Source organism: Aquarana catesbeiana, linkage group LG04, assembly GCF_042186555.1.
Source record: "Aquarana catesbeiana isolate 2022-GZ linkage group LG04, ASM4218655v1, whole genome shotgun sequence".
NCBI lineage: Eukaryota > Metazoa > Chordata > Amphibia > Anura > Ranidae > Aquarana > Aquarana catesbeiana.
The window spans coordinates 350,849,132-350,921,220 of record NC_133327.1 but is presented as its reverse complement, the minus strand read 5'-3'; positions in this window follow the sequence as shown (position 1 = coordinate 350,921,220).

The window sequence follows — 72,089 nt, the reverse complement described above, 5'->3', positions numbered from 1 at the left end:
AAAACTGGCTACAAGGGCAAGTTTAGAGGGTGGTGATAAATAGGGAGTACTCGGAATGGTCAGGGGAGGGTAGTTGGGTCCCCCAGGGTTCTGTGCTGGGACCAATCCTATTTAATTTGTTTATAAACGACCTGGAGGATGGGGTAAACAGTTCAATCTCTGTATTTGCGGACGATACTAAGCTAAGCAGGGCAATAACTTCTCCCCAGGATATGTAAACCTTGCAAAAAGATCTGAACAAATTAATGGGGTGGGCAACTACATGGCAAATGAGGTTCAATATAGAAAAATGTAAAATAATGCATTTGGGTGGCAAAAATATGAATGCAATCTATACACTGGGGGGAGAACCTCTGGGGGAATCTAGGAAGGAAAAGGACCTGGGGTCCTAGTAGATGATAGGCTTAGCAAAGGCATACAATGCCAAGCTTCTGCTAACAAAGCAAACAGAATATTGGCATGTATTAAAAAGGTGATCAACTCCAGAGATAAAACAATAATTCTCCCGCTCTACAAGACTCTGGTCCGGCCGCACCTGGAGTATGCTGTCCAGTTCTGGGCACCAGTCCTCAGGAAGGATGTACTGGAAATGGAGCTAGTACAAAGAAGGGCAACAAAGCTAATAAAGGGTCTGGAGGATATTAGTTATGAGGAAAGGTTGCGAGCACTGAACTTATTTTATCTGGAGAAGAGACGCTTGAGAGGGGATATGATTTCAATATACAGATACCATACTGGTGACCCCACAAAAGGGATAAAACATTTTCGCAGAAGAGAGTTTAACAAGACTCGTGGCCACTCATTAAAATTAGAAGAAAAGAGGTTTAACCTTAAACTATGTAGAGGGTTCTTTACTGTAAGAGCGGCAAGGATGTGGAATTCCCTTCCACAGGCAGTGGTCTCAGCGGGGAGCATCGATAGTTTCAAGAAACTATTAGATAAGCACCTGAATGACCGCAACATAAAGGGATATACAATGTAATACTGACATATAATCAAACACATGGGTTGGACTTGATGGACTTGTATTTTTTTTCAACCTTACCTACTATGTAACTATGTAACTATAGGCAAAACTTTTTTTCTCCACCTGTGTCCCATTGCAGAGATTTCCCTTCACTTCCTGTCCCATAGGCAAACGGGAAGTGAGAGGAAATCCTTGCAAATTAGGGGAATTCCTTGGGGACCCTCAGGTCACCAGAACTAGTGTCCCCATTGGAAGATTTCCCTCTATTACTTTTCTGGGGACAACCCAAAATTTGGGATTTTCTTTTACTTTCACTTTCAATGATAATGATAAACAGGATAAATAGAGCAGGTTAATCTCCTTAACAGGGGCACACATAGCAATACAAACTGACAAGTGTTTTAATCCATCTCCACTCTATCCAAAACTAAAAAAATATGTTTTGCCTTTAGTTATACTTTAATAACGAAACCAGCAATCTTGTGGTCCAAGAAATGTATGTGATAGAGCAGATTCTAGCATGGCTGGAAATAAATAGGCTGTGCTAGGGTTCAAGACTATTGTACCATATTTAGTAGATCTATGCAATACATGCAGAGTTTCCCATGTTTTATTCTTTTAACCTTTTTTATGCCTGGTGGTGGCTGTGAGTAATTTTTATTACAAAACTAACTGTTGTTTACATAAAGACATGTGAGCAACATTCTGTACTGAAGTATTTTGAGCCCAGGACACAGAGGCCTGTGAATATGACAGACTGTATTCACAGAAAGTGGGTTGACTGATTGCTAGTATCATTCAACCCAGAAGGAAAATGTAATCTGGTGGATGTGTAAACTTTCTGGGTGGGACAGTGTCACACTGAAGGTGAGTACTGCAGCGAACAGTCTTTTTTCTCTTTTTATATTTTTTAATTTTTACTTCAACCAAGAATCTTTCTTTAAAGTCTGCAGGCAAAACTTTTTTCTTTATTTTTGATAGATTGGGGAAAGTATTGCAACTTCTGTTAGCCTTTTACTGCTATCTGGGGCTATATTAAAGAAATTTACTCTAATTTCCTGTGTGGCTGATGCTTTACCAGACAGGAAGTGAAAATAATTCTCCAACAGCATCATAGAATGAAAGAAAATGTATTGAACGCGGCTAAATCTCTCATTCCGCTGTTCTAGAGATCAGCTTGCACATCATCCATTCAGGATTGGTTGCATAGGATCACGGAAATCTTCGATATGGAGGAGACTATTGCCCAATCAAACGACAAAATTGACCGCTTTAATAAAACATGGTCTCCCTGGTTTACCTCTTACTCTCAGAAGTTTGAGAGGCTGAAATCTATGCGGCTGGATAGAATGAGGTACTAGCCTACCAAATGATTCTTGGCCTGGACCTGAATCCTCCCTAAAGTCTCAGTGATCTCATCAATTTAGATTTCACTCTTATAACTCGAAATCTCAGTAAAACTGTAAAACTCATTGGCTGATTGATATTTTACTACAGAATGAAACATATTTGATATGTTACACTCACTGGCTATCCACAACCTTCACGTCCACCCTCCATCTTCCAAAACCCCTCCCATCCCCTCCCCCCTCCAGTTCCTCTTTAACATTCTCTTTGCTTCTATCCTTTTAATCTTTATCTTTAGTTCTTAAGAAATTCCCAAATATAGGTATTAATATTATGTGGATACCGACATCAAGATGCCAGCCAACTGATTAAGGTGACTTCTGTTTTATTGCACAAGTAATGTTTTAGTATTATACTCATTATATTCTGTTCTAGGTTGTAGGCTTAATCTGCCATCACAGATTGGTAAACCGTATACCTGTGATTATCTTATTTCTATCAATTAAAAAATGTTTCTCTTCAGTAGAGTAGGGTGAACCCTGTCAGCGTTCTGTTTCTGTATCTGTCCCTGTTGCTGGTTTTCCCTCACTTCTTGTCTGGTAAAATCATTGCCAGCAGGACAGGAATTGAGCGTAAATCTCTTAGGCAGAGCCTCAAATAGCAGTAAAAATTAAAAAGGATTCTAAACTTCCCTACTCAACCCAAAAAATATGTTTTTGGCTTGACGGGTACTGTACCTAAGGATAGGCAGATGTTGGATAGTGGTTTGATTTTAAGAAATTATAAGTGCATCAATCAGTCTTTTACATATGCAAAATGCACCTAAATCGGCACATTGGTACCCTTTTTAACGAGCACTTTACTTGCAGGGACCAAAGTTCCCTGTGCTACTGTAGGTATAAAATAGGCTGTCAGCCACAATATATCTAAAAAGACACAGGCTATCCTACAACAGCGATTCCCTTATAATATTTGCTGCTTTTACAGGTAGCACATGGGCATAGTAGTTCTTTAATCCAGCCAAGACTCTAATCTGGCAATGATGACCTTAGCCTCTGTGAGTACCTTTACTGACTTATAATGCACTTTGTCTAGTTCTGGTGAAGCATTACACATTTAGAATTACTAGTGACTAAAGGGCTTGTAAAACTGTCTAGTAATTTAGCCAAGGTACATGAAAATATATCATATTAAATTCACTTCAGGCCACATTTTTTTCCCAACACTATCCATCCACAAAATGCAATCTAGACAACTTTGAGATCAGAGAAATATATTTGCTGTTTTTGAAAATGTATGCACGTTTACATTGCTACGCTAGAAACATTTTATATGCTTATTCTATTGACTTCCAATATTAGGATTTATTTTATTATACAGTACATAGAGAGTGTTACTTATAAAAGTTGTAGGTCATTGGTCAGAATTTCTCTGGTTTTCTTTTTCCAAAAATGTATACGTATTGCCACTAGCTTTTGCTGTAAAGACCATACTACACACACGTGCATCTGTAGTATATATAATAAATGTAGATCACAATGCATGAACTCAATTGAACCCAGTTTTTCAAGTGGTCATAATGGTAGCTGAAAATCTGAAGTTCTGTTAAAACCACTCCAAAACTTTAGATGCCTTCCATGATGTAAGGTTAAGCATATCATATACTGATATATCATTGTTTGAAAATTGATTTTAGTTGACGAACAATACAACCATAAAATATTAGAATCAAATCAACATAGCTTGCATATCTTTGGCTATATGAATGCAACCTTACTTTTATTGAAATGCATAGTCATAAAACACATTCAACCATAATAAATGAGACTTTATAAGGATTTGTTAAAAAGAAGGTTGAAAAACAGAAAAAACACAAGATTTGAGTATGTAATAGCTACATTTTTCACCTTTTTTTCATATTTAGTGTGTAACATGCTACAGCATATGTCCTCCTCACTTCCCCAATCCCCACCCTCTTCCTGTTACTATGGGAAAGGGATCTTCTCCCTGCACCCGCTGCCACATTTTGAAAACAGCACATCTATGCGGGGCTCTGCCTGCCTGCCTGCACAGGAATCTATGAATGAGAGCACTACATGTCCCTTCTTCCACAGCAGCAGAAAGCTTGTTGTTCTTAATGAACTGCGAGACCACTGAGAGCCTCTCAAACTAGTATGGGCTGAAAGCTGTAGGGATCCAGCAGGAAAACATAATAATTTCGTATTTATTTCTTCAAAAATTGCAAATCCAACTTCGTCACAGGGGGTGGCTACACAGAACTGCAGGGTATGTAAGTGAGGTAGCCCTAATGCTTAAGGACCTGACAAAAGTGAGCTATGCCAAACATGAAAGTGGAAGGCATAGCGCTCTAGTGAGTGCATTTCTTTAGGGGAGAGGGATCACTTAAGCATGGATGGTGTTTTGTGGATTAAGAAGTTCTTTTTGGGAAGGATTGGAGAACTACTTTCTACACGATCTATGGTGGACTTTATAAAAAAAAAGACTGTTTTGGTTTGCTTTTTAAGAAAAAGATTTTTTTGCTTGCACTTTCAAATAGTTATATCATAGCATTACTGTGAAGTGAACACTTTGCACTTGGATGTTTTGGTTTTCCAGCATGCCCTCTCTATAAAAGAGTAGGTTGCTGTACACACAGGTCGGAATTTGGCCCGTGTGTACCAGCCTTTAAGAAGGGAATGGTAAACAGGTAACATCTTTACCTGTTGATACCTCCAATAATCTAAGGGGTGAACACCCCATTTAAAAGTTATTTCTTCCAATGAAATTAAATTAGCTACTTTCAATAAATGCTATCTCAGAAAGTCCAGTTGTTAAAGGCTCCAGAATCTAGACCATGAGAAAACCAAGGGGAATTTATTACAGATACAACTGAAGAATAACATTTCAGTTATATTTACTAAATATAATCCCAGACCTTAAAAACTTCATTCATAAGAGGAGATAGCAGAGCCTCAAATTATCTACTATATCGTGGGGCCCGTTTTTTAGGTAGCATGGAAATGTCAATCCAGTGCCATAGTAAGAGTCACTGCTTCAAAAATTTGTTTGATATCGGGAGGACCCAAGCATCCATCAGATTTCGCTCTATGTAACAGTTATAAGTTTAAAGGTCAATCATATTAATAATGTTGATATGGCCAAACCAAGTAAAGTAAGGGCAGACCCATATTTTAAAACAGTATTAAATCCAAAAGCAAACATGTATTATATTTCAGCTTACCAATTCTTAGATGTAAAGGCTTTCCTTCTTCTATTTTTCTATTTTCATCTGGTTATCCAGTCTAATGCCGCAAACACACAAGCGGAATTTCTGACAACAAATGTTCGATGTGAGCTTGTTGTCGGAAATTCCGACCGTGTGTAGGCTCCATCGGACATTTTCTGTCGGAATTTCCGACAACAAAAATTTAAGAGCTGGATCTCAAATTTTCCGACAACAAATGATTCTCTTCTTCTTTATAATGCTAGAATAATGAAGTTGTTTTACTGCTGATATTCACACAGAGTTCTGACAAACTGATTTCTTTATTGTTTCTCGTGATCTCATGAATAATCTTTTTTTTTTTGTCGCCAGATCTCCAGAGTAATGTTTATATTTTTTTATAGTGATCTACTAGATCTCCTGATTTTTTTTTTTTTTAGTGATCTCCATAATATTTTTTCTTGTTTTGTGTGTCAAGTTACCACAACACCATTATTATCTTGTATTTTTTAACCTCAAGCAGATTGGTTGGTGTTGGTGTCCCTTGTTAATTTGACATTGTATTTTTGAAATGTACCTGCCTACTCACAAAAAAACTGTCCTTTTTGAACTAAAACATATAGCCAAGTATTTGTGATTAAAAAATAGACATTTATTAGGCGTCATAACAAAATAAAGAGGAAGGCAACGCTGGATAAACTGGTAAAATTGGCAAAGCCTTTGTACCCCAGGACACACGTCAACTATTTGACAGGCAAAATTGGTAGCCTGAGGAGTCCATTTAATAGGGAGCACAATCCGGTCCGGGACTACAAGAGATCAGGAGCAGCAGCAGATGACATATATGTCCCGAGGCTGTGGTCTTACAACAGCCTGCGTCTTTTGCCAGACCAGAGTGAACCCAGGCCATCACTCTTTTGTCTTCCTTCCATGCTTGCTTCCACGCTTGCTTCCAGGCTGTGGCTCTGGTGTTGGAGTTGTGGCAGGAGGTGGAGGAGGTGGAGGAGGATGGTCCAACTCACGCAGATGGGTTTTGCTTGTGAGTTCGCCCCTCAACCCCTTGTTTAGGGCCAGATAGATCACTTCCTCACAAATGAGGTATTGGCCCACCTCCATTTCCTGCATTTTGCTGGCTACCATGCAGGCATAGGCCTCTTGAATATTGGGGGTGGTTCTGAGGGCCGCAGTAGCCTCCCAAATCAAAGAAAGCGCTGACTCCTCCACGTTCCTCCCCTTCCTGGTACTTTTTGTTGGAAGGCTACTGGGCACGGCCACCTCCTGGCTGCCACTTACCCCCGCCTCCTCCTGGCTGAGACTTTCCTGTGTATGAAAAAGGGACATAGTTTTAGGTTTTTCGTCATCAATCACATGCAATTTTGAGCTCATGACTGTTGCAATGTCAATGTTAACAAATAGAAAAGACTCATTCTGACCCCAGCATTTTTCAAACTTGTCCCACTCATTTTTAGCTACTACTGTCTATTGATATGTAAACCACTTTGTTAATTCCAAAATTAGTGATCAATACTAACATCTAGTTAACATCATTCAATTTTTGGACAAGAAATATGTTGAACAATGCTATACCTGGCTCAAGCTGGGCTCCTCCACTTCTTCCTGGGTGGAAGGCCCAGGTTGTACGTCGGAAGCCTCATCTGGAGTGGAAGGAAGAGTGGAAGGAAGGATTGAGAGTGCTGGCTTGATTTCAGTCTGATCTGACAAAAAACGTCTGTCTGTCGTAGTACCAGAGCCTGGTGACATAAATATCATCTGCTGCTGTTCCTGATCTTATGGAATCCTGGACCTTTTTGCGTTCCCTATTATATGTGCTCCTCAGGCCACCAATTTTGCACCTCAAATAGGGGATGGTTGCCGTGAGAATCACTGGCTTTACCAATTCCAGCAATTGATCCAGCGCTGCCTTCCTCTTTATTTTATTATTATAAAAAGGGTGTTTCACCTGTCACAGACCGGGCAGCTCCCTGTATTTATCAATGAAGTTGGGGAAGAAGTCACGATCATTGAATCTATTCATTTTATCTGCAAGACACAACACAAGACAAACCCTAATGTCAGGCTAAACTCTCCTAATCTTGTCCCAATAGAGCCTGAATCTCTAAGCTGTATAGGCCACTGATGCCCCAAGTTAAAATGTTACCTTCGTTAGCACGATCTGCGCTTACGCTACTCCGTCCTCCGCTCACAGATCATACATACGACGCATGCGTGTTACGCTTTATATACACTGCACATGCGTGAAACTCCACCTACCCCTGACCTTCTTTCTAGTGTATTCTCTGCCCCTTCTCTTTCGGTGCAGTGGGAGAGCACATGGCGAAGAAAGAGCAAGTGCATGCAGAGGAGAGCAGCAACGAGGAGGACGACGAAAGCCCGGAGCCACAAACGTTCTGGTCCCAGAGGAGATTTAAGGCGTCAAATATGTCCTTTGTAGAGATGGTGGACATCTTGAAGAGGGCCGACTATGATGGGAAGCATGGACCTTACCCAAATCTAAATGTGAGAAAGGCCAAGATCATGGCTAAAGTTGTGAAAAGTCTGCAGAAGAATTTTGGGGTACGGTGATCTAAGGATCAACTGAGGAAATGATGGTCACTCAAATTGAGGGAGCAGGATCAGTACAGAAGAATCAAGAGAGTGTTGCAAAAAAGTAAGTATTTTGCCATGTGTTCCTATTATTATTATTACTTTAGTGCTGTTTCATGTGCTTTTCTTTACTGCTGTACAGTTTAAAATGGCAAGTTTCAGGTTCGTGGGCACAGTAATCGTTCGTAGTAAACATCGTTCGTTCACCCACTAATACAATGTTTTTCACAGATGCAGGTTAACTACATTTGTTCATGCTTATTTGTATTAAAATAAGTTTGTTGTCTAGATGGGTTTGTAACTAGAATGAAATGCAAACTTGATTCAGTGTAAGGAGAGGACACTCAGCGGCTGTTTACACATCTGGATGGAGGAGCACTAGTGTGGGACACCAGAATATCCTTTTGAAGGTGTCCCACACAGGTGCTCCAGTGGATACTAGGGGTGTCTCCATGTGTGAAACTTGCACAAAACAGGTAAGTATTCTAGCTTTAGAAAGGGAAAAAAATAATGTCTTCAGCTTGGAACTCTGAAAAAACAGACAATTGTAAGTCACTTCCAAGCAATGTTTCATATTCCCAATTCTGTCCTCAAATATCCGTGTGCTAAGTATACCTATTTTTTAATTCACATAGGGGAGAAAAGACTCGGGACATCAGAGGACACCAGGGACCCCCAACCTCCTAAAGAAGGGGAAGTCACCACACCACAATATCAGGATGTGGAGGAAGGAGAGGTTTATGAAGTGGGCAAAATAGTGACCACAACAGGTGAGTGTCTGAGACCACAGCTTCAGGTAATAGATGTATGCCTGCATATTTATAAAACATGATTTTTTTTTTGTTTTTTTGTTTTTTAGGTGATGTGGATGTTGTGGAAGAAGAATCTCATTTCACCAGTGCAAGTGCACACGTCCTCATCATGAGGAGATCATGGTGTGCAATCATGATTTAGAGCTGATAAAGGAAAACATCAATGATGTTCAACAAAAAATGAAGAACATCATTGATGTTTTAGGCAGAATCTAAAACACAAAAAAATTGTACAGTTTTGTTGTGTAAATTTTTCTTTAAAATCAAGTTTTAAAGTATTTTAAAAGCCAAATTTTGAAGATGCACTCAGTGTGTCAACATGTGTTATCTGCCATCACGGGATATCAATGTACGTGTTTTGTGGGTGCAACCCCTTCCTCGCAACTAAAGTAGATGAGAGGAAGGGGTTGCACCCCCGAAACACGTCCATTGATCCCCCATGATGGGAGCGAGCACATGTTGACATTAGGCATGGGATCAGGAGGGAAATCCACATTTTGATTTGCAATTTGTGTGCATCTTCAAAATTTGGCTTTTACAGGGGTGACATCACCCCATCTGATGAAGGCAATATCAACACAGTTTGGACATACTAATGTCTGATATTGCCTTCACTTTGTCAGAATTTGTAAGTTCCTGAGTTGTGTATGTTTTATGGTTTTAAACATGCCTGATTAACCCAAAAAAGGCTATTTGTACTGTCAAACCTAAAAATGTTATACAACAAATATGTTGGTTTGTTCAAAAACCCTTTTCTAACACACATGTGAATGTGCTTTGCGTAAAATGTTTTATACTCAGCAATGTGTGGCTTCTTATTTCAATGCTCAATACCAGTTTTTGGAGTAAGTTAGTGTTTACAGTGACAATGGGGGTTATTTAATAAAGGCAAATCCTCTTTGCACTACAAGTGCACTTTCAGTGCAGTTTCAAGTGCACTTGCAGTGCACTTGTGGTGCAAAGTGGATTTGCTTTAAGTGAATAACCCCCACAGTGCTCTAAAATTTGCCACAATCAGGCCATTTTCGGGACTCAAAACAATTAATAATTCATGGTGCTGAAAAGGATGTGATTTTTTTAGCATTAATGCATTACATACATTAAAACAAAAACAAGGTGTGTGTGTGTGTGTGTGTGTGTAGCAGACCCACAACATAATAATTAGCTGAAGAAGAGATTGTCACCTCATGTATCAAATAAATTACGTTTGCACCATTGGAGAACCTAGGAGACAGCTAAAAGAAACACAAATCAAATAAAATATTATTTCAGTTTAAAATAAAAATATATTTTAAAAATGTTTCTCAAACATTTGCTGGCATATCAATGGCCCCTTTACCCGCAAAGTATTCCAGATATTTTTTACAGACTTTGCGGGCGCTTTGGCGGGGCAAGCCAGGACGGCCAGCTTCAAGTGCTGTCAGGGTTGACTGATCTGTCAATCCTGTCTCAGGCCCAACTGAGGCCACATAGTTCAAAGCATTTCTCTTTAGAAAGTTGTGCATAATGCAGCATGCAAGTACGATATGGTTTATTTTGTATTTTGCCATGTGAATTGGCGTCAGCAATAGGCGGAACCGGCTGGTCATTATGCCGAAAGAATTCTCCACCACTCTTCTGGCTCTGGCCAGCCGGTGGTTAAAAACCCTCTGGTCCAGGGTGGGGGTTCTCATGGGGAATGGCCGCATCAGGTGTTCACCAAGCCCAAACGCTTCATCAGCGACAAAGACGAATGGTAGACCAGCCACATTATCTTCTGCAGGTGGCAATCCCAAGCCACCACTCTGGAGCCATCAGTAGAACTCGATCTCGGTGATGACTCCACCATCCAACATCCGGCCATTCTTCCCCATGTCCACATAGAGAAACTCATATGTCACCGACACCACTGCCAACATCACTATACTATTAAACCCCTTATAGTTGTAATAGTATGACCCCGAGTTGGGGGGTGGCACGATGTGGACGTGTTTCCCATCAATTGCCGCTCCGCAGTTGAAAAAGTCCCACCGGTGGGCAAAGTGGGATGCCACAGTCTGCAATCCATATCTGCATGCTAGCAGTGTACACCACTTAGTTCCTAGGACCTGCCTCAGGCTGGATACCCTTAAACTCCAAACCCCTCCCGTTTGGATTCTTGGCCAGGCACCTACCCCATGGTACCCGTGGACAATCTCCTTACCCACATCCGCAGCATTTGACTCCCATGACACCGGGCCTCACCTTGCCGGTGTGTCGGTTTATGCCACATTGGGCTACCACCTGACCTGCTTGTGCCTGCCCCCTCTCATTAAACAGGACCTCTACTGCACAGCATCTACCCACCCACTCCAGATTGGAGCCCACCCCAGGACCACCACACCCATTGGTGTTTTTTGATGCCCTCTGTTGGGGAACAGCCCCCCTGGTGACTCCACTGGGAAAAGGTACATACGGCCTGCCTGACCTGGACCAGGAGCGAGCACATACCTCGGTGTGTATGTGGCGACATGTCCCCCCCACCCCCTCTCTGCCTGAATGCTTTTAAATAGATGCATTAATATACACACTCTCCTAAGCAATACCACGTGACATACCTCTGTTTATGCTGATTCCAATCAGATACCCCTGAAGAAGAGTGTATCTCAAAATGCGTCGGGTACTCCCCGTATGTGTGTTCTATATGTACTGGAGTTCAATGATTGTGTATCTCTGCATATTGTATTGCAAATTCCTTGTCTGTATTATGCATCCTGTAAAACCCCCCCATTTTTTTGTATTCCTGTTACATTTACCTTGTGTACCACAGACCTTTTTTAGGTCTATACCTTAATAAACACCTAATTTCATTTCAAATATACACTCCTCATACTCCTTATTACTCATGAGTAGGTTCTCCTTTTAAAGTCCTGCAAGAGGAACAATTTTCCATTTGCCTAGACACATTGGGGATGTGGGTTTACCCTACTCTCTAGACCAACTTAGCACCACCCCTATCTTGTTCCTCATGGGGAATGGCTGCATCAGGTGTTCACCAAGCCCAAACGCTTCATCAGCGACAAAGACAAATGGTAGACCAGCCACGTTGCCCTCTGCAGGTGGCAATTCCAAGCCACCACTCTGGAGCCGTCAGTAGAACTCGGTCTGGGCGATGACTCCACCATCCGCCCATTCTTCCCCACGTCCACATAGAGAAATTCATATGTCGCCAACACCACCGCCAACATCACTATACTATTAAACCCCTTATAGTTGTAATAGTATAGATGTGGACGTGTTTCCCATCAATTGCCCCTCTGCAGTTGGGAAAGTCCCACCGCTGGGCAAAGTGGGATGCCACAGTCTGCCATTCCTGTGACGTTAAAGGAAACTGTAGAGTCAAACAAAAAAAAAAATGTACTTTTGCACATAACATTGCAAGCAGATTAGACACAAACATTCTTAGACAACATCAGAATAACATTTATTTTAAGGAGTATTTAAAGACTAAATTATAAGGTCCACTTATGAGATTCCTCCCCTCCCCCCCTCTGATGGCCCATTTAAAAATTTTAGGGGGGGGATGTTTTGGACAGGTAACCCTCTCCACTTCATTGAGAGCTGAATGCATAAATAATGTGTGTTACTTTGGCCAGGCCCTCCTTACTTACACTATTGGCAGCCCACTGGACAGGTAAGAAGTGTCATAATACAAAAATACTGTACAAATTGAAGCACAATTTTACATTCTGCAATTACCTATCAAGATAATAGGAGAACAAAACTTTAAACAGTACCATTTGAAAGTATTCAGGCAGTCACTTGCACTACATGCTTTGGTAAATTCATCCATAAATCTGACCACAAAAGAGGTAGATATAGTGTGTATGGGTTTGGCAAAGTCAACAGATAGAGGACTGGTATCAGTTGACTTAGCGTTTGGGGGGAGGGTTCCAAATGAGTTTGGGACCCCAAAAAAAAAGCCTCTGGCACTCTGCCTGAATTTAAGGACAAAATTCACATTTGTACACATTTTAGGGGGTGTTTAGGGTAAAGCACTACAATGGAGCTGATAAAATACATTAAGTGACTAGGCTAAGTGTGTATGGGCTCAGGATAGCATGCCGGGGAGGTTAGTGAAGGCAAATATGCATGAAGGACAAAAAAGGAACTTTAAAAACTTCCAGCATGGATGAGGACAAAGAGGACATTCACAGCATATTACAATCATGGTAATTAGGGAATGGTGAAAGAAATACAATACATTAGCAAACATTAAATACATAGAATGTGATGTTAAAGGAGAAAACTTACCTTAATATAGTCCTTCTGCAGGACCTGAATGATGGCAGATCAGGTCTCTGGAATAATGATCCCCAGAGCCTGGGGGGAGATGCCTGTCGAGAACTTGATGTCCTGCAGACTTCTCCCCATTGCCAAGTACTGCAAGGTGGCAACGAGCCTCTGCTCGGGAGTGATGGCTTGCCGCATGTAGGTGTCCTGCTTCGTAATGTAAGGTCACACAGTGTATGCCAGGACTCCACACCCAGTGGTGAAACAGGAAGAAACATTTCTAATATACTAATTTACTAATAAATTACTTTAAAAACCTGTGTAGTGTGTTTTTTCTTGACACTTTTCTCCCCCAGGTGAATGGGTAGGGGTACCATGTACCCCATACTCATTCACGTAGGGTGGGGGGGCGGGATTTGGGGGCCCCATTATTAAAGGGGGCTCCCGGATTCTGATAAGCCCCCCACCCGCAGACTCTGACAACCAACGGCCAGGGTTGTCGGGAAGAGGCCCTTGTCCTCATCAACATGGGGACAAGGTGCTTTGGGGTGGGGGGGCTGCAGCGTGCTCTCCTTCCACAAAGTACCCATCCCCCATGTTGAGGGCATGCGACCTGGTACGGTTCAGGAGGGGGGGCGCTCACTTGTCCCCACCCCCTTTCCTGACCAGCCGGACTGCGTGCTCGGATAAGGGTCTGGTATGGATTTTGGGGGACCCCCACGCTGTTTTTTCAGCGTAGGGGGTTCCCCTTAGAATCCATACCAGACCAAAGGGCCTGGCATGCACTTTTAAACATTGAGGGTATATTGTCAGGAAACGTATAACACTGTAGGTGTATTACATTAGCAAGACAGAAGTTTATAATTCATTTCCTCAAATATACATGAAATACATGAAAGGGCTGTAAGCGGTGAAAAACGGGGTCCGTCATTCGGAGATAATTCCTGAAATCATCAGGATTATCCCTCAGCAAAGGCATGTGCGAGAATTGGAGAATTGCTGGAGTAACCAATTCTTCATCCATGAACTCCTCCTCCCCCTGTTCTTGGACTGGGCTTGGGTCAAAGTAAGAACCCCAACACCAAGCCCCCGCATAGCACGAACTCTACAATGAGTATGTACCCGCAACATGGCTAGAAAATGGTCGGCTGGTCAGAACGAACTGACAGAACGCACTGAAAATCGGTAATGCCTGAGAAGAGTGACCTGAATCAGAAACGAGCAGACAAGAACGCACTGAAAAACAGATACGAACTATAAAAGAACGCACTGAAAAACAGATATGAACTGACTACACGCACTGAAAAACAGATACGAACCCACAAACACAAAACTGAAGAGCAGTAACGAACTGAAAAGCACAAGACTGAAAAGCGCAAATCGTCTCTCACCAAACTTCTACTAACACGAGATAAACACGAGATTAGCAGAAGGAGCCCAAAGGGTGGTGCATTGGCTATTGAATTTCCTTTTTCTAGTCCCATCGTACGTGTTGTACGTCAGCGTGTTCTTGACGATCGGAATTTCCGAAAACATTTGTGCAACCGTGTGTATGCAAGAAAAGTTTCAGCCAATATCCATCGGAAATAAATCCACGGTTTGGTTTTTGGAAATTCGTGTTTGTATTCATGTGTATGCGGCATCAGTCTCTTGTTTTTATTTAAAAGAACAAGCAGTCTTCCAGGTGTATCATTTTATAGGGATGATACAAACCATTTACCACTGATGGGGTGCCTATAATGAAAATGAACGCAGCCACCACATCTAATGATTGGTAAGCTGCAATATTTACATTTTGGGCTTGGGTTTAATACTGCTTTAATGTTGAGGCTCTCTTATTTAAAAGCACATATAAATATGAATAAGAACTCATACTGACATTTCAGCACAATCAATCATTGTTGCACACATATCACTCGCAAAAACAATAAACCCACAACTTGTGCACTGTAATGTAATACCACACAATAATCTATAAACGACATGGACATTTTTTTTATAATTTTTTGGTATAAAGTAAAAGTTTATGAGTCAAGGACCACTTTTTTTGTTTATACATTAAATTCCCAGAATTTTGTGTCATGTGGCTTTGGTATAATAAGAATATAGCCATCTGGCTTTCCCATATAAGGAAAAAAAATTGCCAGCCATATCATTCAACAGCTGCTTCTGTCTCCCCAACCAGCTAGGAATAAGCTGAAAAGAACAAACCTTGAATGAAAACACCTTGACTTTTTACACAAGGACAAAAGGTTGTCATTATGCATACCAGGAATGTTCTTTTATAACTGGTAATTACATATAAATTAGAGAGAGACACACAATACAAAAAAAATGATTTCTCTTCATTTACCTAAATGTAATTTCTGCAGTCATTACATAATTACTGATATTTTTCTTTGGTATTATTAAGAAAAATCTGTTTCCAAAATTATCTCTATACACAAATACTGAAAGTTACTTATTATAACTAATGATGGGAAATGGAAGGGAGACGCAATTTCTTTAAGACTGGAAAATTAACTTTTAAGTGAGGAAGAGCATTGACATGTTTATAAATAATAACGAGGGTGATAATAAATACAGATCTCCTTCGCCCCAACTTTGTGCCTTAGAAATATCATGTATTAAGCAGATAAATGCACACTAAACAATGCACAGTCCTGTATATTTGTTTAGCGTGCCCTACTTTGCTCTGTAAAATATAACTACATAGTAATTACATGTTCTGCTTTTTTCAGGCGCAAAGATGTCATCAATCCCTGTGTATATAAGCAGGCTGTAAAAGACACAATTTAACACATTTCTCCATGCAGCTAGCTGTAGTAAAGGCATATTTATGTAATAGTTCTAGCCACAGCACATCCAGTCCCAAAAGCAAACTGTGGTAAATTGATGATGTTAATGTTTGTCAAAAGGAGGTTTAAAGAAGTACTCCCGCAAATAAGATCTAAAGATGGGGTAGGTATGCATATTTATATACAGTACATTACTTACCACTGTGCCTCCACCTCCATCTTTATTTGTTTTGCAAGCAGTTAGAATGAGTTTTCATCCTTATGGAAGTATATGGGAAACAACTGGCTGCAAACTGGCAAACTGATCCAAATTATACACATAAAGATTTCTGAATTTGCACAGTTTGGTAAGTGTAATGCACGTAATACACTTACCTCATGCTAACCTGAAAAACCTTTTATCCTTGAGTTCCTATTTAAAGTGCTTTTTTTTTCTAATTAAAATGCAAGACACTGTTTTCAAATGAGAATCCACTGAAACAGAAAAAAAATGCAGCCAATTACCTTTCTTAAGTTGGCCATAGATGCAGCGATTTTATTTCCTGCAACCTTGAACCATTGTGTTCTCCAGACAGGGGCAGGGGGAGCCGTCCCCGCCAGGAGAACATAGTGATTACTGCTGGTGGCGATAAATAGCCACTAGCAATAATCGCATGTAAAATCCCACATGCTTGTTGTATCGAGTGATCAACTTGGGTGCATTCAGCCTGCTCATACATGATTCTAATCTTTGCTGGTCCCTGCTGAACCGGACAAGAATTGAACCTTATAAGACCGGCTTTATTTTCTTTTCTTGCAATGATAGAGCAGTTAATATGCAGTCTGACACTTGATACCCTAATGCCCTGTACACACAGTCGGACATTGATCGGACATTCCGACAACAAAATCCATGGGTTTTTTCCGACGGATGTTGGCTCAAACTTGTCTTGCATAAACACGGCCGCACAAAGCTGTCAGAAAATCTGATCGTTCTGAATGCGGTGACGTAAAACACGTACGTCGGGACTATAAACGGAGCAGTAGCCAATAGCTTTAGTCTCTTAATTTATTCTGAGCATGCGTGGCACTTTGTGCGTCGGATTTGTGTACACACGATCGGAATTTAACCGATCGGATTTTGTTGTCAGAAAATTTTATAGCCTGCTCTCAAACTTTGTGTGTCAGAAATTCCGACGGAAAAAGTCAGATGGAGCCCACACACAATCGGAATTTCCGACAACAAGCTCCGATCGCACATTTTCCGTCGGAAAATCCGACCGTGTACAGGGCATAAGAGTCTTTGCATGTTTGCTTATTCCCTCAGCAAAGTGAACATGATTAATGGCATTCCTTATGTACAGTGCATCCGGAAAGTATTCACAGCGCTTCACTTTTTCCACATTTTTTTATGTTACAGCCTTATTCCAAAATGGATTAAATGCATTATTTTACTCAAAATTCTACAAACAATACCTCAAAATGACAACATGAAAGATGTTTGTTTGAAATCTTTGCAAATTTGTTAAAAATAAAAAACCAAAAAAACACATGTACATAAGTATTCACAGCCTTTGCCATGACACTCAAAATTGAGCTCAGGTGCATTCTGTTTCCATTGCTCATCCTTGAGATGTTTCTACAACTTGATTGGAGTCCACCTGTGGTAAATTCAGTTGATTGGACATGATTTAACAGTGCATGTCAGAGCACAAATCAAGCCATGAAGTCCAAGGAATTGTCTGTAGACCTCCAAGACAGGACTGTATAGCAGCACAGATCTGGGGAAGAGTATAGAAAAAATTCTGCAGCATTGAAGGTCCCAAACAGTGGCCTCCATCATCTGTAAATGAAAGAAGTTTGGAACTACCAGGTCTCTTCTTAGAGCGGGCTGCCCAGCCAAACTGAGTGATCGACGGAGAAGGGCCTTAGTCAGGGAGGTGGCCAAGAACCCGATGGTCACCCTGACAGAGCTCCAGCGTTTCTCTGTGGAGAATGGAGAACCTTCCAGAAGAACAACCATCTCTGCAGTACTTCACCAATCAGGCCTGTATGGTAGAGTGGCCAGACGGAAGCTACTCCTCAATAAGAGGCACATGACAGCCCGCTGGAGTTTGCCAAAAGGCACCTGAAGGACTCTCAGTTCATGAGAAACAAAATTCTCTGATCTGATGAAACAAAGATTGAACTCTTTGGCCTGAATTTCAAGTATCTGGAGGAAACCAGACACCACTTGTCACCTGGCCAATTCCATCCCTACAGTAAAGCATGGTGGTGGCAGCATCATGCTGTGGGGATGTTTTTCAGTGGCAGGAACTGGGAGACTAGTCGGTATCGAGGGAAAGATGAATGCAGCAATGTACAAAGACATCCTTGATAAAAAGAAAATACTGCTCCAGAGCACTCTGGACCTCAGACTGGGGCAAAGGTTCATCCTCCAACAGGACAACGACACTAAGCAAACAGACCAGATAACAAAGGAGTGGCTACGGGATAACTTTGTGAATGTCCTTGAGTGGCCCAGCCAGAACCCAGATTTGAACCCGATTGAACATCTCTGGAGAGATCTGAAAATGGCTGTGCACCATTGTTCCCCATCCAACCTGATGGAGCTTGAGAGGTCCTGCAAGGAAGAATGGGAAAAACTGCCCAAAAATAGGTGTGCCAAGCTTGTAGCATCATATTTAAAAAGACTTGAGACTGTAATTGGTGCCAAAGGTGCTTCAACAAAGTATTGAGTAAGAACTGTGAATACTCATGTACATGAGATTTTTTTCATTTTTAATTTTGAATACATTTTCAAAGAACTTCTTTCATGTTGTCATTATGGGGTATTGTTTGTAGAGTTTTGAAGAAAACAATGAATTTAATCAATTTTGAAATAAGGATGTAACATACCAAAATGTGGAAAAAGTGAAGCGCTGTAAATACTTTCCGGATGTATTACTTTGTAATACTTTCACTGTATAGCAGAAGAAGTAAACATCTTGTGGAATCATAAGAACAAAGGACTCTATTTAGATCAACTCAGTTGAATGATATAGGGGAGGTATGGAAAAGCACAGCTATAGCCCTGCATTGGATGTAAAGATTTGAAGGGCAGTCCACTACCAGAGCATGGGGGATCCCCATCAGCTGGGGAAGTGGACAATCAGATAAGTAAAACAGCTTTTCTGTCCCCTAGATGTAAACAAGCAGATAGCCTTTGCAGAACAGGGGCAACCCCGCCTCATGTGAGGATTTTTGCTTTTCTTGGGGTTGTGCTTTAACAAAATGACTACAAAAGACAAGAACAGATAAGGAATGCAATAGAAAAAGGCTATTTATTTATATACTTTTTTTTAAAGTAAATACTATATACTGTATGAATAAAGTATTCTCTAAAGTATATGATTTGCTTTCATGCTATACTACAGCATTTTCTAAACCTTAGTGAGTCATGTACCAGCATCTTAGCATTTGAGGGAGATGCCACAGAAATCCAAAAGTTGATTCTTTTTATTTTCTTCTATTATTTTAGAAGAGTATTCCACAGTTTTGCAGCTTCGGAAAAGTTGGTAAAAGAAAATTGTCAAGTTCTCCATGGCAAGGGTTTCCACACAGAATTAAAGCATAACTAAGAAACAAAAAACCCACGTCCTTACCACCTGCACCAGCTGAATAAAATAGAGGAAAAAGTCCAGGAGTTCTTTTGTCTTGTTGTCACTATTTTTAGCAAGTACAGGTTCAAATGTTCAAACTACCAGGGACACTTGAGGTGCATATCAACATCCCATTGTTGCATTAAAGGAGTAACCATGGTACTTTTAACAGCAAGTTAGTGTTTTGATAGAGCTTATGCTGTTTTCTAGGGCATTACCCTTTCTTGAACCACCAGCCTAATCCTGATGGGTATATAGTTTCAAAAAGGCAAAGAACCACACACTCTGCAGGACTTAATCCAAGGCTATTTTAAAGTGGTTGTAAACCTTTACATATAACCAGTGAAGTGATTGGCCTCAGGTGATACACAGAAAAGAAACAAATCCTACTGCATAAGTTATACCTGTTTATCTGCAGTCTTCTCTTCTCTATGGCCATTCAAAGTGCAGAATTTATATAGCTTGAGTTTTCTGAAAGCAGGGCCAGGGAGTTGAAGTTACACTCTGCAGAGATCAGTGAGAGCTGATTGGAGGGAAGGGACACCCCCCCTTCACACAGCACACAAAAACAGAGCTTAGGCTGTCATTCACAGGCTGTGTGCTGTAGCTCCCATCCCCTGTCACCTTTTTTCTCATGGTGTCAGGAAAACTTGTCAGATAGCAGAGGAACAAGGCAACAGGCAGAAATTACACTTGATGTTCTTTTTCAGTGAAAAAAAAGATGTACAAAGCATATACAAAGTTATTACATATTGAAAAAACACTATATCCATGTAGACCAAGGAAATACAAAGCTAACGGGGGTTGCTTCAATGTTGACTACAATTACAGAAAATCATCACATAATGAGAGAAAAATAACCAATCAAAAGGGGGGGGGTAGAAGTGTCTTAATGGGTAAGAGCACTGGGAAGAGAGGATGAAAATGTTGGGGGAAAGGGAAGCTATTTAAATAAAATAAAAGGGGGAAGGCTGGAGATATAATGGGATTCAGGAGAGGAGAGAAAAAAAGGGGAGGGGGGGAAGGGGAATACCTAGAGTAAGCAGTGTCAAATGTCCTCAAGCAAGAGAGCCTTACCTTCCTCAAAAAATTTGAAGTCCAGAACAGGGTCTTTTTGAAGGAATTTTCTTAATTTGGGGAAGAGAGTAGAAGGTACTTCAATGTGGCAAATTTCATCAAATTTGCGCAACCAAAGAGATACCGTGGGTGGGTCAGAGTCCTTCCATTTTATGAAAATACAGAATTTGGTGGAATTCAGAAGGTGACTGAGGATAGATTTCTCATACGTATTGGTAAGAATCAAGGAGTGATGAAATAGAAAAAAAAGGCGCGGTTGTTGGGGAGAGTGTAATTGGTGAATTTCTACGATATCTCTCACACTTTGGTCCAGAAAGAGGTTGAGTTTGGACAAGACCAAAAATATGAAGAAGAGAGGGAGTGTCTGAATTACAATGCCAACAGATATAAGGGAATTTATTCAGGATAGAGGAAGTTCTATACCACTTTGATATGATTTTGTAGTTGGTTTCCTGGAGCCTAGAACTTTTAGAGGTTTTTAGAGAAAAATTGAGAATCCTGAGGAAGGTAGAGAGTTAGATGCAGATCCTGCTCCTATCGGGAAAGGAAAGGGATCATGCGGTTTTTCTGAGCTTGGGCTAGCAAAGCATAGGTGGGTGTGCCCAAGTGAGCTTGTGCCAGAGCACACCATATCTTATTTGGTGGTCAAGAAACTTTAACCACTTCAGCTCCGAAAGATTTGGCTGCTCAATGACCAGGCCATTTTTTGCAATTCGGCACTACGTCACTTTAACTGACAATTGCGCGGTCGTGCAACGTTGTACCCAAGCAAAATTGACGTCCTTTTTTTCCCACAAACAAAGCTTTCTTTCGGTGGTATTTGATCATCTCTGCGGTTTTTATTTTTTGCACGATAAACAAAAAAAGAGCAACAATTTTGAAAAAAACACAATATTTTGTACTTTTTGCTATAATAAATAGCCCCAATTTTTTTTTTTTTTAAAAAAAGCTAATTTTTTCCTCACTTTAGGCCGATATGTATTCTTCTACATATTTTTGGTAATAAAAATCGCAATATTTAGTATATTTAGTATATTGATTGATTTGCACAAAAGTTATAGTGTCTACAAAATAGGAGATAGATTTATGGCATTTTTATTATTATTATATTTATTACTAGTAATGGCGGCGATCTGCGATTTTTATCGGGACTGCGACATTATGGCGGACACATTGGACACTTTTGACACATTTTTTAAACCATTGACAATTATACAGTGATTAGTATAAAAATGCACTGATTACTGTGTAAATGTCACTGGCAGGGAAGGGGTTAACACTAGGGGTGATCAGGGGGTTAACTGTGTTCCCTGACTGTGTGTTCTAGCTGTGGGGGGAGGGGACTGCCTATAGGAGATGACAGATCGTGGTTCCTCAAAAAACAGGGATTTGTGTGTTTACACACACACCTCCCTGTTCTGCCTCTCGTGCTCATGATCGCGCGTGCCCGGCAGTCATCGCGACCGCTGGCCACGAGCATCGGCACCCCCACAATGCAGCGGGCGCTTAAAGGAGCTGACGCACAGCTACGATGGTTCACGGGATCATGCCGACCTGCCGCCATATAATGGCGGCGGCTGATCGGCAAGTGGTTAAAAGCAGTTCTGCATACAGCCAAATAACTAAAAAGTGTAGCACTGCCCCCTTAAAAAACTAACATATATAAATAGTGCTGGTAACCCCCTATGTAAGTCTGAATCATCAGAATTCTGTATCCAGCTCATGCTGATGAAACCTTAATAACTGGTATATAACTCAAATTAACCAATTAATTAACTACATAAACAAATATATATATCATGCATAAAAGAACACAATAAAAAAAGCAAAGTGCCCTATGTGCATAATCAAATACACTTAGCACATGTGATAACAAATAGCTCTACAAAACAATTTCTTATTTACTGTTTATGTATATATAGCATATAGTGAATGATTGTGAGAACCTCCCTTGTGTGAATATAAAGTCAAAACAAAAATGTCTCTCCAACTTTAAAAAATGATGAAATAAACATTGTGTCATGAAGAACAGTACATTTAAAAATGTGCTGTTTAAACGTATCCAACAACACTGCACCATATGATATCCACCACCAGCGATCCTATGCGCTCACCTCCATGTTAGACGTCGGAGGGTCACTGCATGCCTTCCCCACCCTGGGGGAAAATCCACTGGTATAGGATATCGTCTGTTTCACCGGCTGCTTTTGCTTTAATAAGATGGATCCTCCAGCCAGGGTTCAAATAGAATCAAAATAGGCCATCATTATGTTTAACCATATTAAAAGATTAAAATTATTATCTATTGAAACCCAAAATTTGCACTCAAATGCAACAGTGCACTTTTACACTTGGTTCACACCTATGCGTTTTTTTAGTGCGTTTTGCAGAAATACATTACAGTCCATTTAACATGATTTCCTATTGATTTATTTCACACCTGTGCATTTTGAGCCCATGCATTTTTTGGAGAGGGTCAGGGATTTTTTTTTCCCCACAGCAGAATGTGTTTTAGACCCACAAACAAAAAATGCAAGTGTTGCCTTTTTGATGCGTTTTGCATTATTTTTTCTAATAGGAAAGAATAACAAGGTGTTAGGTTTAGGGTAAAGGGATAGGTTAAGGGCATACGCATTCACCTTGGCACCCCTTTGTTTACAGTGGGCTTCCAGATTCCAATAAGTCACCCCCAGCACCACCTAATACTAACAAATACTGCTAACCCTAATGATTACCCCTAACCCTAACATTTAACCCTAACCCTAGCCCTTAACCCTAACATTTAACCCTAGCCCTTAACCCTAACCTAGGGCAATGAGGTCATAAAGGGGTGGGGTCACACAGTGATGTCATCAGGTGGCCCCGCCCCTTCAATTATTTAGCGGTAGGAGGTGGTGGAGTTGTCAGTTGGTGGGAGCCAAGGGTCGGTGCAAGTAGGGTTTTTTTTTGGCTTGTTTTGTTTGGGTTGGCAGCCGGAGTTTATCGTGAATGATGTGAATGACGTTGGATCTACTTCCGAGATTTTTTTATTTCTGGTTTTTGAATAAAGGACTTGTCAAACCTGGCTGTGTGATTTAATTCACTTTGAATTGTTTTTTGTTGAATTAGTAGGGGTACTATGTACCCCACATTCATTCACATGGTGGGGCTGGGATCTGGGCGGCCCCCTAGTTAAAGTCACCCCCGCACTACCACAACCACTGGGCCAGGGTTGTGGGTAAGAGGCCCTTGTCCTGATCAACATACAGACAAGGTGGAGCACCCCTACATGTTGAGGGCATGTGGCCTGGTATAGTTCGCTCTTCCCTCCCCCTTTCCTGGCCTGCTGGGCTGCATGCTCAGATAAGGGTCTGGTAGGGATTTTTTCTTAATTGAGTCATCAGTTGTGTGAATGGCGCCTTTCCAATTAGCAAACAAAACAAAAAAACAATGCAAACGCAAAACGCATCAAAAACATAACTTCAAAAATGCAAAATGCACCACAAAACATGCCAGAAAAATGTATCAAACGCAACCTGCATAGATGTGAACCTAGCCTAAACTGTGCACATGGATATATGGCTTGTAGGTATACAATATACTATCCCCTTAAGAAAAAAAATCAGGAAATCGGCATCACCTTCTAACCATGCATTCCAACCACACTTCCAGTTTGGCTTGACTCCACCTCTGACTATTTTTGTCACTGGTCATGTGACTTCCTCAAGGAGATGTATGCTGCCTCCAAAAGCCCATTCTAGCTTTAGTTATTACCAAAAACATGACTCAAGATGTGAAGCTTTACATAGGTGTGTCATCGTTTGGGCATGCTTATGGCAACAGGATGTCTAAATATTGTCCTGCTTCTAGCTGTAGCTGATACCAGCCCATTTGTCCATTTTGCCTGACTGAAATCTCTGAGTATGGAAATATTCAAGAATACCGAATTGCCACTGTCTATGAATTGCCTAGATCCATATGCAATATTGATTCACTCAATTAAAGCTAATATAATGAAATTAATTACTGATCACTGATCTCTGGAGTCTGGAGACATTTGGTTAGCTACTTTGCTATTGTACAACAAAGTGCAGAGCTTTTCAGTGCACAAACATAAGTGGTCTTAAGAGTGCAGTGTGATTCCACCAAGGGCCTGTTTTATCATCATTGTCTGCAATGCTTTAGTGAAGGCACAACACCAATAGGTGAGACAAACTGCAAAACTGGAAATAAAGATCTGTGTTATCATATTTTATCATATTTCAAACAGAGGCCATGCTGGCATTATTTCTAAATCATAGCTATTGTAACCTTTTATCCACATAATATATTTACTTTTGGAACGTTTTGTTAAGGCAATAATTATTGTTAATTTACTGTTTTGAATTGTTTTGTAGTGGTGAGTAGAAGTTATGTTGGGACATTAATTTGCAGTATGTAATAACGCTTTGAGTAAACCCATCCTCTGAATCATATATGCAGTATGCAGCTCTTCAGTTGAACAAGCACCACAATCACCAACCTTGGAAATGTTCACAAATACCTGTGAATGGTTCGCAGAAACCTTGGTAACAATAGAAAGACACACAAGTGGCACTGTATCCACTGTGTAATAAACATCACAGGTGCATATTCAAAGCATTTGTCACTTCCCACTTCACAGTCAAAGAACAGAATATTTAACTCCATAAGTAGAAAGAATATACATCATTATGGAGTAGACAGTTGTATTCTCTTAGTGCATAATGTGACAGTAATACCAAAAAAATAAAATGCATTATTATACACTTTCAGTATTATGTGATTTTAATCATTTTAGCTCATAATCAATAAAGCATGTTTTATTAAATGAAAAAAATGGATAAAACTGCACTACCCATACATATATATATATATATATATATATATATATATATATATATATATATATATATATGTAGCAATAACTCTCGGTGGAGCTGCTGGTTTAAAGCGGGCTGTTACCGTCACCTTCGTTACCTCAATTTCACCAGAACTGGGTCTAAGGTCCCGTTGAGTTTAATACCAGACAATGTAGGCACCGGACACTTGAGTATCTTTTCCAATGCTTTAATAAGCGTAATTGAAAGAAGTAGCAGGAAAGAGGTAGAAGAAGAGTTGCAGGGAAGTTCAAATACCTTTTCTTAGTGTAGTATTAGGAATTGGAATCTTGTAGATGAATGTACTCTCTTTTTGGAGCTGAATCTTTGCCCGCCTGGATAGGTTTCTCTCACTAACCTAGCAGCCAGTACGCAGCATGAACAAAAGTCTCTGCCACAGACTTGAATGGAATAGAAACCTGTACGATCCTCTGCCACAGGATGTAATGGTTTACGACGAATAGCAAACACAGCACTAGAACCTTTAAGCCGACCTGGCATTACTATGCGGTAGGATTACTTTAGGATACGTCCTCCAACTGAGTCACCAGGCCCCTCTCCAGACCAGCACTCTGCATGATCCTTCCATGACGGGTCCTCCCCTGGGATCTTCTCAGTTGTCCAGATTCTTCCTGTAGGACAGACAGCCCAGGACCATTCCCTTGCCGCTGTGCTAGGCCCCAGACAGGCTTCTGGGCCCACCCACACTCTGCAGCAACGTGGGCCTTCCGGTTGGAGGACCATGAGGTAGTACTCCTAGCACATACCTGTCGGCCAGGAGGGCCAGCAGGTGGAATGAAAACGAACCCTAAAACATGGCGTCTGTCCCATAAATACCTTTTCCCAGAATGCAACTCGGAGGACCACCTCCACCGAGTTATCTCCGGGACAGAGGAGCTGCCTTTCCAACACCGACCCATGGTGACAACGACACCCACAGGCACAGTGTGTAACTACATGCAACTCTGCCAAGCTGGAACAGAGGCAAATTTGACTATGTGTAAACAGATAACCCACTAGATTTACCTAAAAGGAATAGATTGAAAATCTGCTAGCGCTACATATATATGTATGGGTAGTGCAGTTTTATCCATTTTTTTCATTTAATAAAACATACTTTATTGATTATGAGTTAATATGATTATATATATATATATATATATATATATATATATATATATATATATATATACATATTCACAGTATATGACCGATTACAGTGATCACAACTACAACAGTAAATAAGGCTGTCATTATGTCATTAATGACATCTTGCTTACTACTATGTGAGCTCTATGATTGGTCACAGCAGTCACATGGTACCAGGGCCAATCACAGCAGCCCTGTACCATGTGTTAGCTGTAACCAATCACAGCATCACAGTAGTGAATACTGTAGCTTCATGAATGAAACCTTTGAACAGTGTTATTGATTGCTTATACAGTGGTCATCACTGTAATAAGCGATCAGTGTAAAAAAAAAAATCCCTGATGCACCCCCACTCACCAGAGCAGTACAGTGTCACTATGGTGACAATATGTAAAAAAAATTGTAAAAAAAATTTCATTTTTTTTCTTTGTACATACTGTCACCAGAACAAGTGCAGCGTCCCTATGGTGACATTGTACCTGTTACATACCTGGTGGATATTAAGCTGTAAAGGGGGCTTCTCTTGCACCACTTGTCAAACACCCCTGGTAGTGATAACAGGAGGTGTGAGGACACAGAGTGGCACGAGGGCCGGTATAACAGGCAGCTTCAACTGAGGTTTGCAGGAAGCAGATGAACATGGTGAAGCTTGATTAGCGGGTAGGAGAATAGCCAGGAAAAAAGTCAAAAGGTCATCAACAGCCGGGCAGCGAAGGTACAGGAACATAAGACGGAGGCAGAGTCAAGATGCAGGCCGGGGTCGGTACACAGTTGGGCAGTGATGCACAGATGCACAAGACAGGAGCAAGGTCAGAGTACAAGACAAGGTCACAATAGGCAGGCAGGAATCCAGAGATTGGTCAAGGGCAAGCCGGGTTTAGCACTGCTAGGCAGATATAGCAGGTCAAGGTGCGGGTTAAACAGAAATTAGTTGAAGACCACTCAGCAATCTGTTCATGCCACTGTCAAGCTTAAAGCGTTTGTAACCCTAAAAAAAAGAAAAAAAAGATCTTGTTCCTTTAAAGCATGTTAAAAAGCACAGTGCTTGTGCTGTATAATTTGTCCTATTGTATGATGTAAAATACCTGGTTAATCCTTGCTGTTCCTGTGTCTCCCTGTGTGTACTGACCACGGTAATCATGCCTGCTGATCCATGATACTGTCGTCAGTTTACGTGCCTTCATCACCCCGTACGAATCCGAAATACAAATTTTTATGCATACGAATTCTATACGAAATACGAAATTTCATTTACGAATTTCGGATCCAAATTCATAAAGAACATTCGTAATTGTTACGAAAAGTTAATGAACCTAAAAGTTAAAAACCCAGGAAGTCAGCACAGCACAGGAATGGTGGGAACCCCTCATAATGGGCACAGCGGATGTACACTCAGACCCAGGAACTCAGTGCAGGGATGGTGGGAACCCCTCATAATGGACACAGCAGGTGTACAGACCTGGGAACTCAGCACAGGGATGGTAAGAACCCTATGGGAATTTCTATGCTTACGAATTTTATACGAAATACGAAATTTCGTTAACGAATTTTGGAATTTCGTGACTGGTGTTTTGTTCACTAATCAGAGGAAGTCAGCACAGCTCAGGGATGGTGGGAACCCTTCATAATGATAAATTCATCATAACGAACATTTGTTATTTTTACAAAAAGTTAACAAACCTAAAGGTTAAAAACCCAAGAAGGCAGCAAAGCACAGGGATGGTGGGAGCCCCTCATAATGATAAAGTCATCTTAACGAACTTTCGTTATTTTGCAAAAAGTTTACGAATCTAATGAAAATTCGTAGGTCATATGAATCCGAATTGAATTTCGGACACGAATTACGAAATACAAATTAATTTTTGTACGCAATTAAATGGAACGAAAGGAAATGAATTTATTGACGGCGCACATGTCTATCACCCTACTCTCTGCTCTGAGTCTCTCCCTCTCCCCCTCTTCCCCTCCCTCTCTGCCTGTCAGTTCCAAAGCCTGTGTGTGAGAGTGATCTCCTCCTCATCCCTCCCCTCCTGCTGCTCTTCCCTGTGGTTTGAAAATACCATTTATAAATCATTTGCATCCCCTCTGTTTTATCAAGATCTAAAGTACCGTGTGTCGGTTTTTGTACGATTCTAATCCTAAATACCTTCTCTCACAGCATCTATGTTAGGTCACGTGACCTTCCTCTGTTGGCCAGCTGACATTAGAGGGTTATCTCAGCCCCTCCCTCCGCATTCCTTAGATTGGGGAAAGAGAGCAGAGGAATGTCATGTGACCTTACATATATTTTCTGACCACTCATATAGAGGTGACCATTACAGTACATTGGTTTTGACAAAATTGATTGATGTGTGTGATACACAAAATACAATTTCTGCTACATCATCAGTCCAGACAATGAAAAAGTCTCACACATTTAGTATCACCATACTCAGGAGGAGTAGCAGAGGGTGTTTTGGGGTGTGATTCTAAGTATGTTCATGCTGCATGTGAGAAATATTAAATTGGCAACTTTGCCAACACAACTGGTTATATTTTAGTTACTTTTTGTTTGTTCTGTACACCAACCAGCCTACATTTCGATGAGCTTCATTCACTCTATCCTTTTATGTTGAATTACCATATCTGTTCTGTTTGGTCTTGTGAACTCAATAAAACCATTTACAAGGAAATAAATTAGGGTTGCACTGATACCGGTATCAGTATCAGTGCCGATAAAAGGCATTTGCACAAGTATCGGTACTCATGCAAATGCACTGATGCCCAAAACTGATACCTTCAGGCTCAGTTCTTTCAGCTATCAGTGGGATTCTCTGCTGACAGTTGAAATGTAAACAAAAGAATGTGCCAATTATCGGTTGTTAAGGAGCGGGGCCGCCGCATCCTTAACGACTGATGACTCATTCAGCTGTCAGTGGAGCCAAAGAAGGAGGAACCAAACCTTTATCTGTGGAGTCTGCCATGCATGGAGGGAGGAACAGCCTGGATGTACCACCACAGGGGAGTGTGGGTATGCAGGAACGCCTCCTTCATCAGCCTTGCTCAGTCCACCATGTGAAGATTCCGCTCCTCCATACCTGACCTGCACCGCTAACCACAGCTGGGACCTGGGAGGTAGGTGTGTGGCTGGCCATGACTTCTCTCTCTTCTCTCTCCCTCCTCCCTCAATTATCTCTTCTGTGTGCAGACAGGCAAAGCACTTTTATCCTGGAGCCTGGAGTCGTACAAAGGAGGGAGCCATCATTACCCCCTGCGCTGTCTTCCAGGAGAGAAGCCCGCTGCTGACTGGCTAATGAAAAACTCAGGGTTTAACCCTGTGCTGCCCCGAGAGCTGGTTGAGGCGACAAGGAGTCCAGACTATTAACCCTGTGCTGCCCTGAGAGCTGGCTGAGGCTATAGGAGTCCAGTATTAACCCTGTGCTGCCCTGAGAGCTGGCTGAGGCTACAAGGAGTCCAGACTATTAACCCTGTGCTGCCCTGAGAGCTGGCTGAGGCTACAAGGAGTCCAGGCTATTAACCCTGTGCTGCCCTGAGAGCTGGCTGAGGCTATAAGGAGTCCAGTATTAACCCTATGCTGCCCTGAGAGCTGGCTGAGGCTATAATTAGGAGTCCAGTATTAACCCTGTGCTGCCCTGAGAGCTGGCCCGAGGCTATAATTAGGAGTCCAGTATTAATTTGGTGCTGCCTTTGGAGGGGAGAGGAGAGGAGATACAGCTCATTGACTAGGATCCAGTGTTTAACCCTGTACTGCCTGTGTGCTATACAGTCCATCTGCTAGACAATGCTGGAAATAGGTATTGGTAATTAATATCAGGGAGTACTTAAAAAAGTATCGGTACTTCTACTCGTTGCTAAAAATGTAGTATCGACGCCAGGGGCGGATCCAGAGTCTAGTCTCGGGAGGGGCACTGCCAGAAAATATATTTTTTTGGGGTACATCTATCGGGGAAATGGTTGGTGTTGGCGCTTCAATCATCACGGCACCATGGTTGTTATGGTGTCAGGATGATTGAAGCGCATTATTACTATTATTACATTGTTATAAAAAATTAAATAACTCACCATAATGCAGAATCAGTGGGAGCCCCGAGTGTGTCACTTGCCACGTCACCTGTCACCAGATGCAGATTGTCACTTGCCACGTCGCCTGCCACATGTTGCGGATTGTCACTTGCCACGTTGCCTGTCACCAGATGCAGATTGTCACTTGCCACGTCGCCTGTCACCAGATGAAGATTGTCACTTGCCACGTCGCCTGCCACGTTGCGGATTGTCACTTGCCAGGTTGCCTGCCACATGTTGCGGATTGTCACTTGCCACGTCACCTGTCACCAGATGCAGATTGTCACTTGCCACGTCGCCTGTCACCAGATGAAGATTGTCACTTGCCACGTCGCCTGCCACATGTTGCGGATTGTCACTTGCCACGTCGCCTGTCACCAGATGAAGATTGTCACTTGCCACCTGCTAAGGTGGTCTCTTGTGTCCCAGAGACAGGCAGCAGAGAGATGATGTAATCTCTCTGCTGCCGCAGCTGCCTGCTTGGTGGGGGGGAACTGCAGGGATGCAGGGCGGGCGCCGGGCAGTGAGAGATGATGTCATCTCTCTGCTCCCCCGCCGGCTCCCTGATTGGCCAGCAGCCCGCCCTCTCTCACTATGGAGCCGCCCGGCGGCTCTCTCACTCACGGAGCCGCCCGGCGGCTCTCTCACTCACGGAGCCGCCCGGCGGCTCTTTCACTCATGGAGCCGCCCGGCGGCTCTCTAACTTACAGAGCTGCCCACCGGCGGGCTCTGTCACAGTCACCCGCATTTCTCGGAGGGGGCAGTTGCCCTGTTGCCCCCCCCCTGGATCCGCCCCTGATCGACGCATCCCTAAAAATAAAAATACATTTTCATTTTCTTTCTTGCATTTTCCAAAAACTTGGTGGTGAAAAATTACATTTTTAAAAGATTCACTATGCCTTTCAGAAAATACCTTGGAGTGTTTACTTTCCTAAACGGGGTCATTTTGTGGATGTTTCCACTGTCCCTGTACTCCAGGGCCTCCAGAAATCTGATAGATAGTCAGGAAAATCAAATGCGCAATTCATGTGTAATTTATGCGCTGCTTGGATTTTGGTCCCTTCTATGCATCTAGGCCAGTGATGGCGAACCTTGGCACCCCAGATGTTTTGGAGCTACATTTCCCATGATGCTCATGCACTCTGCAGTGTTGTTGAGCATCATGGGAAATTAACATCTGAGGTGCCAAGGTTCACCATCACTGTTCCAGGCTGTTGAAAAGTCTCACACATGTGGTATCCCCATACTTGGGAGGCATAGCAGAATTTGTTTTGGGGTGTATTTCCAAGCATGTCTATGCTGTGTGTGAGAAATAACCCCAACAGTTTTTTTGTTTTTTGTTTTTTGCTCTCTATGTCCCATAGGGGAAACAACTTCTCTCAGAGATGCAATAAGAAGTTAAAGGAATTCTTTGAAGTGAAGGGAATTTCCATCTTCGACATTTGTCCCTGCAACATGTGTTCCCATTAGACGATTTGTTCTAAACTCTTGTTCTGGGGACATCTCAAACAATTTGGACCCCCCCTCACTTTCTCAGTGTCAATGGTCACCAGTACAAATATATGGATAAATCTTGCCAGTGGGGATATAGTCAGCAATAAAAAAAATTAAATTCAACCCTTCCCCATTCTATCCAACTCAACAAAAGAGATACACTTTAAAGGGGTTTTGACCAGTTAACTGATTTAAAGGCAGTCAAGGAAACATTTGTTTATTTAAGTAAGTGATAAAGAGTAAACTTACCTTGGCATTAACAAATACTTGTGGTTTCATCACCTATTTACAGAACAATAACACTCCAACGCCGTTTGTGTTAAAAGCTGTCTTCTATCCATTTCTCTCTTCTTCCCACATTCAGTCTAGCAGAGAATTGATTACAACTATGTTTCATTAATCACTTTTAATTCCTGGTAACGCAGCAGTAGAAATTGCTCTCCTAACAGAACTCCTTTTTGTCTGGTAGCTACTTGAACATTCTAATTTATAAAGTAACAACAGTTCAAGTACCTTTTCAATAGAGATAGGCCACCCATCCAGAGGCTGAGCTACCACTATAAATTTTGTAACATCTCTAACAATGCTGCTTGTAGTAAATAAACCTAGGTCTGCTTCAGGCAATAATCATTTTTCTACAAAAATATATTGGATAATCTGTATTACCCCACAGCAGTTAAATTGTCCATATTTTTTTGTTTTTTGTTTTAGTAAGGAAGAATCGAAATAGTTTCTATAGGAAAACACAGACGCCTAAGGCAATTCTTTCCTTATACACTTAAAAACAAAATACAAATAGGTTACCTGTTCAAAAGAAAAAAACATTAGGCTCAGATTACACTGCTGCAATCGGATTTTGATCCAACTTTCAGTGTGATTATGTAGTGCAATTTGGATGTTGTATATCCTATGGGCTGAAATAGCGCTGGAATTGCTCCAAAGTAGTACAGGAAACCTTTCCAAAATTGCTCCATACTGAGTTGCATTGATGTGAATGGACTACATTGAAAACTATGTGATTTCCATTGTCATGCAATTCTGGGCCACTCGTGTTGCATTTGTGTGCTGACCAGCAGAGGTGGTCTAGGTCCGACATCTAGGAGAGAGGTGGTTTAGGGCTAACATCAGTGCCGGCTGGTGAAGTTTTAAGATGGTGGGGCATCAGCCCCTGCCCTTCCTTTTTGACCCCTCCCACTTCTCAGAAGCCCCACCCACTCCTTATAGACTCCACCCACTCCGTTTCAACCTTCTTTTTTGGATTATATATATGTACATACACACTAATGATGTTCTTTTATAGCCCATCGGAAAAAATAACTTTTTAAAGCTGGACACTTTTTTATTCCAAAGTTAACATGCCATATTCAGTAAGGCTAGGCAGGCTGCTATGCTATTGAAACAACTAACCCTAATTTTTAATAACATTCAATTACAATATTACTTTAGTTGCAATTGTACATGCTATATACATTTTTGTTTGCTATTTTTTTTCTCATGAAAGTGGAGTTCCTTTAAGTGTGATCATATTAGATTTTTGTCACATTTTGGTATCATTATACATTTTCTTACATTTTGCACATATTTTTAATATTGACATACTAATATTATTATTTTTTTATAAATAAATAAATAAATAAATATATACCGGTATATATATATATATATATATATATATATATATATATATATATATATATACTTTTTTTTTTTTTTTCACTCTGTCTGCTCCCTCCATGGTCAGCCAGGTCATGCCGCCCTCAGCCAGCAGATTGAGCTTCAAGTTCTGCAGCAAACAGAAGGGGTGATTATGATTCCTCCTTCCCCCGGCCAGGTAGCCCAATCTGAACTCAAAAAGAGAGAAAGAATTGAACTCACACACTCACTCATGAGTTGACAGTGACACACGAATCCCCGGATCCAATTCCCGACCCAGCCAGTGCTGTGCTCTGCTCTCTCCTCTCCTCTCGCTCTCCTCTGTCCATCGTGTCGTCACACTCTCCAGTCTGCTTTTCACACAAGATGGCAGGTCTGGGGTGGAGAGTAGAGACTGGAGAAGGAGAGACCATGTGTCGGAGTCTGACTACCAGAGGGGGGTATGGCTCGCTGCAGGCCAGGTTGCTAGGCAGATCATAAAAAAAGTCTAATCATGATTGGATTTTCTTTTAATCTACCTACCAACAGCAGCACAGAGAGAGAGAAATTCAACAGGAAAAATAATTATAGATTATTTTTATTTAATTACTTTTATTTTTTTTTCTGCAACAAAACTAGTGGGGCACTGCCCCAGGAGGCCCTATGGATGAACCCCCACTGGCTAATATCCATGCAGATACATTACATGGTTTGGGCTGAATACCCTGTGATTCCCTGCAACCTTTATGTTTAGGTGGAGCCTAGCTGTGCCATGTGACAATAGGCTAAAGTCACCCTTACAATTGAACAAATGTACTAGAGAAAAAAAGTACGGACAGAGAAGGATCCCCTACAGAGGTGTAAAATTGGCCAGCAACAGGACAGTTGTAATCAGGGATAATAGGCCACAAAGTAAGAATCTGCACATAATATACTAGTAAAAAAATTCACAGGCAGCAGAACAGATTTAATTGGACCTAACTGATATATACATATATTTTATTTTATCTATGGCATAATAGGGTGTGGTGAATGTGAGGTGATTAAGGTGCACACTGTTCTTGCACTTTTTTTGTTCAAATAATGCAGCTGGAAATAAAAGACAGCTCCTAGAACAGATGGTGAGTAAGAAGTAAATTCTCCACTTTGAGCACCCTCAAATTTAAAAAAAATGTCCAATCAACAGAGAAAAAAAACACATAAAAGAAATGTAAAAACCCCAAAATATCACCCTTGAAACAAGAGCCCCAATGCTTTGCAGCAAAAAAAGCAGCTTACCCTAAAATAAAGGCGTTACCAACATAACATAAAAACAACATCGCCCAAAAATAAGTTAAAACCCAATTTTTTTAGTGGAAACCTTGTAGCAAAATTTTTTAAAAATGGCTATTTGTACCAAAGATTTTAAATCGACCAAAAAATAAAATGAAATACAAAAAAGCCCTCAATAAGAGAAAAAAGGAAGACAGCAAATAGGTTGATTACCTAGCTAGCAATCAGAATTAAAGTAAGTAGTTAATACAGTAGTTGGTTTCCTTACTAACCCTAATCTATCCCAATGCAGTTTATCAGCCTTCTGTCAGGAAGGGCATGCCAGCACCCAAGATGGCTGCCGAAGAAGACGACCTGTTACCTCTGCCTGTCAGGAAGGGTATGCCAGCACCCAAGATGGCTGCAAAAGAAGATGACCTGTTACCTCTGCCCCTGTCAGGATGCCATTGGTGCGCACGCACCTTGTGACAGCTTTAGCCGCCCAAACAGGCTATTTAAACTCAGCCAGTTTCCAGACTGAGTGCTGTCTGCTCTACAGCGTTCCCTGTGTATCCTGCAATTACTTACCTGACTTCTGTTCCTGTTGTGACCCAGCTTGCTTTCTGACGTTCCTGTTTCCTGCCTGCATCCAACCCCGGCTTGTCCTCCACTCCGCACCTGCCTGCTCCTTCTGCCACTACGCTGCCAGCCTGTTGACGACCCGGCCTGTAATCTGATTCCACTTCTGCTTCAGCCTCTGTTCCTGATGTGCCCATTTGTGTATGACCCGGCCTGCCTGTACCTGCCTTCTCTTCAGCCTCGAGGGTGCCACCATTCCTTCTGCTGCATCTGCACTTCTGCCTGTGGGGACCGGTTGTCTACTCGCTCCAGCTACCTGCCTACCACTGCTCTGAGATTCCTACAGACACCTCTACAGTCGGCCGAGTGCTCCGATCCAGTTCCAGGTTCAGCGATCTCACCAGGCGACTCTGCATCTCGGTGCTTCCTGTCAGCTCTATCAGGGGCTCCAAGTTAGAGTTGTAAGAGAGGCCGTCCTCTGCATATCAGGCTCTATCACCAGATACGTGACACTTCCCTGTGCTTTTGCTCCAACTGTTTCCAATTCACTGAGGCTGTGGCTGCTCTGTGCCCCTCTTTTATAGTGAGCAGATTGGCTTAACCAAAAGCTCCCCTTTTGGCTCTTCTAATACTAAACATAAATATCCCCACTCTAGGGTAACAATCGCCTAAAAATAAACCTGAAAATTCACAAAAGTCGCAAACACATTTGCTACAGTACTATACATCCAAAATAAAACCTCCAATTAAACTGCAAAAAACAAAAATGATGCAGTGCTCGTAAACATCAATACCAACGATCAAAAGTGAGGCATCAGGTGTCTGTTTAGACCCTTGATATTGCACCAAAGCCCTATAACGGGGCTCCTAAAACAAATTGCAAAAAATGTATAAAAAGTAATATTGTAAAAAAATAAAATAATAATAATTTAAAAAATGACTGACACCATCCACTTCCCTACTGACATCAATCTTTGCTCTACTGAAAATGTCCACTGCTTTGCTGATATACACACATGTGTTTATGCTCTGGAGTGCACACCATAATGCAATAGGCTGCGCACACCAATGCACATAGTGTAATACAGTTTACCTAATTTTTAGTGCACATTAGCACTATATAAAACAGCATGCACATCAAGGTATTCCAAACCGCCTTCCTGTTGGCATCCAGCAGTTTATCCCAATCTCAGATGAAAGACTAGCACTGACAAAACACTTTAAATAGTGTTATGTGTCAGTATGCGCTAACCGTATGATCTCGAAACACTCTGATTTGGGTCCCTGGCTGTGTAGGGGCAGTCTATGCAACCATTGTTGGAATGTATGCATGTACAAAGGAAATTATTTCAAAAAGGCTGTAGGGTATCAGCAGCACTGATATGCCACTAAGAATAAAAAAAAATTAATCAAAAGTTAAAAAAATGGCAGTTGTTTATGATTGGTCAGAAGCCTCTGAAGCTGGGATTATTGGTGAAACTGGTCAGGCTCTAGTCTTGCTGCCCACCTCCACCCTCTGAGGATACACCCAGCATGGATCCACTTGCATCTACAGTGGAGCAAAAAAGTATTTAGTCAGCCACCAATTTGTTTCCACATTTTGTCTCTCATAGTTGAGGTATACATATGATGACAATTACAGGCCTCTCTCATCTTTTTAAGTGGGAGAACTTGCACAATTGGTTGCTGACTAAATACTTTTTTGCCCCACTGTATATGATAAGTACTGTTTGCCTATCAAGGACTGTTTTTTGTATGAATATCTGCTGGTACTGAGAGAGCTAAAGAGGTTGGATGTGAACTGTCTGCTTAACAAACACCTGAGTTACTTCAAATGTGTTTGGCCACAATGCACAAGACTTTATAAGCTTATATTGCCACACAAGTGAAACTGTGCACAAGTGTCCGCTGGCACTGAGAGGGTCAAAATCTGGATGCATATTGTTTGCTGGATAAAGTCTTACTACTACTCTTTTCACTGCATATGGGATTTTGTTTACCTGAGTATGCTGTTATCCTGGATGTAGATGTTATTAAGGGTGACACCTACGCTACAGAGAAGGTGAATGGACATTATTGTTACACTAGTTGAGTGGTTACTCCTGTGAGGGAGGAAGTGGGTGTTATTTTGAACAATACCAAGTTTACACGTCTGTAAAACCTCCTCTGGACCAGGAGGTAGTATGAACTACACATACTGGATATACTTTATTATTCTGCCTCCTCTAGACCACAACAGATGAATCCAGCCAGATTTATAGCAAACTCATATCCAAATATACTATCTTGGAAAAATACAATATGCAGTTTCTTGACAGTCCTCTCTCTGATGTCAAGGTCAAGGACTAAGAACACATAAGTTCAGGGTGGACCTAGGACAGGTTCACGTGCTTGGATTTGGAATCATGTAACGAAACATCCCACAGTCCACTTGAGTGCTTGCATCATACACCGCTTCCTCACAGTCTGAATATAGAGAATAGATCTTACGGCCCATCTATTGTAACTAAGAACCAGGCGAGACTTGCTCAGTTACCCAGATTGAATATGGAACTGTTTATTTGAACACAGGCACAAAGACATATTCAAACTTCTCATCAGTAGACTGTCCAATCAGCAGGGAGAGCTGTTGGAGGAATTCCCCCCACCCCTCTTACAGCTAATCTACATATACATCCCATAATAGGTTTCTCCCAAGGCAGACAGACACAATAGAACAATGGGATACAGCCACACCTAACAAACACATGGCAACCCCCATCCACCTCAAACCATCTAGCAACGGTGGACTTTATCTTCATATATTCTTGAGGTCAGACTGGGGTTCTTGGTCACCCTGTGCCCCTAATAGACACAGGGTTACTTAGACATAGGAGGTGCATGGGGAGCTGGGACAAGGGTTTCTCAACCTCTCCAAGGGATTCTGGGTTCCACGCCCATTCTTTTTTGCAAAATAGATCAAGCTCTGTCAGATTGGATGGAGAATGTCTGTGAACAGCAATTTTCAAGTATTGCCACAGATTCCAATTGGATTTAGGTCTGGGCTTTGACACGTGAACATGCTTTGATCTAAACCATTCCATTGTAGCTCTGGCTGTATGTTTATTGTCATTGTCCTGCTGGAAGGTGAACCTCTGCCCCAGTCTCAAGTCTTTAGCAGACTCTAACAGGTTTTCTTCTAAGATTCCCCTGTATCTGGCTCCATCCATCTTCCCATCAACTCTGACCAGCTTCCCTGTCCATGCTGAAGAAAATAATACCCACAACATGATGCTGCCATCACCATGTTTCATGGTGGGGATGGTGTGTTCAGGGTGATGTGCCGTTTTAGATTTCCGCCACACATAGCGTTTTTCTTTTAGGCCAAAAAGTTCAATTTTGGTCTTATCTGACCAGAGCACCTTCTTCCACATGTTTGCTGGGTCCCCCAGATGGCTTCTTGCAAACTGCAAACGGGACTTCTTATGGTTTTCTTTCAACAATGGCTTTCTTCTTGCCACTCTTCCATAAAGGCCAGATTTGTGGAGTGCACGACTAATAGTTGTCCTGTGGACAGTTACCATGGGCCTCTTGGCTACTTCTCTGATTAATAATCTCCTTATCCGGCCTGTCAGTTTAGGTGGACGGCCATGTCTTGGTAGGTTTGTAGTTGTGCTTTTTAAAGGCACTTTAGAATAAAGATATTAATTTTAATACAGTCGGGAGCTGTCATGAATCTATATTATGCTCTTTCAATCTTTAAACCCGTTACAACAACTTTATGCTACAGGTAAGCCTATAATAAGGCTTACCTGTAGCTACCCTGGATATCTCCTAAACCTGCACAGTTTAGGAGATATCCCCTGTCCCCTGCATGTGCCAATGTCATCGGCACATGCGCACTTGGGCAAACTGAAGCAATGGCACGTATGTGCCGTTGCTTCAGTCTGTGTGCCATTACCTGCGACTCCCACGCGCATGCGCGGGAGTGACGTCATCGCGGCTCCAGCCAATCACAGCGCCAGAGCCGCAATACCCTGAAGTAACCCCCGGGAGAGATGTCACTGGCCGGAGGTGGAGATGAGGATGGCTGCGGGGGCTTCGATCTAAAGTAAGTAATTTTTGTCCTGCAGGGTTTTTTTTACCAGGGTTTACAACCACTTTAAATAAGCCTAAATCTTCTCCATAGTACAGAACTAACTATTAAGACTGTGTAGGGAAGGGTTGAGCCCATATCCATTCATTGTGGAATTTTTGTGGTATTGTATACATGTGGAGGGCCCACCACCACCAATTTGGAAGAGATTCGGACCTTGTAGGGTTCTGTTGCGTTGTTTTTTTATATATTATTTTTATACAGTTGTTTGATACTAACAATGTTCTTTTAAACTAAATTTCATTTGGTAAGAGTTTATATCTACATTAATGTTTATCTCTAATTAGCTGAAAACATAATTATTCTATATAATCAAATACTTGTTTATACTTTAATTCTAAAATTGGCAACATTAATCACACCATTTAAAACATTATTCTAAAATGTACAATACCATTTACAATATTATTGTGAAATAGATAACATTATTTTCAATATTTATAACAGTATTTTAAAATTTATATTATTCAGATTTTCTTTCCCATTACACCAATATTGTTTTGGCAGTAAATTGCATACAACAATATTTTGTTCTGCCTTAATTATTTTATTTGAATCTGTTTACTTTTTTATCTATCCACTTTCAAGTTTTCAATTTCTTGCGGCTTACCAATACTTGGATGTTATGGCACATTAGTTTTTTTTTTTTTTTAGGCTTTTTTCCCTTTATTCTGATGATCCAGCCAGCAAGTCTGTTGTTTTTAACAGAGCAAGCAGTCCTGTAAATGTAGCAGTGTTGAGACAAACTATTTACCTCTGAAAGGGGGGCTTACAATGATCAGCTTGTATTTATTCATGTAAAACCTTTATCCCAAAAGAAAAAAAATGTTTACCGTAACTGCTTGTGTAATTGCAATGTCAGCTGGAGTTTGGCTTCAATTTGTTAATTTATATAAATCTGCTAGTACATCTAACATTGCCCTCCTGCTAGACTGGCAATGCTGCTGTCCAAAGGTGCCTCTGTGCTCGTCCATCCAGAATGGGGGGATTGTAATCAAGAGGTGTGTTACTGGCCAGACCAGGTAAAAACATAAAGGTAAAAGGACTAAAAAAAGAAAACGAATGCAGCCATGGCATGAAATATATTACATTTTTGATTTTAGGTTTAATAGCACTTTAAATGCACATGGTTTCACACAACAAATCATTTTTTGCAATCTATTTTTTAGCAGTCCTCATAGCTTTAGAAATTATGACAAAATTGTTAAAGTGGTTGTAAGCCCTTACATATACCCAGTGAAGTGACTGGTAGGGTTGCCACCTTTTCTTCAAGTCAAATCCGAACACTTTAGCGGCGCACAGCAATTTTTTTTTTTTTTATAGTATAAACTATACATATATTTTGCTATTAAATAACATTTCTAATCATATGAAGTTAATAACATAAGTCCCCCTTTACATCAGAGTCCGCAGAGTTCCCTTTTTACATTTGAAACCACTGTTTTCTCCTTTACATCAGAGTCTACAGAGTTCCCCTTTTACATCTGAATCCACAGAGTTCCCCTTTTACATCAGAATTCGCAGAGTTCCCTTTCACTGTAAGGGAGACCCTGCAGACTCTGATGTAAGGGAGAACTCTGGGGACTCTAAAATAAGGGATGCTCTGGGAACCCTGATTCAAGGGGGAACACTGAGAACTCTGATGTAAGGAGAGGACTCTGACGTAAGGGGGAACACTGCAGCCTCACGTGTAAAGGGGAACTCTGATGTAAGAGGTGCTCTGAGAACCCTGAATCACCTTAGTTTACTCACTCAGAGGCAACAGAGAGAAGGAGGGAGACTTCAGTCACAGACAGGGATGGATGGTGAGCTCACTCACCCCTTGGCAGTCAGCACCTCTCATCCAGATGTATCTGGAAGCCATAGTCTGGTCTGAATAATGTACACACAAAAGAAAAAAAGCAGCGCAGGTTTCATTGTTCACAGTATATCTCAATGTATATCAACAGAATGTCCTTTTGAGCAAAAAGCTCTTTGTGAGATACATGCAGTCTATGGGAAGGGCAGCCTTTTGAAGGGAGGTAAAGCCGCTCCGTCTGACTAATGTGACCGGTTTCAGGCAGTCTGAAACCTGGACGCATGATTCCGAACCCGAACTGTCCGGGTGAACCCCAGACAGGTGGCAACCCTAGTGACTGGCCTCAGGTGATACACAGAGATGAAACAAATACTCCTACATAAGTTGTACCTGTTTATCTTTAGTCTTCCCTTCTCTACATCCATTCAAAGTCCAGAATTCATAAAGCTAGTCTGAACTGTCAGAAAAAAGGGGGCGGAGAGCTGAAACTACATACTGCGGAGCTCAGTGAGAAGAGCTGATTAGAGGGAAGTACACTCACCCGCTTCACGCACCACACAGGAACAGGGCTGCGGATATCAATCATAGGCTGTATGCTGGAGATCTCTCCCCTGTCACCTTTTTTCTCTTGGTGTCAGAAAAAAATTGTCAGAAGTGGCTCATGCTTTGTTCAAACTTCATGTCTGAGGTTTACAACCACTTTAAGTGGTTATATTTACAGATCTAAATTATCACCTCATTAGGAGCTGTTTATATTATACAAACTATATCTAAAGTTTTTGTTTTTTTGGGGGATAAATTAGTGAGGGGTTATATCTTCTGCCAGATTTTTATTATGGTCTGTGTCCCACTAGAGACATTCACTCTCTTTTATTTGTTCTGGTGACCACTATAACCACAACTGAAAGAGGGGGAAAATCCAAAGTTTAGATTTCCCACCAGAAAAAAGGGGAAGCTTCCAAAGAGTACACCTGTTTATGTGGCAACTGTTTAATAGCATTTTACTCTCTTCCTGCTATGTCTACAGGGTAGGAAATGAATGCAAATCTCCCCAGTGGAGCACAGATGGCAAAAATATATTGACAAGTGTTTAAACCATTTGACTCCCAATTTTCCAAATTGAAAAAAAAAAAAAATCTGCCATTAGATCCATTTAAAGTTAAATGTTTTTTCTCAATATGAAACATTCAGAACAGTCATTTACAAAGGTTTGTTTTCTACCAACCCTGTCTTCTTGTTTTTATTAAGTTATTGCCAAAACATTACATTTACATTTGCAGAATTTGTGTAATATTATTCTAAATGATAATAGCTGTTTTGCAGAAACCAATATAGGCATGCATATTATTCAGCAAACTGCAATTACTTTAGTTAGTTGGTTTTTGTAAATCCCAGCCATTGTCTTGTTAAGTGTTTGCTGTCTGTAAATTCATGTATTTTATATATACCTTTGGGACTTAATTATGCAGAACCATTAACCATAATATAGAGTTAAGCTACTTACTTAGATTCATCACCTTATAATAGGAGGACACTGAGAGAAGTGTGTCAGGGGAATATAAACAGGTACGAGTGCTGGAAGTGAGGCATGCAGTTTGGAATTGATGACCTCTGAGTGAACCGATCTACCTCTTCCTCTTATGTCAGCAGGAACATTTCTACAAAGGTCAAGTTCTCCTACACACAGGCTATCTATTGATATTTGAAGAAGAAAAAATTTTAATAATTCATTAAATTACAAAGTTTGTGTAAAGCTTTTAAAAGCAATACAAACTGTTTCTATTTTTTATACAACAGTTCACAAAAGGCTAAATAATGAAATATTAGCCTCCATTCACACTGGAGTGTTTTTCTGTTCATTTCCCTATGGATGACAACACCTGACTACACTCAACATTATTATTATCATTATTATTATTATTATTCAAGATTTCTACAGTATAGCGCCAAAAGTTTGCGCAACGCTTTACAAAATAGAGGAAATCAGTACAGTTACAATGCAATTCAACACAAGATAAATCAGAGGGCCCTACTAGTTTGATCTTACAATCTAATAGGAAGGGTCAAGTAATACAAAAAAGTATTAGTGTTAGGAGGTGGCTTCTGGGGCTATAGCCCCGAGTCTCTAGGGTGACCAGGACGGGTGCTGAGGCAGAGGGAGGGGTGGTTTGCCCCGGGTGCCACACACTGGCAGGTGTCAACCTGGAGTCTCCCGATGACCGTTGTTATGGCAACCTGTATACTTTACAGCGCTGCTACGGCGCATTACTGCGCATGCGCGAGAACGGTGGCGGTGCATGCTTGGCCAGCAGCAGCACCGTATCCCAGAACAGGATGCTTGTGGGCTTCACATGCTCACAAGCAAAATGAGAATGAATACAACACCAAAATCAAAGTTATTTAAACAGATGAAACTGGACATCGGGGGAGAAATAAAACAGAAGACATGAGTGTTAAAACACCTTTTTAAATGCTTGTAAAAGGTTTAAAAAAATAGTTTGTAGTTGGAGCTCCGCTTTAAATGATTTAGATCATCAAACACATTTTAATATTACACAAAGATAACCCGAGTAAATCCAAGATGCAGTTTTTAAATTATTATTTCATTTATTAAGGGAAAAAAGCTGTTCAAACCTGCCTGGCCCTATGTGAAAAAGTAATTGCCCCCTCCCATGCTGAATCATGAATGAACTGTGATTAACCACAATTTTTTGGAAAGCGGAGTTAAATTTCACTTGCCACACCCAGACCTGATTACTGCCAGACCTGTTGAATCAAGAAATCACATAAAGAGAAGCTGTCTGACAAAGTGAAGCACGCTAACAGATCACAAAAAGCCACACATCATGCCACAATCTAAAAAAATTAAAGAACAGATTAGAAACAAACATGTATCGGTCTAGGAAGGGTTTCAAAGCAATTTCTAAGGGTTTGGAACTTGAGTGAACCACAGGGATAGGCATTTTTATTCACAAATGGAGATAACATGGAACAGTGGTGAACCTTCCCAGGAGTGGCCGGCCTACAAAAATTACTCCAAGAGCATGACGACGACTCATCAAGGAGGTCATAAAATAACCCAGAACAACATCTAAAAAACTGCAGGCCTCACTTGCCTCAGGTAAGATCAGTGTTCATGATTCAACAATAAGAAAGAGACTGGGTAAAAATGGCATCCATGGGAGAGTTCCAAGGCCAAAGCTGACCAAAAAGAACACAAAGTCTCATCTCACATTTACCAAAAAACATCTTGATTATCCCCAAGACTTTTAGGCAAATATTCTGTGGACTGATGAGACAAAAATTTAACTTTTTGGAAGGTGTGTGTCCCGTTACATCTGGCATAAAACTAATACAGCATTTCATAACAAGAACATCATACCAACAGTCAGACATGGTGGTGGTAGTGTGATGGTCTGGGGCTGCTTTGCCGCTTCAGGACCTGGACGACTTACCATAATTGATGGAATCATGAATTCTGAGCTCTACTCGAAAATCCTAAAGGAAAATGTCCGGCCATCAGTTTGTGACCTCAAGCTCAAGTGCACTTGGGTTATGCAGCAGGACAATGATCCGAAACACAACAGCAAGTCCACCTCCAAATGGTTCAAACAAAGCAAAATTTAGGTTTTGGAGTGGCCTAGTCAAAGCCCGGATCTAAATCCAATTGAGATGCTGTATCATGATCTTACACCAGCCATTCATGCTGGAAAACTATCCAATGTGGTTGAATTAAAACAATTCTGCAAAGAAGAGTGGGCCAAAATTGCTCCACAGCAATGTAAAAGACTCATTGCCAGTTATCACAAACGCTTGATTGCAGTTGTTGCTACCAAGGGTGGCACAACCAGTTATTAGGTTTAAGGGGGCAATTACTTTTTCACATAAAGCCAGGCAGGTTTGGACAGCTTTTTTGCCGTAATAAATTAAACCATCATTTAAAAACTGCATTTTGTATTTACTTGGGTTATCTTGGTGTGATAATAAAATTTGTTTGCTGATTTGAGTAATTTAACCACTAAGCCACCGCCCACCGTCATATGATGGCGGGACGAGGCTTCTCTTGTTCTGGGCGGACGTCATATGACGTGATCGCCCTCCCGAGCCACTAGGGGGCGCGCGCGCGCGTGCCCGCTGCGTCGCTCGGGACCCGGTGCGCGTGCCTGGCGGCCGCGATGTCCGCCGGGCACCCGCGATTGCCGGGTAACAGAGCAGGACCGTGGATCTGTGCATGTAAACACAGATCCACGTCCTGTCAGAGAGGAGAGGAGACCGATGGTGTGTCCCTTGTACATAGGCACACCGATCGGTCACCTCCCCCAGTCAGTCCCCTCCCCCCACAGTTATAATCACCTCCCTAGGTCATACATTAACCCCTCGATCGCCCCCTAGTGTTAACCCCTTCCCTGCCAGTCACATTTACACAGTAATCAATGCATTTTTATAGCACGGATCGCTGTATAAATGTGAATGGTCCCAAAAATGTGTCAAAAGTTTCCGATATGTCCACTGCAATATCGCAGTCACAATAAAAATCGCAGATCGCCGCCATTACTAGTAAAAAATAAATAAATAAATAAAAATGCTATAAATCTATCCCCTATTTTGTAGACGCTATAACTTTTGCGCAAACCAATCAATATACTCTTATCGCGATTTTTTTTACCAAAAATATGTAGAAGAATACATATCGGTCTAAACTGAGGAAAAAATTTGTTTTAAAAAAAAAATTGGATATTTATTATAGCAAAAAGTAAAAAATATTGTGTTTTTTCAAAATTGTCCCTCTTCTTTTGTTTATAGCGCAATAAATAAAAACCACAGAGGTGATCAAATACCACCAAAAGAAAGCTCTGTTTGTGGGGAAAAAAATTATAAAAATTTCATTAGGGTGTAGTGTAACATGACCACGCAATTGTCATTCAAAGTGCGACAGTGCTGAAAACTGAAAAATAGCTTGGGCAGGAAGAGGGTGAAAGTGCCCTGTATTGAGGTGGTTAAGTGTGACAAATATGCAAAACAATAAAAAATCAGAAAGGGGGCAAATACTTTTTCACACAACTGTATGTGGAAGCCAAATAAAATATGTGTACCAAACACAAATGTTCCCCCTTTAAATTTTAAATTTTGAGTTGCTGCATTCAAAAAAAGAAAACCGTTCAGTGAACCAAATAATAAATGTATGTGTTGAGTGCGCTACTCTATTTAGAGGATGCTGGGAGATCTTTGGTCACGTGACTACGTTTGGCACGGATGAGAACGAGGGGTGAAGCGCAAGCCGAATGCGGAAGAAGCTTACTGCGCACGCCGGTAACACGCTACCGTTTACACCCATCCTTATCTGCTGGAACAGCTTAGTGCCGGCTCGAGGGCACTTTTAAATGTGAGTGTACTCTTTCATTTTGGCTAAAATAAATAAGCTTTTTTAAACATATTGTGCAATGATTGTTGTCCATATATTTTCTATGAGGAAAACTAAAGCTCATGTATAGCGCATTGGGGATAGAACATATATGATCCAGGTGGAGTGGTTATCCCTATTAATGAAACAAAGGCGCATTGTTCATTAACCACTTGCCGCCCGCCATATAGCAGAATGACGGCGGCAAAGTGGTTTCAATATCCAGTCTGACACCCCGCAGCACCGATCTAGGTAAAGAGTCTCTGACGGAGACTCTTTACCACGTGATCAGCCTTATCCAATCACGGCTGATCACGATGTAGATAGGAAGAGCCAGTGATCGGCTTTTCCTCACTCGCGTCTGACAGGCTGCTCTCCTGACAGGGGGGGTCTGTGCTGATTGTTTATCAACACAGCCCCCCCTCAGATCCTACCCAGGACCACCAGGGAAGCCGCCCAGGACCACCAGGGAAGCCGCCCAGGACCACCAGAGAAACCAGCCACACTGGACCACCAGGTATGTCCGCTAGACCCCCAGGGAAATACTAATCAGTGCAAAGGCAGCTGCCAATCAATGCCCAGGCAGCTGCCAATCAGTGCCCACTCCAATGCCTACCACTGCCAGTGCCACCAGGGATGCCTATCAGTGCCGTGTATCAGTGCCCATCAGTGCCGCCTATCAGTGCCCATCAGTGTCCAGCAGTGCCGCCTATCAGTGCCCATCAGTGCCACCCATAAGAACCCATCTTTGCAGCCTTTCAGTGCCCATCAGTGTCGCCCATCAGTGTCGCCCATCAGTGCCCATCAGTGCCCACCAGTGCCACCCAGTGCCACCCATGAGTGCCCATCAGTGCCGCCTATCAATGCCCATCAGTGCTGCATATCAGTGCCACCCATCAGTGCCGCCTACCAGTGCCCATCAGTGCCCATTGTCAGTGCCTGTCAGTGCCCGCTCATTGGTGCCACCTCATCGTTGCCGCCTTATCAGTGCCTGTCAGTTCCGCCTTATCAGTGCCCATCAGTGAAAGAGAAAATTTACTTATTTACGAAATTTTTAAACAGAAACAAAAGCAAAACTTTTATTTTTTTCAAAATTTTTGTTTTTTTTTATTTGTTTCGCAAAAAATAAAAACCCCAGAGGTGATCAAATACCACCAAAAGAAAGCTCTATTTGTGGAAACAAAATGATAAAAATTTAGTTTGGGTACAGTGTAGCATGACCGCGCAATTGTCATTCAAACTGCGACAGCACTGAAAGCTGAAAATTGGTCTGGGCAGGAAGGTGTCTAAGTGCCCTGTATTGAAGTGGTTAAACATCTGGTGAGTGGCCAATCCATATGGTGGTGGTTAGTCACGGAAATGGTAATTATGTCACTATGAATCACAGATAACAAATGTTGTGAACTTGAAGGAAGGCTGCACAGTAACCCTTGAATTTATTGCACATTGCACTTTGTGAACTTGAAGGAAGCCTGCACAGTATTTCTTGAATTTATTGCACATTGCAATTTGCACATGGACTTTTTGGGACACTATATAATTTCTAATTTTAAGCGATAGTTTTTTGGATATATTTTGATACACGTGAATGTGGGGGTTTGCCGCAGATTGGAATATTATGAAATTTGGGACACGTTGTTCTATATACTGATATTCATGGGAATATTATGCACTATTAATTAACTAAGGCATATGTATATGTTTAGAAAAGTTTGAGTATACACAATGCGAAGAGGAGTGGTGTATTATAAATAGAGTAGCGCACTCAACACACACATTTATTGTATGTGGAAGCCAATCCAGGGACTTTGTGACGGCGGGCACCTGGCGATTCATATTAAAGCTGACACAGCTGGAGACGCCGGCCTGTGTGATGATCTGGCTGGCTCTCCTCTTCCTCTCCTCTCTGATCCCCGACACAGCTGAGGATGATATGGGCACTGGTGATGCTGCATTGCTGGGCACAGGTGAGGCTGAGATGTGGTCACAGGTGAGGCTGCATTGCTGGGTACAGGTAAGGCTGCATTCCTGGGCACTGGTGGGGCTGCATTGCTGGGCACTGGTGGGGCTGCATTCCTGGGCACTGGTGAGGCTGCATTCCAGGACACAGCTGAGGCTGCATTCCAGAGCACAGCTGAGGCTGCATTCCAGGGCACAGCTGAGGCTGCATTCTATGGCACAGCTGAGGCTGCATTCCTGGGCACAGGGGAGGCTGAGATGTGGGCACAGGTGAGGCCGCATTCCTGGGCACAGGTGAGGCTGCATTCCTGGGCACAGGTGAGGCTGAATTCCTGGGCACAGAAGACACTGCATTGCTGGGCACTGGTAATGCTGCATTCCTGGGCACTGGTGAGGCTGCATTGCTGGGCACAGGTGAGGCTGCATTCCTGAGGCTACATTGCTGGGCACTGGTAAGGCTGCATTCCAGGGCACTGGTGAGGCTGAGATGTGGGCACAGTTGAGGCTGCATTCCTGGGCACAGGTGAGGCTGCTTCCTGGCACTGGTGAGGCTGCATTCCTGGGCACAGGTGAGGCTGCATTCCTGGGCACAGGTGAGGCTGAGATGTGGGCACAAGTGAGGCTGCATTCCTGGGCACTGGTGACGCTGCATTCCTGGCACTGGTGAAGCTAAGATGTGGGCATGGGTGAGGCTGCATTCCTGGGCACTGGTGAGGCTGAGATGTGGGCACAGGTAAGGCTGCATTGCTGGGCACAGGTGAGGCTTCATTCTTGGGCACTGGTGAGGCTGCATTCCTGGGCACAGGTGAGGCTGCATTCCTGGGCACTGGTGAAGCTAAGATGTGGGCACGGGTGAGGCTGCATTCCTGGGCACTGGTGAGGCTGAGATGTGGGCACAGGTAAGGCTGCATTGCTGGGCACAGGTGAGGCTTCATTCTTGGGCACTGGTGAGGCTGCATTCCTGGGCACAGGTGAGGCTGCATTCCTGGGCACTGGTGAAACTACATTCCTGGGCACAGGTGAGGCTTCATTGCTGGGCACAGGTGAGGCTGCATTCTTGGGCACTGGTGAGGCTACATTTCTGGGCACAGATGAGGCTGCATTCCTGGGCATTGGTGAGGCTGAGATGTGGGCACAGGTAAGGCTGCATTTCTGGGCACAGGTGAGGCTGCATTGCTGGGCACAGGTGAGGCTGCATTCCTAGGCACAGGTGAGGCTGCATTACTGGGCACAGTTGAGGCTGCATAGATGGGCACAACTGAGCCCTGCATTCTTTATGTAGTGCACTCCTGAGCCCTGCCTTCTTTATGTAGTGCACTCCTGAGCCCTGGGGCTCTCTGACCTTGATGTAATGAGGGGCAGGGCCGTTTTTGCATGGAGGGCCTCACCAAGGGCCGATCCTCAGCGCCAGGGCCACCATCAGGGGGGTACAGCCCATACAACTGTAAGGGGCCCTGGCGTCCCTAGGGGTCCAAACGGGAACCGCTGCTTTGGCTACTTTCCCGCATATCCTCTGAGGACCGGCACAGCAATGATGCTCTCTGTAACAGGTGTCAGCTGCTTATCACAGCAGCACACTGTCACCTAGCCGATGGAGCCAGTCTCCTCCATTCTGACCAGGGGGTGGACTGAGGGCCCAGAGTAAGTGGATTGGGGGGTACACTTGTCATTGTGGGGACAGCAGCTTCTAAATACATACACTGTGCCGGCGGTGTTTGTATTTAGAACCTCCAAAGCAGCTCTTCTCTCCCTCCTTCTCCTGCACTGTGAGATCTCTGACTCCACCCCCTCCCTCCCCCTTCCTTCAATCACCAGTTCTGTGTGCTGAGGGGGCGGAGCTCTATGTAGCTATTGCTGGCCGGGATGTCTGCTCACACTACAGGGAGCAGGTGAGATCATTTTTTTACTGAGTAAAGTCTCCTTGGAAGAAAAGCTGAAAAAGTTTCTGTAGGATTTGTCTTGTAGGTATTGTGATCAGTGATAAGAAGACGAGAAGAATGAAGAGACAGCCGAGTGTGACAGATATCTCCCAAACTGGCACACAGCCCTAGCTATATAACATCCCCCAATCACTCTGTACAGATAAAGTGAAGGTCATTTATGACCATTCATGTAACTCTGCGTTTATGTGGTGAGTTTACACTTCTGATGGTGCAGACTCAGAGTTTGGATAACACAGGTTTTATGAATCCTCATAAATACATTTCACGTTATCTGGACATACATAGAGTGCTAGGGGTTGGATTATATATAGATATTTACATCTTATAACAGGAGGATGTTTTCTTTACATACCTATTCTGTATTATGTATTGTTGTATATATTGGTAGATGAGCACAATAGTTTTTTTTTAAATGATAAACATCACTATCTGACCCCTACTCCCACCATCAAAGCTGCCACTGTGCCCATCAAACGCTGCCACTGTGCCCATCAAACGCAGCCACTTTGCCATTAAACGCAGCCACTGTGCCATCAAACGCAGCCACTGTGCCCATCAAACGCTGCCACTGTGCCCATCAAACGCAGCCACTGTGCCATTAAACGCAGCCACTGTGCCATCAAACGCAGCCACTGTGCCCATCAAAGCTGCCACTGTGCCCATCAAACGCTGCCACTGTGCCCATCAAACGCAGCCACTTTGCCATTAAACGCAGCCACTGTGCCATCAAACGCAGCCACTGTGCCCATCAAACGCTGCCACTGTGCCCATCAAACGCAGCCACTGTGCCATTAAACGCAGCCACTGTGCCATCAAACGCAGCCACTGTGCCCATCAAACGCTGCCACTGTGCCCATCAAACGCAGCCACTGTGCCATTAAACGCAGCCACTGTGCCATCAAATGCAGCCACTGTGCCCAAACACAGCCACTGTGCCATCAAAGGCAGCCACTGTGCCCATTAAAGCTGCCACTGTGCCCATCAAAGCTGCCACTGTGCCCATCAAACAATGCCACTGTGCCATCAAACACAGCCACTGTGCCCATCAAACGCTGCCACTGTGCCCATCAAACGCAGCCACTGTGCCATTAAACACAGCCACTGTGCCCATCAAACGCAGCCACTGTGCCCATCAAACGCAGCCACTGTGCCCATAAAACGCTGCCACTGTGCCCATCAAACTCTGCCACTGTGCCCATCAAACGCAGCCACTGTGCCATTAAACGCAGCCACTGTGCCATCAAACGCAGCCACTGTGCCCAAACACAGCCACTGTGCTATCAAAGACAGCCACTGTGCCCATCAAACACTGCCACTGTGCCATCAAACGCTGCCACTGTGCCCATCAAACGCTGCCACTGTGCCCATCAAATGCAGCCACTGTGCCATCAAACACAGCCACTGTGCCCATCAAACGCTGCCACTGTGCCATCAAACGCTGCCACTGTGCCCATCAAACACTGCCACTGTGCCATTAAACGCAGCCACTGTGCCATCAAATGCAGCCACTGTGCCCAAACACAGCCACTGTGCCATCAAAGCTGCCACTGTGCCCATCAAAGCTGCCACTGTGCCCATCAAACAATGCCACTGTGCCCATCAAACAATGCCACTGTGCCATCAAACACAGCCACTGTGCCCATCAAACGCTGCCACTGTGCCCATCAAACGCAGCCACTGTGCCATTAAACACAGCCACTGTGCCCATCAAACGCAGCCACTGTGCCCATCAAACGCAGCCACTGTGCCCATAAAACGCTGCCACTGTGCCCATCAAACTCTGCCACTGTGCCCATCAAACGCAGCCACTGTGCCATTAAACGCAGACACTGTGCCATCAAACGCAGCCACTGTGCCCAAACACAGCCACTGTGCTATCAAAGACAGCCACTGTGCCCATCAAACACTGCCACTGTGCCATCAAACGCTGCCACTGTGCCCATCAAACGCTGCCACTGTGCCCATCAAATGCAGCCACTGTGCCATCAAACACAGCCACTGTGCCCATCAAACGCTGCCACTGTGCCATCAAACGCTGCCACTGTGGCCATCAAACACTGCCACTGTGCCATTAAACGCAGCCACTGTGCCATCAAATGCAGCCACTGTGCCCAAACACAGCCACTGTGCCATCAAAGCTGCCACTGTGCCCATCAAAGCTGCCACTGTGCCCATCAAACAATGCCACTGTGCCATCAAACACAGCCACTGTGCCCATCAAACGCTGCCACTATGCCCATCAAACACAGCCACTGTGCCATTAAACACAGCCACTGTGCCCATCAAACGCAGCCACTGTGCCCATCAAACGCAGCCACTGTGCCCATAAAACGCTGCCACTGTGCCCATCAAACTCTGCCACTGTGCCCATCAAACGCAGCCACTGTGCCATTAAACGCAGCCACTGTGCCATCAAACGCAGCCACTGTGCCCAAACACAGCCACTGTGCTATCAAAGACAGCCACTGTGCCCATCAAACGCAGCCACTGTGCCATTAAACGCAGCCACTGTGCCATCAAACGCAGCCACTGTGCCCATCAAACGCTGCCACTGTGCCCATCAAACGCAGCCACTGTGCCATTAAACGCAGCCACTGTGCCATCAAATGCAGCCACTGTGCCCAAACACAGCCACTGTGCCATCAAAGGCAGCCACTGTGCCCATCAAAGCTGCCACTGTGCCCATCAAAGCTGCCACTGTGCCCATCAAACAATGCCACTGTGCCATCAAACACAGCCACTGTGCCCATCAAACGCTGCCACAGTGCCCATCAAACGCAGCCACTGTGCCATTAAACACAGCCACTGTGCCCATCAAACGCAGCCACTGTGCCCATCAAACGCAGCCACTGTGCCCATCAAACGCAGCCACTGTGCCCATAAAACGCTGCCACTGTGCCCATCAAACTCTGCCACTGTGCCCATCAAACGCAGCCACTGTGCCATTAAACGCAGCCACTGTGCCATCAAACGCAGCCACTGTGCCCAAACACAGCCACTGTGCTATCAAAGACAGCCACTGTGCCCATCAAACACTGCCACTGTGCTATCAAACGCTGCCACTGTGCCCATCAAACGCTGCCACTGTGCCCATCAAATGCAGCCACTGTGCCATCAAACACAGCCACTGTGCCCATCAAACGCTGCCACTGTGCCATCAAACGCTGCCACTGTGCCCATCAAACACTGCCACTGTGCCCATCAAACGCAGCCACTGTGCCATCAAATGCAGCCACTGTGCCCATCAATCATTTCAATCTGTAATTTCTTGTTTTTCAATTTCTTGCTTTTTAAAATCGTTTTATATTGTAATGTTTAAACACTGATTTTGTTGGAAGTACCAATAAATATAGCCTTATTGATAATTTGCATTTTTATTTTGTGTGTGATTGTGTAGACAGGGCCCCAGTGCACTGTATTGCCCAGGGGCTTATAATGTTCTTAAGATGGCCCTGATAAAGGGGGCTCTGGGGACCCTGATGTAAGGGGGGTCTCTCTGGGGACCCTGATTAATGAGGGGGCTCTGGGGAACCTGATGTAAGTGGGGGCTCTGGGGACCCTGATTAATGAGGGGGCTCTGGGTACCCTGATGTAAGTGGGGGCTCTGGGGACCCTGATGTAAGTGGGGGGGCTCTCTGGGGACCCTGATGTAAGGGGGATCCGCACTCTGATATGTAACAATATTTTATATTATTTATATATATAAATATATACACACACACACACGTGTATGCCCACCTAAGCGTATGACTTTCTTTAATTCACTGCTATGGGCTCTAGCCACAGATCTTTTATAAACCTAGCAACGCCTCTGGTGTTAGGGATGAGCTGAAGGAGAAAGTAAAAGTGCAAGTTATTAGAGGATTGGCCACTCTGAAGAGATGGATTTTCAGAGATTGCCTAAAGGCAGATACTGTAGAGAAGAAGATAGTTGGATGTATTATGGTAAAGTGTTCCAGAGAATTAAGAGTAGCAAAAGGCGGGGCAGTGATTGGATGTGGTCCATTGATGTTGATGGAGAAGTTGGTGGGGGAGCTCAGTTTTGGCAAGACTGACTTTGAGGAAGTGGTATGACATCCATAAAGAAACACTGTTAACAGAGAGAAGTATTGAATGTGCAGGTGGAAATGGAATTTTAGGTGGGGTAAATATCTGTACAGTGGAGATCCCATCATAAATTACATAAATCTTATTTAGGTGATTGGCAATCTCCTAGGCAGTGAGTGAGTTAGTGGGTGGAGGCAGTGGATGACTAAGTACAGAGTTAAAGGAAGAGTTGATGGGGACTGCATGAGAGTTCATTAATGAGAATGATAAAATAGATCTGTTTGGCAATATAGAGACAGGAATTGTATTTTTGCATATTCAAAATGGGTGAAGTCTTGCTGAGATTTAGTTTTATGCCACATATGCTTAAGAGTGCTGCTATGTCTTGAGACTTCTGGTGGCATTTGTTTGCCAAGGTTGTAGCAATTAGGGTCTGATTCTGTGTGTAGTGAGAGCAGTGAGTGTGTCCAGGAAGGATGAGAGTGAGCTGTTAAATACAGAAATGGCTAGGTGGGGCAAGATTGCTTCATAGAGGTAGTTTGTTGCAGAATAGAAAAGAGAAGGGTTAAAGTGGCCAAGGCTTTTACAAGTAAGTATTTGTTGGTTGGAGGGAAAGGAAGTTAAAGGTGGTAATCAGAGGGAGGAAAGGGATTGTACGAGAAATTGCAAGGAATGCAGAGGTGGGAGAATACAAGGACAAGGGAGTTGCCATTAGAGTGAATAGAAGTGTGTATCCATTGTGCTATGTCAAAAAAGCAGGTTAGGCTGAGGAGTTTAGAAGCAGCTAAAGTGTTAACAACACCAGTGGTGTTGAAGTCACCAAGAATGAGTGTGGAAATTTCAGAGGAGAAAAGATAAGGTAGCCAGACAGAGAAGTCACCAATGGAGTGTCATACCAGTCCAGGAGGCTGATAGATCACAGTAATAAACAAATACAGTGAGGTTCAAAAAAGGAGAGGGACAAACAAGCATTTGAAGAAAGGTCCTGGGTGCTTTGTAGCGATAGAAGGATTCCCACCCCACCTCCATTTTGTCCATTGGGTCTAGCAGTGGAGACCATCATGGGAGAGGGCAGCTGGAAAGGTAGACTCAGATTCTTGAAACCAGGTTTCAGTAACAACAAGTAGGTTAAAGGAGTTAGTGAAAAAAAGGTCATGGACAGAGGTGATATTGTTACAGAATAAGTAGGCATTCCAAAGGGCACATGAGAAGGAGAGGCTGGTCCTGGGAAGAAGAGGAATAGAAATTAGATTGTGTGGCTTGCCACTGCTGCCAAAGAATGGGGGGATGCTGGATGTGTTATTGGAGGTTAAATTATGGAAGCCTGGGATTTGATTAATGATACTTGTCCAGACATTAGGAGAAGAAGGATGAGGGAGGTAATATGATAGCCAAACTGTGTCAGCCATTCACCTTCATTGTTTTGGGGTGCCACATCCTCAAAGATACTATAGTAAAAAAAAACTCAACAAAGGATGGGATTCATCAGTACTGCCATCAGTACCACTGCACAGTCTCGCCATAAGTACCATCACACAGGCCATCAGTAACTTTTCAGTACCATCCCACAGGCCCGCCATCAGTGAGCTGTCAGTAGCACCACCAGTTCCGTCACACAGGCCCGCCAAAAGTACCACTATCATGTCTCAAAGAGTTTATACAGTGGAGGGTAGTGAATCTGACTCCGAGTCAGCGGAGGAAACCGCCCCTCCTAAAAGAATAAGGAGATCAGGACCAAGATCAGAAGACCTGCCAACCACCAGCAGCGCCAGACCCCAGGAAGAGGTGCCCACACATCCAGATCAAAGAATCCGGGCCCAGTCCTACCTTCCCGATGACCTGGCAAACCACTTATGGTTGCCTGCCATCTCAGGATCCGCTATAATTCCCCCTTTCACCGCACAGCCAGGTGTCCAGCCCAACACTTCAAATTTTTCACAATTTGACTATTTTTATTTGTTTTTCCCCGAAGATTTGTTGTAGTACATGGTGGGCGAAATAAATCTCGATGTAGAGCAATTTATTGCTGCCAACCCCAATTTGTCCTATGCCCATATGTTTAATTGGCAACGTCTCACACTAGATGAAGTCAATTTGTTTTTGGTCCTTACTTTTAATATGGGGCTTATAAAGAAAAACGAACTGCATGCCTACTGGTCCACCCACCCCAGCCACCACATGCCCATATATTCTGCTGTCATGTCCAGGACACGCTACTATATGATTATGCGTTTCCTACATTTCAACAACAATTTGCAGTGCCCTCCCCAAGATCATCCCAACCACGATAAATTGTATAAGCTTTGCCCCCTAATAAATTCTTTTACCAAACGATTTTCTGAAGTGTTTATCCCTGACCAAAATATTTGTGTAGACGAATCCCTTATCCACTTTACTGGCTGGCTGCAGTTCAAGCAGTATATCCCAAGTAAGAGAGCCAGGTACAGGTTGAAATTGAATAAATTGTGTGATCGAGCCACTGGATATGTGTACACCTTTCGGATTTATGAAGGCAAAGACTCCCACCTCCAGCCCCGTGAGTGCCCCACATATATAGGAACCAGTGGTAAAATTGTCTGGGACCTTGCATACCCCCTGTTCAAAAAAGGTTACCACTTATATGTAGATAATTACTATAGCAGCTTGCCCCTTTTCCGTCACCTGTATCGTCAACAAACCCTGGCCTGCGGCACCTTCCAAAAAAATAGGAAGGGCTTCCCACAGAGTTTACTATCAAAACGTCTACAAAAGGGGCAAGCCGCTATCATGAGGAACGAGGAGGTGTTGGCCATGAAGTGGCGGGACAAGAAGGATGTTCACATGATGACTACCATCCACAATGACACCTTGGTGGAGATTCACACAAGACGTGGCCCTGTAGTAAAGCCTGAATATTTCCATGACTATAATCTGTATCTGCTATCAAAAATCACCCGAAAACCAACCCATCACCTACCTCAAATATATTGAAGGCCCTGATTTATCAGCAAGGACCCGCCCCAGGAAGCATTCGCTGTAGTGTGAGTTGACTTCATGAGCAACATTTTCCCTATAACAGTCCCCCTGCAGAATCCGGAAGAAGGCTCCAAAACAGATGTCATGTATGCAGCAGTGGAGGAGTTAGAAGAGATACCAGCTAATATTGTCCCCAATTGCTCTCCCAACCTTGCCTGTGCATCAGAGATTGCTTGAAAAATTATCACACATCCATCAGATATTAGTCCCCTTATTAATAACAGACTGCCATTTCCCCATTTCAAATACTTGTGTGGATCATTTGCCTGTTACCATGTTTCTACCTTCCATGTTAACTGACCCTGGCCTGTTTACTGACAATGTCTTTGCCTGCTGTTTTAACCACGTTTCTGACTTCCACGTGCACCAACCTCAGCCTGTTTACCGACGATGCTTTTGCCTTCCGTTTTAACCACGTTTCTGACTGCCAAGTACACCAACCTCAGCCTGTTGAACGACCATGTTTTTGCTTGCCACTTGGACTGATCTTTGCCCTTCTACTTTAGTACACAGGGATCTCACATATGTGAGGGGCTTCAGAATAGCGTTCTGAGTAGAGAAAATCAGTTTTCTGTGTTCCCAGAACAGGATCTGGTTGCTCAGAGGCTTCAAAGAGATTTGGGTGGGAGAAGCCTCTACCCCTGTTCCCCTGGCCCTAAGCTTGATGGTCCTTCCTGCTGCCTGGACCAATACTTTGGCTGTGCTGACCATATTGCTACCTGTAATGACCCAGGACTTAATGGACTATGTTTCTTCCTGCTGCCTGGACCAGTACTTTGGCTGGGTTGACCATATCTCTGACTCCTGCCTCTACTGACTATGGACAGTATTTCTGCCTGGACATCTCTGCCTGCTACCTGGACCAATGCTTTTGCTGTGCTGACAGTATCTCTGCCTGTACTAACTACGGACAGTGTTCCTGCCTGCTGCCTGGATGATTGCTTTTGCTGTCGCTGACCACATCCCTGCCTGCTGCCTGGACCGATGCTCTCCTCTGTGGACCACTGCACTACTAAAACCACAGGTAATCTTTTGTTATTTGGTATGTACATGTTATGTGTTAGAAATATGCAGGGCCTTCAAAATGTGATCAGTAGTCAGGAAAATATATGTGTAATTTATGCTCCTAGAAAGTCTGGAGGTGCTACTTGGATGTTGGGCCTCTGTATGTGGCCAGGCTGTGTAAAAGTCTCACGCATGTGGTATCGCTATACTCAGGAGGAGTAGCAGAATGTATTTTGGGGTGTCATTTTTGCTATGTATATGCTATGTGTTGGAAATATCTTATAAATGGACAACTTTGTGTAAAATAAAATGCGTTTTAATTTTTTTCCCACATTTTCTGAAAACTTCTGGAAAAAAATTAATCGTTCAAAAGTCTCATTATGCCTCATAGGTTATAAGTTGGGGTGTTTGTTTTCCAAAATGGGGTCATTTTGAGGGTGTTTCTATTGCCCTGGTGCTTCAGGGCCTTCAAAAGTGTAATAGGTGGTTGAGAAATTAGTGTAATTTATGCTCGTAGAACGCTTGAAGGTGCTACTTCAATGTTGGGCCTCTGTATTTGGCCAGGCTGTGTAAAAGTCTCACACATGTGGTATCACCATACTCAGGAGGAGTAGCAGAATGTGTTTTGGGGTGTAGTTTCAAGTACGCATATGCTGTGTTGAAGAAATAGCCTATCAATGCGATAAGTTTGTGTAAAAAAAAAAAAAATTCTTAATTTTCCCAAGAATTGTGGGAAAAAATTACAACTTCAAAAAACTCAACATGCCTCTTACTAAATACCTTGGACTGTCTACTTTCCAAAAGGGGGTCATTTGGGGGGTATTTGTACTTTCCTGGATTGCTAGTGTCTCAAGAAATTAGATAAGCCTTCAGTACATCAGGTGTGATCAGATGTGATATATTTTCAGTGATTTGCATCCTAACTTGTAGACTCTATAACTTTCACACAGACTAAATAATATCCACTAATTTGGGTTATTTTAACCAAAGATATGTAGCGGTATAAATTTTGGTACCATCCTTTTGTAACACCTACCCCACCCTATTAGATTGTAAGCTCTTCAGAGCAGGGCATTGTAACTGTATTGTCTCTCTTTTATATTGTAAAGTGCTGCGTAAACTGTTGGCGCTATATAAATCCTGTATAATAATAATAATAATAACATTTACTAAAAAGCATGAATCAACTTAGAAGAACCGTAGAGGCATTTTTAACCGTAATTAGCTCAGATGCTTTAGAGGACTTCTGGTGGGATCCAGTCATAAATAGTAACATTGGAAATGGTTTGGTGTGCAGTTTCGGAATACACAGCTGTGAGGCTGGTGTACTGACCTGAATCTGAAATCCCCAGAGTCAACTTTTATGCATATACCATAGTACCTACTGTAATGAAGTTACCTTCCTAAAAAGTGGTACAATAATATATAAAAAAGATATAACTCTGTTAGACACTAAATATGACCATATTGCAAGGTCCAGATCATATAATTTCATTTTGATCAGTGTTATGCTGGTTTAAAGGGGTTGTAAAGGTAATTTTTTGGGGGCAATATCTGATCTATATGCAATATAGATCATGAATCTAGATGTTATTTGTACAGAAATGATTTAGTTACCTGTTAGTTAATTCCGCTTTATCAGCACTTCCTCCGTCCTCTCTGTATATTCTCCTCTACTTCCTGGTTTTCGAGCGCACTCCCTGCATCTACGTCACAGCTTAAAAGGAACTACAATTCCCTTGATGCTTAGCGGCATTGCGCACGCGCAGTACCGCTTTTTCGCCATGAGAAAACAAGAACGAGCCTAGTTCTCATTTCTATTTTTGCCTTGCACAGACGCCAGGCGCCTCCCAGTTAACACGCCCATTCCCGCCTCCCCAGCACGCCCATAGTCGGAGCTACAGCATCTTAAACATGCCCTCGGCTCCCCTGCTTCCGGTGCCCTGTGAACACACACAGCGTCTCCTGGCAGGAATGTAGTCCCAAGGGAGGGGGCAAGCACACACAGTAACCCCCATGGAAGAACGGCTAGGATGAGGGGGCAAGCTTACAGAGGAGGAACAGGAAGTTACAAATTCACACACAGAAAAAAAAGCATTTATAAGGGAAAACAAAGGAAAAAGTAAGTGAATCAACAGTACACTAGTTTAAAGTAACATATTTAGAAAATAAAAAAACAAACCTTTAGTATCACTTTAAGGATCGAGATGCTTTGTCCTATTAAAAAATAGAGACCCAGGGTAATTGGCAATAAAATGCTCCATAATACCTACAACATACCGCTCAGACCTTTTAATTGGGTGCGGAAGCTCTACATCACACTGCCCAGGGGATATGAGCAGCTGGGGCTCTCATTTGACAGAATACTAGGGTTACAAGGAGTCACTTTATGAGTGCCAGTGACTCTTGAAAAATTAGATTGGACTTAAAGTAGTTGTGAACTTACTATCTTATCGACACTTTCTAATACAGTTATAACAATGCAGGCAACATAACTGCTTTTGTTTAGTTTCAGAAATAATCTTTCTTACCTTTAAAAGACAGACTGTGATTGGGAGGGGGTGTGTGTCTGCACAGTGTCATGTACCTCTGAATTGCCAGCCAAAGAATGAAAACTGACCATGCACTTATCAGCTTCTGTGCTTTGTGTGGTCAGTTCATAAAAAGGAAACCGATTTCAGATAGATGTTGGAGAGGCTGTGGTTCACAAGGCTCCCAACTACACATTGGTGGACATGTCGTAAAATTAGCCTGTTTTGGGCTGACATAAAAAAACTGATCTCAAAAATAACTATTATACTATTTCAATACCAGATGATCCAGCTTTTTGTTTGCTACATGCTTTGTCCCCATTCCTCAAGAGCTATAAAAAGTGCTTTGTCCCCATAGACGCGTGCACAGGGTGTTACGAATGGATTAGAGTGTGCCGGATGGACACCCTAATCACCCATGGGGCCTAAATTCCCCCTGCTGCCTGGGCACCAATGTTTACCAGCCCCTTCCTTTTCTGAATGAACACAGTGATTGATTGGTACCGTTCATTCACTGTGTTCATTCATAACTGAAGTACAGTAAGCTGTCTTTACTATGTTTCAGTTTGTAAATGAACAGGAAGCCATTCAGCACAGGGTCATTCCCGTTCATTCATTGTCCAGTGCAGCTGAGGCTGCAGAGAAAGGAACTCTGTCATCAGTCCCTTTCTCTGTCTCAAAAGTGAGACAATAAAGGGTCTGTTTGGACCCCCGTTATTTCACCAAAGCCCCCCAACGGGGTTCCTAAAAAAATAGTAAAAAATAAAATAAAATACAATAATAAAAAATTATATTGAAAAAAGGAACTGAAATAATAAAATTGTAAAAATTATATTAAAAAATTCATTCATCCACTGCCCTACTAACACTGTCCTCTTCTTTACTGGAACCGTCTTCTGACCTACATAACTACTTAGCTGTCTGACTGCCAAAGGGCTTTCCCTGGGGGCTTTAAAGGAGGGAACCACCAATAGCAACCCCTTCTACATCTGTGAGCCAAGCCTCCCAACAACTAGACTTGTGCACAACGAACAATTTTGTTTAGTTTCGGTTCGTTGTCATTCGTAAAATACATAATAATGTTACGTTAATACGTTTTCGGATAATTCGTTATTTCTGTAGAGTGTCGATATTCATTATACTGAATCTCGAATCATGTCAAATTAATTCGTTATATGCGCTACAATTTCATTTGCATTTGTTGAAATTCGATATTTATGTATGTATATATATTCGTGAAAATGATTCATAGTTTGGAAAGTCGTTTGTTTATTGAATCTATTAACACACACACTCAAATACAATAGAACACCCTTCTCACTCAGTTCTCAGGAATGCACTTTGCCAGTAATCCAACCTCCAGCACAAAATTAATCAGCTGATTGGACTGTAAGATTTACTTTGAGTTGACCTTTTGTTTCATTAGATCTTCAACGAATTACCGAATCATGTCGAATTCATTCGTTATATTCGCTATAATTTCTTTCGTATTAGTTGAAATTCTTATCTTTTTATTCGGCTGCTGTTTGCCCCAGGATGTGCCATGCTGTGCTGTTTGCCCCAAGATTTGCCATACTGTGTGATGTGCCCAGTGATGTGCCTTGGCTTGCTAAGTGCCCCATTATGTGCCTTGCTGTGCTGTGTGCCCCATGATATACACTGTGCTGTGTGCCCCATAATGTGCCTGTCCCGTGCCACATGATGTGCCATGCTGTGCAGAATGCCCCATTATGTGCCATGCTGCGCTATGCGCCCCCTGATGTACCCTCATGTAATGTGCCCTTCCCTCATATATGTCCTGCTCCCATTTAATGTGCCCTGGCCAAGTGTAAGGTGCGTTGAATCCATGTAATGTGACCACCTGAGGTGTAAATGCAAGAATGAGCGGCAGCTAATCAGATGTCATCTCAGTGAAACGTAATTCCAGACATCAATTCTTGAATGATAAATCAGTGCAGCTGCGGTAAAATCTCATTGAGAAAGATTTACTAAAACTGGAGAGTGAAAAATCTGGTGCAGCTCTGCATAGAAACCAATCTGCTTCCAGATTTTATTGCCAAAGCTTCATTGAACAAGCTGAAGTTAGAAGCTGATTGGCTATCATGCACAGCTACACTATATTCTGAGTGCTTCAGGTTTAGTAAATCGCTTCCCTTGTCAACTCATCCATTGACACAGACAGTGGGACTCGGCCCTGCCCCCGTGTGACCAGATTTAATTGACAGCAGTGGGAGCCAATAGAGGAGAGGGACTGGTGAGCTCTTGCATATTGCTAGATCGGATCAGGCACAGGTAAGGAAAAGGGGTGTCTGGGGAGGAGCTGCAGCACAGAAGGTTTGAATGCATTAAGGTGAAAAACCTTAAAGCTTTAAAACCACAGTAAGGTGACCAGATTTTTAAAGTGAAGAATTTATTGGGCGGGGATACATGAATTGTGCTTGGTGCTATGTATAAGTTTGGGTTGCTATCTGACTGGGATTCACCCAGACAGTCCAGGTTTAGAAACATATGTTAAAGATTCCTATTTTCTGGGTTAAGAGGCAAGGGGGTGTAAAAACATTGGGGTAAGGGGCACTGCTTGGGGAACATGTAGCTCAATTGGTCTCCTCAGGAGCTCTGGACTGCAGTAAGTCCTCAGGGCAGCTTCCCACAGGGAAGATGGAGGAACATCCATTCCCAGATCTCCTCTGTTACAGATTAAGCCGGAAGTGACAATAATTTTGCCACTTCCAGTTTCAGACCTGTAACTCCCTGTCTGTTACCAGGACCACATGAATGCAGAAAATTTTGAATCCACCCTCTGCACAATGCTATACACCCTCACACATTTCTAGAAAACTTGGCATTAAAAAAAGGGATTTTTGGTTCACATGCATTGCAATGCATGCTTAAGCTGGCCAACTGTGTCAAAGTAATCCCTTTCTGGCCAGGCCTACACTACACTATCCTAAATACACTACACTACATTACACTACACTACCCTATGCTACTTTACTCAACACTAAAAATCACTTTAGTGTTCCGGTACTTTTTCCTAAATATTTGTGTTTTATAAACAGCTGTTCAAATATTATGTGACATAAAAATTGCAACAACTGCTGTTATCCTCCAGGGCCTCTGCTTTTGGAAAATATATAATGTTTGGGAGTTTAAATAAATTCTAGCTAGAGGGGCGTACCCGGATGTGAGCAAGGCAGCAAGTGTTTCTCAGAGGCTCCGTTTATCCTGTGCTAATCCGTGTCTTTGGAGCATTCAATCCGCCATTCCAACCTAACTATCCTGTAGGGGAAGCAGTCGGGAGCAAAAGGATGCATTCCTCGTCCTCCAAGAAGCAGCAGAAAGCCGGGAACGAGCAGCGCCATACCCGCTCCATGAAGGACGGAACGAAAGACTCCGCCCCCGCCATCTTGCCTGCACGGATCTCAGCAAAGCGCGCCACGCTGACATCAGGGAAGATGGCGACGGAAAGAGACGCTGCTGAGCTGGAGATAGCTGAGGATCAAGCGGAGGAGTCTCAGGGGGCTGTGGATACGGATGCCATAATAAGACCGATCCTAGAAGCCATAAACACCAGTAAGTCGGAACTTATGGGTAGAATTGATCACCTATCATCAGAATGCACCCTGATAAGGCATGATCTTGACAAGATCCGGGGGTGGCTTACTACTGTGGAAACGAGGGTCTCTGATGTGGAAGATATCACTCACTCTCAGGGGGCGAATTTAGCTGAACTGAAAGATATGGTGCTCTCCTTGCAGCGCAGAGCAATAGATGCTGAAGACCAACAGAGGAGAAATAATATCAGAGTGGTGGGCCTACCTGAAGGAGCAGAAGGGGATAAGCCTGTCCTATTTGCTGAAAGTTTTTTCAAACAAATTCTGTCGCTGAAAGATTTGCCCCCCACGTATGTTGTTGAAAGAGCACACAGAGTACCCACAGACCGCCGGGAGCGTTCCCTAGACCCCTATTGGTCCGGTTTCTGAACTATAGAGACCGTGATATGATTCTGGCCAAGTCCAGGCAACTACCTGAGCTGAAATATGAAAATGCAAGAGTAATGTTTTTTCCAGACTTTTCGGCGGCAACACAGCAACAACGCAGGTCCTTCAACGACATACGCAAGCGACTGAGAGATAAAGAGATCCAATACAGCATGCTATACCCAAGCAAGCTCAGGATTCAATATAAGGGCAGTGTGAAATTCTTTGAAGATCCTGGAGAGGCCAGCGACTGGCTAGACAAGGAATTATCCTAAATTTACTCTGAACTGAAATCATTCTTACTTGGACCGAATGCTGCACCTGTTGTACGTTGTTTTATGGCACAGGTTCATATCCTAATTACTCAGGAAATTGTGAAATACAGAGAACGATAATTTGCAATTATTCAGAACTACACAGTGGAAGGCCTCAAGGCTATTCTCTATATACCCGAGAGTCTCAACATAGAGCCAAGATTAAGCCGGGTAGGAGGCCTGCGGGACTAAGCATCCAACTGAGCGCGAGGACCACATGCAGATGTGACGGAGATGATTTGAGACTACAGCTTACGCTAACATCCATTGACCTCAGACGGAGGACGAATCCAGTGAAGACCTCTATATATCCGTAAGCGAAGAAGGCTCCTTCTGCAACATGTGCTGAGGTACTGTTTCTTATGTTAATTTTTTTTTTTTTTTTTACCTTTTTTTTTTTCTGGACGCTCCGAGGAAAAAAAAATTTTTGAGCTGGAGCGAAGAGGAAACAGGAGGATTCGACATCGAGCTGCAGAACTGTTGATCGCAACGACCAGATCCCACAAGAAGTTTTTTGTTGTTTTTTTTGGGATGAAGCTACATACCAGTACTGTTTTTGAGTTTCGTTGGGGACTTTTTTCTGGTATAATAGCAGGGGGGGAAGGTATATATGTCACAGCCCAAAGGTCTGAAATTTTTATGTGGTATAGAGATCTCTTAATGTTTTTGAGTGTGGGTGACACCGTTGGGGGGGAAAGAATGGGTCCCCTAGCGTTCCCCATTATTGGTCCTATGGACAGAAAAAGTCATGACGGATAAAATTAATATAGTGTCCTGGAACGTCAGGGGTCTCAATAACGAGTTAAAGAGGGCCTCAGTCTTTCAATATTTAAACACTATAAACCTCACCTAGTTGTTCTTCAGGAAACCCATTCAGAGGGTAGTAAAGTGTTGGCCATATGTAAACAGTGTATTCAAAAATCTGTTCACTCTACATATTCCAAGTTTGCGAGAGGAGTGTCCATTCTCATTAGTAGATCTGTTCCTTGCACTATTCAACATGTAGTTACAGATCCAGAGGGCAGGTATGCTGCAGTGGTAATGGACATTCTTAACAGTCAAATGTTGTTAATAACCGTATATGTACCTCCACCTTTCCAGGTTCAGACTCTGTATGACATGGTGACAAGACTGGCACAATTTTTACACTTACCCCTGGTAGTGTTGGGGGATTTCAATGCGGTACTAGATGCGGCGTTGGACTCCTCCAACCCAGGCAGGACAAGCTCTGCCGATTTAAGGAGTTGGGCCTCCACGGTCGGAGTGGAGGAGATGTGGCGGTGGAAGCATCCAACAGATAGATGCTTCTCCCACATATCGACAGCACATGGCTCCTCAGCGAGAATTGACTTGGCCTTTGGTAATAACCTCATGTTACAGTATGTGTCTAGTATTGACTACCTGGCAGGGGGTCTGTCGGATCATAATCCCCTCCTTCTCACTCTGGCCGTAAGACCGGAGGGGGAGAGGGGGGGCTGGCGCCTATCTCCCGGATGGTTGCAGCACGAACAGGTTGCTGCCCAGCTGGAAGAGGCGACTAAAAATTACTGGATGTCCAATATTGATGCAGCAGAGCCCCCGGTGGTCTGGGACGCCTTCAAGGCAGTAGTCAGAGGGGAATCCATATCGGCCATAAAGACAGCCAGGGTAAATGAGAATGAGGAATATAAAAATCTGCAACAGGAAGAGAGAGAGCAGGCCAGGGCACATGCGGAAGCTCCATCGAGGGAATCGTATGATTCCCTTCTGGAGGTTAGACGACGTCTATCACTACAGGTTAAAGGACAGACAAAATTAGAGGAATCTCAGAAAACACATAAAATTTTCGCCGAGGGAGACAAAAATGGAAAGCTCCTGGCCATGTTGGTGGCGGATCACCCTCCGATGGCTCACATCCCGGTTATTAGAGATGGGAGTGGGACGCTGGTTAGAGATCCGGTACTTATCATGCAGGAGTTTGTGGATTTTTTCTCGTCGCTATATTCTCCCATTCCTCCATATGACACGGCGGAATTGGACAATGTAATGCGGAATCTACCGATACCTAGATTATCTGAGGAAGACCGCAACTTACTGGAGGCCAAAATAACAATTAAAGAAATAGAGGCTGCAATATGTGCATTTCCGCCCATTAAGGCCCCAGGGCCAGATGGTATACCAGCTGACTTCTACAGGGCGAACATTGAACAATTAGCCGGTAGATTTAATTGGCTATTGGAACACTGTCTAGAGCACTCCTCCCTACCTGACTCAATGATGGAAGCGTATATGATTCTCCTGCCTAAACCCGGGAAGGACCTGACTGAATGTGCATCGTACCGCCCTATAGCCCTACTAAATACAGACCTAAAAATCTTAACCAAAGTATTAGCAACCAGACTGGCCCAGGTTATACAGACTATAGTTAATATAGATCAAACTGGTTTCATGCCAGGAAAATCGACAGACACAAATCTTAGGAGACTGTTCACGCATCTACAGCTGCCCTCCACAGACTCTGAATCTAAAATAGTGGTATCCCTCGATATAGCAACGGCCTTTAATTCTGTGGATTGGCAATTCATGAGTAAGGTATTAGAGGTCATGGGATTTGGACCACAGTTTCGGAAATGGGTCTTCCTGCTATACAGTAACCCCAGGGTGGTGATCCGCATGGGTAGGAGGGTGTCTCAGTTTTTTGTGATAGGTAGAGGCACAAGGCAGGGGTGTCCTCTGTCCCCCTTCCTTTTCGCCCTTGTGATGGAACCACTGGCCATTGTCTTAAGGGTCTCCGGGAGGGTGCAGGATATCAAAGTGGGCACCATCCACGAAACAGTTGCACTTTACGCTTCTCTTGTTTCTGACAGATCCAAAGAATTCACTAAAAGCGGTACTGGAAATCTTGGATGACTTTGCCAGGTTTTCGGGGTTACAAGTGAATTGGAACAAGTCCTCAATACTACCTTTAGACGATAAAGCAAAAAATGGGGTTGATCCGGATCTGCGCTACAATGGGTATCATCTATGAAATACCTTGGGGTAAAGATCACAGCAAATATAAACGACTACATGTCCCTTAACTTACTCCCACTGATAACTTTCCTCAAACAAAAAACTCAGGCTTGGTCCAGGCTTCCACTGTATTTAATAGGCACGATCAGCCTACTCAAAATGAAGGTCCTGCCGGTGATTCTATATTTTTTGAGACATGCTCCAGTGTGGATTCCAAAATCCTTTTTTCATCAAATAGATGGTATAGTGGGTTCCTTTTTGTGGGCTCCAAAACCCCCCAGGATTGGGCTTAAGGTACTTCAAGAACCAGGAGACGGGGGGGACTGGCACTCCCAGATTGGCACAAGTACTATCTGGCAGGGCAGATGGTTTTTGCACGTAGATGGTTAATCATGGATGAAGGGGACGCAGCCACAGTATTGGAAGCGGCTCACCTGGGGTCCTATGAAAGCCTGCGTATGGCACTATTTAGGGGACTTAAGTCTGAATTACCATTAACTACTACTATGAAGGCTACGATAAAAGCTTGGGACATGGTGGTTCTATGGCATCCCCAAGCTTTCTGGGTCATTCGCCCACAACTCTGCTGTGGATGAATCCTATGCTGCAGCACTTCTACAATTTACCTGACCCCATGATATGGGCAATAAAGGGAATTAAGACACTAAGGGACATAACAGCTCTCAGAGATCTTCTGACGTTTCCCCAGCTAAAGTCAAGACATAACTTGGAAAATGTCTATCTATTCCAATACTTACAACTTCGGCATGCCTATCAGTCACAATTCAGGGTACGTAAAGTAGAGTCTTTTCCATCCAGTCTTGAGTCAATGTTATCGGAGGATGTTCTAGACAAACCCCTCTCCAAATCCTACAAAGAATTTTTCAAAATTACACCAAAAGCAATAGCAAGGACCAGAAGTAAATGAGAACTGGAGGTTCCTGAGCTTCAGGGAGAGGACTGGGAGGAAGTATGGGATCAACCATTTAAACATTTGGTGTCAGCCAGGGATAGGTTGATTCAATTCAAATTTCTTCACTGGAGTTACTACACTCCGGCAAGATTAGGCAAGATTTTTGGGTCAGCATCAACGGAGTGCTGGAGATGTTCTTTTTCCCCGGCCGATGCTGGCCACATTTTCTGGGACTGTCCACAAATCAAAAGATATTGGGAGGAGGTCCTTTCTTGTGTTTCGGGCCTTCTCACAATCCCTATTCCTTTAAATATCAAGGTGTGTCTGCTGGGATTAGTACAAGAGGTGGTGCAGACCAGGGCTCTTAGAAAACTGCTCACTATTTTGCTTTTTTTTATGCCAAAAAGGCCATCTTACTAAAATGGAAAGACTCTCAAGCTCCAGATGTCGCATTTTGGAAGAAGTTGGTAAATAATATGATGCCTTTTTACAAATCTACTTATCAAGCTAGAGGTTGTAAAAATAAATTTGATAAGGTATGGCAGGCATGGTATTGAGATGAAAACACAATAGGATAGCCATATTAATATAATGTTTAAAATATGGCAGGAAGACGGTAAAACATTACTGTGGGAAAACACTACTTATCATAGTAATATGGGAGGACTGAACGGAAGATGAAGGATTGGGGATATAAAATATGATAATAACAGTCTGGCTCAGTGGTGTGGTTTATATTATAAGAGTGTTAAACATACATTGGTCATTCTGAATTTTGGATTTGGGCTGTGACAGGGAGGGAAGGGAGAGGGTTTTAGGGGGGGGGGAGTTAAGGGGTAGGGATTCATTGTTGGGCCCTGCGAGGCCAAATCTGGGCTCTGCCGTGTTGGCGGCCCAGTGGACAACTGTATACATAAAAACTTGAATAAAAAGAATTTTCAAAAAAAATAAATAAATAAATTCTAGCTAAATTGCTAATTTAACATGTGTGAAAAAAAAGAATAGCCCTGGACAGCGAGCTGTTACAAAACATAAAATCCCCCAAAAATGTCCCTCGCTGTAACGCCATTGTCAATCACATTGTCCAGCAATGCAGATTAACATCTATCAACACAGGGGTGAAGCAGAAGATCAGAGAATCTCCAGATCTTTTTGCCAAATTTATTCTTGCAAATATTGTGTGACTTAAATAACTGCGACAACCACCATGTTATCCTTCAGGGCTTCTGCTTTCGGAAAATATATAATGTTTGGGGGTTCTAACTAATTTCTAGCTAAAATATTGATTTTTTTCATGTGTGTGTGAAAAAAGAAAAAGAATTGCCCTGGACAGCAAGTGGTTAAAAAAAAATCCCCAAAAATGTCCCGTGTTGTAATGCCATTGTCACTCACACTGTCCAGCAATGGAGATCTACATCCACCGATGTAGAGGTGAAACATGTGATCGGGAAGGCTCTGGATCTTGTTGACCAATCTATTCCTGCAATAAAAATTATACATTAAACATAGAAACAGAAACTTTTTTTTATATAGTTATTTTAGTTTTTTTTTAGATTAAACATAGAAACATAAACTTTTTTCTTTTTTTTTTTTTTTTTTAATGGATTCATTCGCATCCTCCAACGATGCAGAAGATCCTGTTGTTCGATCCATTCCTGCAATAAGAATGATATGTTAATATTTTCTAAATGGATAATGCTGAAAATATACAGTATGACAACTTTTATTAAACATGTTTTCTCATGATTTTTAAATTATGGTCGCAAACTTGGGACATAGTCCAACAACAACACAGAATGTCCAACAGTTCTGTTCTCTATAATATAAAATACATTCTGCTTCCTATAATTGCTCCCCTGTAATTGGTGTCATAGGTGTGCAGACCAGGGAACTCCACTGCAAAGATCCCTCTCACTCCCTTAGTTTTATGGTCATGAATGGATCAGCAGAGAGTGGAAATGTCGAGCTACACTTCTGTGTTTTGTTTGCACAATTGTTTTTGACTTGAGTGCCTGGTCAAACCGTGTTTTTGCAGTAACGAGCTTATTACCTCACGCTTTACTGCCATGCATATTAAGTGCGCTGGTGCCCGTTCATTCATTCTGAATGGCCCCCCAATACACCTTCTGATGGGCATGTGTTGCAGCCCAACAATGCACTAACATGCATGCATTGTGGTGTTTTGTGAAAAAATGTTGCATGCATACACCACCATTTTTAGCAGCACACCACACATTGTTGTGTTTTTGGCAGCATACCTAACATTACTGTGCTGCTACACATAATCATCTGAAGGAGCATTGGGGGTGTAATT